Raw genomic sequence first — 62,875 nt, 5'->3', positions numbered from 1 at the left:
ATGATCTTGAAGCTCTTGTCCAGCCTGAGTAATTCTATGACTCTGTTCTTGAAGATAATTATCAAAATAATCAGAGTATGGTATTTTAAGTCTTGCTCTTATAAATGCACTAATTTATAAATTTTCATTGTTATTTCAGATTATCTCAAAATAAAAAAAAAGGAAAAATGTGGCTTCTATCCATCCAGCTGCACATCTGAACAGACAGCTGGAAAGATCCATCTGCAACACTGGGCCTAGAGACAGCTGCAGGTATTTTCTAGGCATAAATATCCTTAGAAACAAACACCTACAACCTTTAAACATGTTAACTTACTGCAGAGTCACTAAGGTATGAAAATAATATTTTTCATAGCTGCTGGAAAGATCATTACAATATGTTTTTATTAGATGCAGCATATGTTAAAAAAATGGTGCCTCTTGTCAAGAAAGAGGTACTTTCAGCTTGATGTTCTGCAAAATATATAGAATCATAGAATCATAGAATCATAGAATTAGCTGGGTTGGAAGGGACCTCAGAGATCATCTAGTCCAACCCTTGACCCACCGGAGCAGTTGCTAGACCATGGCACTGAGTGCCACATCCAGTCTTTTTTTAAATGTCTCCAGGGATGGAGAATCTACCACCTCACCGGGCAGTCCATTCCATAGCCTGATCACCCTCTCCGTGAAGAAATTCTTTCTAATATCTAACCTAAACCTCCCCTGGCACAACTTAAGACTGTGTCCTCTTGTCTTGTTGAAGGTCGTCTGTGAAAAGAGTCCAGTTCCCACCTCGCTACAGCCTCCTTTCAGGTAGTTGTAGACAGCAATGAGGTCTCCCCTGAGCCTCCTCTTCTTCAGGCTGAACAGCCCCAGCTCCCTCAGCCTCTCCTCATAGGGCCTGTGCTCGAGTCCCTTCACCAGCCTGGTTGCCCTCCTTTGGACCTGTTCCAGGACCTCTACATCCTTCTTAAACTGAGGGGCCCAGAACTGGACACAGTACTCGAGGTGTGGCCTCACCAGCGCTGAGTACAGGGGCAGAATCACCTCCCTGGACCTGCTGGTGACGCTGTTTCTGATACAGGCCAGGATGCCATTGGCCTTCTTGGCCACCTGGGCACACTGCTGGCTCATGTTCAGTTTCTTGTCGATGCAGACTCCCAGGTCCCTTTCTGCCTGGCTGCTCTCCAGCCACTCTGTCCCCAGCCTGTAGCGCTGCATATGAGTGTGGAAGCCACATTTCTGGCAGCCTGAAGTATTTCCTCTCTGGTGTTGTTTCTACTCAACAGCAACAAAGAGAATATTATGATTCATTACCTAATATGCAAAGGAACTCTGAATCAATCTCTGGGGGAAATATATAGCCTCAAAGTTTGACATTTTCAGTGCAGAGTCATTAAAAAAACCCCAACTTTTGGTTTTGCTCCCCCTTTACTGAAGGAAAAACTATTTCCTTTTTGACCCCTCTATGTATTTATATTCTCATAAATGTGCTTTATGACATGGGGAAGAGTATATTCCCTATCCAACATCTATTACTAAGAAATAAATTTTTAAAATGTCATAGTAGGTAGAGGATTCCAGCTTTTGTTCTTTTCTTGCAAGGAAATATTGAAGGAAAGTATGAATTACCTCTCCAGAAATTTTATGGAAGGCTCAATAAGTAATGTATTATTTATCATGTATTTCTTTGTCTCAATAAAATGATCCTTCTCCACAACCATCTTGGTAATGTCCTTCAGTTTCAGGAATAATTTCATTTCAAATTCTTTTTATTAAAACCCGTTTCAAATTCTTTTATTAAAACCATTTCTTTTTTTTTTTTTTTTGGTTTTATTCACCAGGTGCTGCTGTGCAGAACATGCTGAGATGAGGAGAGCCTGCAAGGAGCTGAACATCCCCAGGAACCAGTGAGCTGGGTCCTTTCAACAGCAGAACTTCTCCAAGTTCCTATTCCAAGCTTTGGAGGTGAGGAGGGGGTGGATGGTCCCGGGGCATCAAAGCACATTCAAGAGGCAAAAAGGACACACAGAGAGAATGGTGGCATCTCCATCTCTATTAAATTAAATTATTTAGCCTTTTTTTTAATAAATTCAGTGTCAAAATAGAGTGTGAAGCAAGGCTCTAGGCTCTGGTTTCATCCCACATTGCTTCATCCTTCCAGAGATCTTGCCCTTGGGGGCAGCTTGCTGATTTTCTGAGGCCACTGCCCATGTGGATGAGAGGAATTTTACTTCAAGAGTAATTTTATAATTGGCTTTTTATTTATTTCTAAATGCTCACTAGGTAAGGACATCATTCCTCTTCCTTTGGGGTGTGATAGTGAAAGGAGTGGGGTGGGATGTGTGATGGAAAGATATTTATTTCCAAGGAAAAAGAGACAAAAAAGTCACTTTGTGTGTGTATGAGGTCTGAAAGTGCCACCTGAGCTATAAATCCTCTCCATTTGAATAGTCTGAAACTATTTGGGGAACAGGGAATTGTTTATTAGGCCATGCACTATGAGTAGAAAAATTCAATTTTCTGCTCTGAAGTTGTTTGGAAACATTTATTAATAAGGAAGATTGTTACCTGTGTCTGTCCTGAAGCAAGAAATCCTTTAAGGCAATCACTTAAAACAAGGTGATTGGGGGTTTTAGAACATTTTGAGGATGGCAAAAAAAATTCAGACCATGCCACAACTTTTAAGATGTTAACTTTTGATTTATCTTACTTTAAAAAATATGATTATTATTTGTGTATATAAAATTACAATTATTATTTGTGTAACCATTTGCTCTTTTGAGTTATGCTTTTTGGGGTGATTTGATGATACATTGGCAGGTATAAATATATATATATATATATATTTGCTGCAATGGAATATTCAAACTTTCCAGAGCTGTCTTTTTTGCAGCAAATCCTTCAGCTTTGTGCAGCAAGGCTGCTGCAACCCCAGATCAGCCACTTGGGCATCACCAGGGATCATCTGCAGCCTCAGAGGGAGGTGGGAAGAAGAGACAGGAGCAGGAATAAGCCTGAAAAAAAGTCCAGTTAAAGACTTGTGTCATTTTCTTTTTTGCTTGATTGGTTTTCCCTGCAGATTTTGGGAGCCCAGGGAAGAAAGGGAGCATCCTTGAGGGTGTCTGTCACTGCAGGGAGGGATCCAGGAGCACCAATGGAGGGGATGATTCCCACTGGGAGGGATCCATCACCTGGGTGACATCCCAGGACAGGTCCCTTTCCAAGGACCAGGAGGGAGATGTGTCCAGGAAGGTGACCATGGTGTAGGCTGGTCAAAGACAAGTTGACTTTTCAGATGGAATTCAGAATATATATAATTTTTTTCTTCTTTTTTTTTCTTTTTTTTTGGTGCAAAACTGACTTTAACGTAAAGCTTAATTTAAATGTAATTAATTTTCATTGCAAAACTTTAAATTTAATTAGTTTTTAAACTGTACAAACATGTTGCAACCCTCTGGTGGTGATGTTCAAACACAAAAGGACAAACAAAGTGACTGCAACCATCTCTCTGTAGGGAGGAAAAAAAAAAAAAAAAAAGAAATATTATCTCCCAGAATGACAAGGATTCTATTTTGATTTCTAGGGTGGTGCAGTTATGCAAGAGGAGCAGGAGAAATGGGACAAGGATAACAAGAAGGAGGTAGTTATCCAAGAGTTCAAAGGTAGGGAGCTGATCAAAAGTTAAACACAAGAAAAGGAATTATTCCATTCAAGTTAAAGTTAGGACGTTGTAACCTGGATAGATGTTTAGCATCAATTAAAACCCTTGCAAAAGGCTTTCATGCTGGCAGTGAGTTCTCAAAGTCAGGCAAACTTTGCTTTTTAGTGCTTGAAACCTTCTTTGGGGAGCAGGTGAGAGATTAGGCTCTGAGTGAAGGGTGGGATCTCTCAGGTCTCGGTTGAAAATGCTTCTGGTTACAAAAGGTGGAGGGGCAGAACAGATCAGATCTGGTTTGAATTGCAGTGTGGAGAGGTGCCACAGGAGTGCTGGGTTTTCCTAAAGGCAGAGATGGAAAAGGTAGAACCTAGAAAAGCATTTTCTCCAGCCTGACAGTGAGCAGCAAGCAGGGGCTGGGAGGGGAAATGAGAAAAGGAGGAGCTGAAGCTTAGCTGAGTTGTGAGAGGGGTTTTATTAAAGGAATCAGATGGAAAGGTGTAGAGGGAGCAAGTTATTCCTGGTATGAACAATAATCAACCATGTGTCCCTGCCTCCTGCAACCCAAAATGGTTGAACCCAGGGATTTTGGCAAGCAAGAAGTTAATCTGAGTTCTTGGTCATGGAGATGCTGAAGGAACAGATCAGATCTGGTTTAAATTGCAGTGTGGAGAGGTGCCACAGGAGTGCTGGGTTTTCTAAAGGCAGAGATGGACCCAGAAAAGCATTTTCTCCAGCCTGACAGTGAGCAGCAAGCAGGGGCTGGGAGGGGAAATGAGAAAAGGAGGAGCTGAAGGAGGGATTAGCTGAGTTGTGAAAGGGGTTTTATTAAAGGAATCAGATGGAAAGGTGTTGAGGGAGCAAATTCTGCCTGGTATGAACAAGAACCAAGCATCCTTCCCATGTGTCCCTGCCTCCTGCCACCCAAAATGGTTGAACCCAGGGATTCTGGCAAGCCAGAAATTAATCTGAGATCTTGGTCATGGAGATGCTGAAGGCACTGATGGGTAATCCCACCAAATCCAGCTGGGTTTCCTAACAGGACTGATCCTCCCACAACCATTTTTTTACTATTATTTTTTTTGTCTTTCTGTTGTTATCCAAATGTCCCAGCACAAATGATAGGAGAGGGATGTCAGGATGTTGTGAGGAATTGTGTAGATCAAATAGGAGACAACAGAGAGGAGGAAGAGATGCTGCAGCTGTTATTTGAATGAATGTACCCAGTTGTGCTGGCTTTTCAGAGGAAGTGACATTTCAGGTGGTGTTTATTAAATATATATCTGACAGTATAAATATTGTCCAGAGAGGCTGTTTATTTTCTTATGCATCTGTTAAAATAATAATAATAATTAAAAAAAGGTATAAAACACATTAGTGAAAGCAGCTGAGGAAAGGAAGGAAGCAAAATGGTTGGGCTTCAGAAAGGTATTTCTCCAAATTTCCATTTGCTGGCCTGGTGTCAGACATTGTCACCTCAAGTCACAGTGTGTCACTCTCCACTCCATTCATATTCATGAGAAAACAACACAAGCCATCCAAGTTCTGTCATTTTTAGGCAGCAGCTCTTCTGGATTCAAATCCATCAGATTGTTCTCCTCAGCTTTAGACTTTTACCCAAACAGCAGGAATAGGTACAAGGTTATTTTTTGAACCAGCTCTTTCCCAATGAATTGAGACCTGCAGGGACTCATCTAGAGCAGGTTCTTTGCTCTTCTCCATCCCCATTGTATTTTTCAGATGCAATTTATAGTAAATAATGCTATTAAAAACTATTTTTTTGCCATCTCACCCGAACATCTCTTTTCTTTGCCTTTTCTGTACTGAGTGCTCAATGCAAATTGCTTCAATTTTTTAAAAATAGCTGGGATATATTCATATCAGCTGCTTTATGGCCTGACCCTGAATATAGGCTTTATATCAGTGGGAGCAAATGGTGCAGTTTGTCCTCCTGCAAGGTCTCATGAGATTGTTAAAAGGGAACCACTGGTCAGAGAGCATTTCTAAATTGCTTGTTACAGAATAATGTCCATTATGACTCACACACATTAAAACTTCACCTCAATTACTCTGAATTTGAGAACAACCATATCATAAGTCAGAAAGCTTGATTTTACATAGCAGAACTCAAAATACTGATAGTTTAAAGAACGTGCCTGTATGGAGTGTGTGTAATTGTATACCCTTGGACGTGCACTGATTCATTACATGTGTGCAGCACATACCAGAGGTGTTTTAGAACACCTTTCCACGTAGGATAATTTATGTCCCATTGGATTAATTTTTAAAGTTTCAATTTGTCATCATGTGAAACTTCATAGCAGCTCTTATTGTACTACCTGCTTATTGCTCATGGCAGGGAAATCACCATCAGGCTTGGCTCCCTCCTCAGCACAAGATGAGCTTGGTATTTTTCAGAGCAAAGTACAAACTCTTCCATTACTGGTGTAGTTTCTTCTCAAGATTTCCTGATTTAGCTTTAAAAAAAGGCCAAAAAAGGTTGGGAAAGAATTAAGAAGCCCCCTTCCCAAAGGGGAGCTCCTTGTGCCTGAGCAGTGCAGACATTTGAAGCCCTCATCCCACCTGGATGTCACTGGATGTTCCCACCTGGAAATGCCACTTGCCTTTCCCAAGCCAGCCCACCCTCCTGCTGTGTTGCCAGATGTTGCCATCCAGTTGTTACTCTCAGCCTCCAAGGGAAAAAAATAATAATAAAAAAAATCTAATTAACTCTGTGTGTGTGTATGTGGCAGCTTCATTAGAAGCAGCAGAGCCCAGGGTGACATGGGTTTGCCTTTTACATCAGTGGAATGGTAATTTTAGGGCTCTCTTTAACACAAAACTGTCTGTTCCTCTCCAACAGAGCTAATCCAACCCCTGGAAGCCAAGGACTCCCTTGTGCCCTTTGGAATAAGGACAAGCATCATCTGGAAACCCTTTGGAGTCACCCTGAGGGCAGGTGTGAGCTGATCCATCCTCATTTCCATCCCACTCCAGTTACTGTTGGATGTCTGGTAAGTTGGTGCCATCAGGCATTTTTTTCTTGGTTTTTTTAGCTGTGAAGGAGCTTTTTCCCAAATGTTGTAGGTTCATGGAGGAATTTCTGAGCTAAGGGAGATCTTGTCTTGAGCAGCTCACTGCTGGTGGCCTTCAACATGAGACAGGAGGGAGGACAAGCACACAGCAGCAGAGTCCAAGGGGCAAATAAAAACAAAATCTAAGCATCCAGGCTACCTTTTAATCCATAAGAGTGGATCTTAGGAAGAATTTCTTTAGTATGAGGGTGCTGAGACTCTAGAACAGACAGAGGATGGGGTTGTCCCCTCCCTGGAAGTGTTCAAAGCCAGGTTGGATGAGGCTTTGAGCATCCTTGTCTGGATGAGAGGTGTCCCAGCCCATGGCAGGGAGGTTGGAGGAGGTGATCCCTAAGGTCCCTTCCAACCTCAATCATTCTATGAGACCCAGAAATATTTCTGAAATCAACTTTTTATGGAGCATGTAGCCAAAATCTGTAGCTTCTGTCTTCCCAGGTAGCTGGAACACCAGGTGTGATGCTGCAGGAATTAACCCTGCAGTCTGGAGACCTGGGCTCTGACCCCAAAATTATCCTGGAAACCACTGGTGTTTCATTGTCCTGTCCATGAGGTGTTTGAGTTAGAATCTGTTGAAGGGAAAAAAGTCCCCCCTCTGGTTATTGCAGGGCAAGTCTGTGATTTCCAGAGCTCATCACTGTTTGCTGGGGTACCCTGAAACCTGAAGGTTATTTTAAAAAGTCTTGGTAAAGAGGAATTCCCACTTATGAGTGATTAAAAATACACATATAGTTACACACACATATAGATGTGTCTATATATGCATATATTAAGTTTATATCTGTATATATAATGGATAATTGGGGGGGGGGGCTTATATGTAATATATTTCTGAATGCATTCATGTATCTAATGGTGTGTGTGCATATATCTAATTATATTAAATGCTCAAATTGATACCCATGTATAAATACATCATCTCAGGCAGACTTCAGCTCTACATGTGACACAAAGAACCCTGCAGTTTGTTATTATTATTGTCATTAAGGAGTGAGATTTCCCTCCAAGCAGGAGGAGATTTCCCTCCCACATCAGTGGGACCAAGGTGGACCCAGGAATGGGGACATCCTGCCTGATGTGGGGACATTCCAGACCTGGACATACCCAGGAGGGGGTTGTTTTCAATGCACCCTCCTCATTTCCAGCTGCCTCTTGGGTCTCTGACATTATTTATCTGCCCACCCCCACCTGCTGTTGGTAATGTCACTCTGGTATTTTAATACTAAGGAAAAAGTAGCTGGAAATTTTAATATACCCAACAAATTGGTGACTTTTCACAATTACTGTTTGCTTTGGATTTATTTGGTAGCAAAGCCCAGGACTGCAACCAATAAAGTTTGGAAAAAAAAAAGGATATTGAAAGCAGAACTTTATTGCTTTCAGGGAAGATAATCGTGCCTTCAGTGAGAATCTTCTGGTTCAGGGAGTTGCAGGAGCCAAACCTCTGGGTGTTGTTACTCTGTTTTATAACTAATTTCTTCTTTATATGTACTAGAAAGTAAAAATGCAAAGAGCAATGGTCAAAAAACCTCTTGTCCTCAAGACAAGTAGAGTGGTGGTTGCTGCTCACTTAATTCTCACTTCATTCTTAACCCTCCCACTGCAGCTGGAACATGGGTAGAGCTGACCCTCTCAAAACTGAGAGGACAGACCCAGAAGGTTCCTAAAAATTAATCCCCAAATAAAATGTAGAAGGAAAATAGAAGGCAAAATAGAGACAACAAGGTCTTGGAGGCTTTGGGCTGTACCTGGTGTTTCAGGTGGGCACAAAACATTAGGGTATAACATGAGGGGTAAGGCTGGGTCACCTGCACCACCCCTCTTCACAACATGGGCCATGGAATCACAGAATTATTAAGGTTGGAATTATTAATTTAATAATTAATCACAGAATTATTAAGGTTGGAAACTCTCTAAGATCATCAAGTCAAACCATCAACATGTCCTGGCATCCCCTTACTTGGGCAGCTGGGCATTGCTTGCTCAGGAGAAGCAGTTTTGTACCTTCAGACCAAAATACTTGTCAAAATGGTAACTTTAGTCCTAAACAATAATAATAAACATTATTAATTTACAGGGAAGGATCAATAAATGCAGCCTTATAATGACACTGATGAGCTCTGGGCTACTCACCTGTTTTCCTACACAATATTAAAGCAGAGAGAATCCTTTAAATGAATCTTAAATGCAGTCACTGGAGATCTCACCACTACCTCTGACAGCAGTTTATTCCCCTCAAATTTAATTGGAAACATGCTGGTTAGATCCTAAACTGCACTCTTGGGATCCAGAGTTTTTACCATGAATTACAGCAAACATGCACCAACATTTCCTTCAGGGAAATAAACACTCAGGGACCAGCATTCAGTAGTTAACCTTGAAACTTCAGGTTTAATTTTACAGTTTGCAATCAGAACACTGGGGAAGACAAATGGCTGGCTAAGGTCATACAAAAAAAAAAAAAACCACCCCCAAAACAAACAAAACAACACAAAACACCCCAAACAAAACACCTTTAAAAGAAAGTAGTACCCAGTGGGTTTAGATCAACAGCTTGAAACATCATTTAGTGTTAATCAGTAATCTGAAAACATTTATTTCTGCTTTGTCTGGCCTTAAATAGTAGTGACTTACATAACCATAATTAAAACTAAATTCAAAGTTAAATCTAGGCAGAATTCTGGCCCCCAAGCCATGTAGGTATTTTTTTTTCTTTACAAAACTTGGATGAAGTCAGACAGAAATTCTACTCTGAGAAAACACAGAGTTTTACATTCAGTTCTCAGTGCTTTACAGTTCAAAATACAGTTTGGGTTGGTTTGGTTTTTTTTTTTTTTTTTTTGTATCACATGGCAACCTTGTAGTTAGCCTTCAACAATACTGGAAACCTGACTGCTTTCTACACAGAATGGTTTAATAGGAACTGACTGTAACTAGGATGTTTTGGAGAGTAAAAAATATTCTAAAAGATAACAAAGAGGCAGTTAGAAAATTGAAAAATAGAAAGATAGTTGTGGAACAATGAGGAAATTCAGTAGGACAGCCCATGTTCCTTTGCAGTCATTTTTAGCTCCATGCCACGGTGTATTCTTGGCCTAATTCCAGTTGGAGGTTGTTGATTGTCAAGAGCTGTGGAAAAAAACCAAACCAGTTTGTTAACTTGCCCTGAAGATCCAGTGCTTTGTGTTCAATAGAAAATATGGTGATTACAAGAATTTATTGCTTTGCTTTCTGTGGTTTTTATCACTAAAACCAGTGTTTAACCAGCATAGATTTGGGATGGCTGCTGCTGAGGCTATGGTCCCTTTATTCAGAGGGCTTTTCATAACTGAGGTTCCTTTTATTTAAAAAAAATATATATGAAAAAGTAAATTGGAAAAGGCAGCACAACTTGGAGCTTATTGGAATTTAGCTGTGCATATGAATTGCCTTTTTTCCACCAAAAAAGTCATCTGTATGAAACACTTTTATTCTCTTTTGCGTTTTTAACTCATCACCTTTTCTTGTTATGCACAAAACTTCTGTAGTCCTGACTCTCCCTGAAAGAGAGGAACCCCTAAGTCTTGACAGAACACTGGATTTAAGGTATAAATGGTAAGATCCAAGTACCAGAGGAGGTTGGGCAGTCACCCTCTGCCAGCAACCCAGCAAGGCTGAACAGCTCAGCAGTTCTGGTTGGATTTGGAAGGTGCTCCATGGGAGTGCTGTGGTGAATGGCAATAAAATCATACACATTTATTGCAGCTGCTTTTAGGACTGTCTGGCAGTGCCCATGCAGATGGCAACCTGGTGCTTTGGAGTTGGTGGAAAGTGTGCTGCTAACTTTAAGAGTGGGTTTGGACTTCCTAAGAATGCAGTGCTGCAAAACGTACAGCTAAATGGGACATGGCAGAGGAAGAAACAGTGGTAGGCAAACAGGGCTGGGAAGTGAAACTGTTGTCAGACAAGACTGACAAGAACTGGGTCAAGTAGAATGGTGAAAATACTTCTAGTTGCCTTTCCTTCCTTCAGAGCTCACAGAGTTATTGGAAAGAGTAGAAACTCAAGCACAAAAGAAAATCCACCATTTTTCTTCCCACTCTCAGAGCTGGATCTTGACATGAATTCCTATTTTTAAAAGCTGTCCCACTTACTGCACAATCCATGCTGTAGATTAAACAGTGGATGACAGAGCCATTACCTGCCAGTAATGGTTCTTAGGGACCTTGCTGAAATCTATTTTAAATAGATTTAATAGATTGAATAGATTTTTAAATAGGATAAAGCAGCTGAGAGCTGACTCCCCAAAAGTTTAAAAGCACATTAGCCTGCCAATGGCATCTCACCTTCTTGCCACCGTCATAGATGAAGGTGTCAATTCTTGCAGTAATCTCCCCTTTCTGTGACACTATCACATTTGAAACGGGGTTGGGCTGCCCCAGGACTCTAATCTCAGTAAACTTCAAGTTGTTTGGATCAACGTAGCCATGGTGCAAAACCTTGATCTCTAAAACATTCTGAAAGGAAAAGGGGGAAAAAAAAATAAATATTAGAGGGTGCCTGTGCTCCTACTTGGAGCAAGGACACAGCTTATGCAACTTGAACAAGGAGGACCCTGAAGGTGAAAAATAGATTATGAACAATTTTAGGTTCCCACCCCAAATTCTTGCTGGGCAGAGGTGTTTTTCTGCAGCTGTAAGCCAGAGTCAAAGCCTTTTGTCCTTAAAGCTTCCTGCCTCACCAGCAAGGGCTGATTTTCCTGGCACAAACCTTGTGAACATGCTCCAGATGCTCTGTGTTGCCATGTGCTTTCACCTTATAGACATGGTTTATGAACTAAACTTGTGCTTCAGGATTAAATCAGAAATTACAGGGCTGTAAATGTGCCCCCTGTTCAACAATATGCAGGAATTGGTATCTTCAGAATCCTTCTGAAATTTGTTCTTAACACAGTTTAATTGCATTGTAATCTGTTTGATTAGGAGCACAAGTTAACATTAGGGTGGGAGATCCAGACATTAGGAAATCCCAAATTAAAATGCTGACAGTTAAATATAAATTAGGCATTATTCAGAAACTGTGAGGTAACACTACTTACCTTATTAACAGTAAATGAAGTTAGCAGATACACACCATCTTCATATGCATCTGTTAAAAAGAAAGGATAAAATAAAGTGTGTTAATTATTCACTTTAGGTAACACATTATCAAACCTGAAGCTCCAGAGCTGTGCCCATATACTATACACAGTTATATGGTATGGGTATACATCAAGTTCTCAGTTTCCAGAAGATGCATGCTTTTAGACATAAAATTTTTCCTTATATGACTGGGATTTTTTTACATTATAGAGTTTAGGTGCAAAAGAAGACAGTTGAAATTTAGTTGGGGATATTAGTTAAAGCTTCCCATATAATCTATGGTTGTGGTTCCTATGGGTTTCAGGACAAATCTTTGTTATATTAGGTCCAGAGCACAATTTCATTTCTACAGCATATTAGTTCTATAAATCATGGCCTTATGCTGTTTAAATCAGGAAAATTAATTTTATGCTATTAGTGCTAATCTCCAGGTTTAATTTGAGTCTTGGCCCTCTCCAGTCCATATCCTTCAGGGGTGTTTTTATCTGTTTCAGTCTGGGCTTCAAATATCTCCAAGGGGGGAAGCCCCACAGTTTCTGTGGGTAATCTGGTGCAGTGTTTGACCATCCTCACAGCCAAAAAAAAATTATTTTGTGAAACCAAGGAGTGCCATACGTACCAATCCGAACCCCATCATCCCAGTACAGCTTTCCTTCTGCCATAGAATTGTCCCCCAAAGCAACAGTGAGTCCCATTGGGTTTTTCCGACTATGGAAAAGAGAATAAAGTGTCCCCAGTTACCTCAGCTCATCACATTTCATATTTACCAAATATTTAGAATTTTCAAAGCAATGTTGATCAGCTGGTCTCCCATACCCTGTTTCCTCAGCCATTAAATTCAAAGGGAGAGCATTTGGAAGAAACCACAAAGAAAAATCAGCCCTAAATCTGGATGCAGCCTCTCTGAGGACTGGCAGTGTTTGTTTGTAATTGTGGAAAATTAAATATGAAATTTTCAGTGAATCTTACCTGTGGAAAGTTGTAGTGCTAGGTGTTTGCCAGGGAAGGATGTATCCTCCTCGGATATGCAGGTTGATGTGGTCCAAAGGAGCATCTAAAACTCTGTATTGTCCCCTGAAGCCAATGTCTTGTTCCTATTTAGGAAAAAATGAAAAAGTGAATTTCTCTCATTTTACAGGTTTGGGATTTTTTATAGAATTAAATGATCATTGGCTTTTGCTGGACAGAGAATTTGGAGTTGTTAATGCAGGAGTAACCACATAATGCTTTGGCAAGAAACTGAGATTCTGGATCTGTAGAAGATGGGTTTGACTCTAGGTGACAGGACCTGAACCAAAAGTAAGGTGAAATACAAATTTGGGGTTAATTCAGTGATTTTTGGTGCCTGCTCTTTCCCTTACCAAATCTTTCCTTAATTTCTGTGAAATTGTGGCCAACCTGGTTTATCTTTCTCCACTTCAGCATTTCTGACAAAGACATTCTATAGATCATTTGAAGGTTAAGAGAATCAGTAGAGATACTTTAAGTTAAAGGTATTATTTCACCTTTTAATACCCTAATTGTTTCATTATTATACAGGACTCAAGGAGGGGGTTTATCAGCTTTTGAATAGTTTACATTGCCAAAAAGTTTTACTGAATGGAAGTTTATAAGATGGGAGGGGGGAATCACACCTCACTACCACTCTCATGCTGCTGCTGTGAAGAAATTATGATTATTATGTATAAAATATAATTTACAAAAGAACTTACTGTGTGGTAATCATACCAGCGGGTATTGGGAATGTAAGCTCTCACTGTTACATCACCCTGCAATTAAACATTGGTGGTTTAGGTACTTTAAATCAAAATACAACGTTTAGATAAAGCAAATGTTCATATTTTCATAATGTACCTTGTACAGCACAGGGGTGATGAGCAGTGCAGGCCCCCAGAGGAACTGCTGATAGACATCCCAGGTATCTCTCTCTTGCACAAACCTGCAGATTCAGAGAATAATGATTAGATGCTGGATGCTGAACTTTTCTAAAAGCATTCATTCTTTCAGATATTTTTGTCACTAATTGAAGCTACTATTCCTAGTAGTTCTTCATCTTTACTATTAATAATTCACAGATCAGTTAGTGCCTGCTGAGAATGCAGAAATGAATGCAAGAGAAAGCCAAGCTATTAGTTTTCTTTTCTTGCTATTTCTTTGCATTTGCTTTTCAGTATTTTTAGATAACAAACCTCAGAATACCCACTGTGCTTGGCTAGCGTTAGCAATGGTAAGGCTGAGAATCACTTGATATTTTGAGCCTTTTTTTTTCTTGGAGAGTTGCTTTTGAAAAAACCAAGTTAATGCATGCAAACAACTTGGTGTTTCTCAGCCAACCCATGTGTGGAGGTACCAGACCTCATCATCTCATAGAGTTAAAGCTTTCACAAGTACAACATCTGGGGTTTTTTTATTCTACACTTGCCCAGGATCAGATGAAACTTTTTTTGTTGCTCACTCTTTAAGGAGTCACTGGTGAGCTTTGACATTTAAATATTACTCCTAGAAAAGCAAATTCTCAGTTTTGTGTTGTGAGACATGGAGAACTAGTGCTGCTTAAGTGCAACTTGACAGTGAAAACTCATTGCTTTCTTGCTCTTTTCTTTTTAAAAATAGAAATTTCTTTAACTGAGAGGAAACTTTATTGTTAGAGAGGTCATAACTACAGAAGTTTTAGTGAAAATTCCTGGTAAGAAGAGCAAGGGAATGGCACTTACTCATTGAGCAGGGGACGGGTGACAGTGCTGCCATGGGCATGGGCTTCATACATCAGGGTGTACAGGTAGGGTAAGAGTTTGTATCTTATATTCAGCACATGCCTGGAGATCTCCTCAAATGTTGAGTTCCATGAAACAGGATCTTGCCTCTGGAAAAAAAAAAAAAAAAGAGACTGTTGTGTCAAGCTGGGTTGGTTTGTTCCAAAACCCAAACCAACTCATAACCCAAAAAAGAAAGTGAATAAATTTGCTAATATTTACAAGTGACTTCACATACAATATCTCTTTTCTTCCATTTCTCTCCAAACTTAATAAAACCTGTTAGCATTAGCAATTGGCAACCATGCATCTCAATCAACAGATTGGCAAGACAAAGCTGAGGAAATTTCCCCACTGAGCTGGGGCACCTTCATTTAGTTCTTCTTCAGTTAAGGAGTAAATGGCACCAAACCAGGAGGTGTCACTGTCAGAACTTGGAGACCACTGGAAAAAAAAGTTTAATGCAAAGTGCCCCAAAGGTGAGAGCCATCCCAGGGTACAGAACTGGGTGGATAATTTCTTATCCCTCTTTTCTGCAGGGCAGCACTTGGGACTTGCTAAAGCACTTCCAGTCCTTGTTACCTGCACTGAACAAAACCTTGGGGCAAACTGGGTAAGACTGCAAGCAACAAGATAACCCTGACCCTGCATTTCTTTAAAAGTCCTGTGGAAAGGTGTGTCACTGGGAGATAAAGCACACAGGTTCTGAACAGGAGACTTTAAGCCATTAGATATATGCCATGGAAATCACTCTACTCTGAAGCTGTCATAGAATCATAGAATTGGCTGGGTTGGAAGGGACCTCAGAGATCATCAAGTCCAACCCTTGTACTTTAACTGGAACCCTTGTTCCTTTAACAGGAATAGTGCTGCTTCCATACTTTTTAAGTTTTTCCAGGTATCTTGTTTTGCAGCTTTCCACAATAGAGTCCTGAGCCAGCAGAGATCTGCACTGAGGCAATCATTTCCTTTACATTTAAAAGAAATACAATATCAGATGGTGGCAAATGTGCAAAGTAGAGTAATTGCCAAGTTTTACTCAGGAACCTTTCTGTCCTGTTCCATTTGCTCATGTCTTGTATAATTATGGACAATTAGGGCACCAAGGTCAGGTTTGTTCCTTTCAGTGCATTTGCCACACAAGTGTTCTGGTTCAGGCTGCCTCCTCTGGGGCCTTTACATAAAGTGTCACACAGGCAAAAATAGGTAGGAGTTTGATTCAATCAAAGCAAATGTAGCATGTGCTTCCTTCATGTGGTCCAAATCCCAGAGCAACCCCTCTGTGGGCATACAACCCCCCAGATCTGAAGGAGGCTTGCAGCAGCACAAGCCTATAAGTAAAGGTATTTCTTTTTATGCTTGCCAGACAAGTTCTTTTCTTGTCCAGCTTGCTTGGAATGTCCTTTTGTTTGAGGCAGGCCAGTTTGTGTGGTGCCATGGCTGGTCTCTACACATGTGGTGCAAAGGCCCAGCAGTTAATAATCATTAAAAAACAAACTGCATCTCACCCTTGTGTCATAGTCATTGTGGTTCCTTGAATATGTGTAAAATGCCCCCAGCTCCATCCAGCGGACACACAGCTCATACTCTGTGTCTTTGGCAAAGCCACAGATGTCAGCTCCTGTCTGAAAGTGTAAAAAGAATCTGATTGGAATACTGTACAATCCTTGTCCAGCATCAAGATAATGAAATTTAAAGTAATAACTCATTAGCTTACATAGGATATTCCAAAGAGGCTGAACTCCATTATACCTGAAAGGAAAAATAATTCAACATTACAAGCTGTTGGGTTTTTTTTTGTTTGTTTGTTTCCCTTATGGTCTGCTGATGGTTGCAAAGTTAATAAATATTGCAATGCTAAATGAGGGAAAATAAACCCAACCCAACAGAAACCCCACAGTTTCTCTAATTTATCAGGTTCTGGTGCTACAGCAAGAGATGGGAGCTGGTTGGTCAGGAGCAAACAAAGAAATGGGTAGCAGGACACCTTATAGTGACCTCCCAGTAGATGAAAGAGCCTACAGGGAAGCTGGGGGGGGGATTTTCACCAGAGAGGGCAGTGATAGGACAAGGGGTCATGGTTTTCAACTGAAAGAGGGCAGATTTAGGTTTGAAATTAGAAAGAAATTCTTCACCATGATGGTAGTAAGATACTGGAATAGGATGCCTATGGAGGCTGGTGATGCCCCTTCCCTGGAATGTTGAAGGTCAGGTTGGATGAAGCCTTGGGCAACCTGGGCTGGTGGGAGGTGTCCCTGCCCATGCCCATGGATCTTGATGACCTTTAAGGTCCCTTTCATCCCAAACAATTCTATGATTCTATGACAAAAGGCACAAAGTTGGCTGGTCCCAAAAGGATAAAAGAGCTTCCAGCAACTCATGCAGAAGTAAAAAAAAAAGAATAATTGACCACAAGTGCTGATTGCTGACCTAAAGGGCTTATTCCAGCTAACCCACAGGACTAATTAAAGCAAGTAGATGTAGGGAAGAAGCAAGGGGAAGAATGAGCTGCAGACAGCAAATGGAATAAAGATAATTTTCCTTCTACATACCAATGACAGACTTCCATATCTGATCCCAAGCTGCTGAGTTATCCCCAAGCCAGTGTCCTGCCCACCTCCCACTAGAGGGATAGGTGGAACGGGTGAGAACGAACCCACGCTCCTTGGTGGCACTCTGCAAACCACTGCCATTGGAAATAGACAAAAAAAAAAACAAATTACATGAGAAATAATTTAAAAGATTCTCTTTGAAAATAAACAAAGGGCTTATATTTTCACAAAAGGTAGGATTTTCGTGTGCCTGGATCCAGATGTGCTCAGGTCACTGCTATTCACATGGACTCAAAGCCACGGCCGGCTGGAAAGAGAAGGGGCCAAACAAGGAGGTGCTAAAATACAGATAAAATCTGTAAAAAAAGAAATCTTTTTAACCTTTTTTAAATCTTTAGAAATATAAAATACAGATTTTAGAAATCTAAAATACAGATTTCCACCTCAGGCAAAAGTGTGTGGGGAAAAAACCCACAAATGTAGCCCTACTTGTACATTTCCTAAGGGTGTGGCACACAGGGAAAAATATGTAGGAGTCTGATCCAAGGATCCAAGCATCTTGCCCTGTTGCATGTGCTGTTGGGCTTTGCTGTGTGCCTGGTGTGGATGCATTGCTGCTCTGCTTTCTTGTCAGAATTCCTTTGCAGCCTTGCAGATGTACCAGGAATCATGACAACAAAATGTAGCCATGCTACTAGTGAGCAAGCTAACCCAATTAAATCACACTGCTAACCAACTGCTTCAACAAGGCACTATTTACTTATTTCTCCCCAGGATTTGCAGCTTTAGTGACACTATAATTACAGTAAAAACCACACAAGTCACTTAAATTGCCAGAGTAATTAAACTCGACTAATGTGCTGTAATTATTTCTTCCAAGACAAACTAATTTTTTCTAATATCTTTAATTTCCAATGTAAAGGTTGTGTGGAGAAGTGCTCCAGGATGAGCAGGGCCTGAGTGGTTTGCTGACTGGAGATGCCATCTCTCTGCTTCAGAACTGAGCCACAGCTGTGTCCATGAAAAGCACAGACCCAGTTTTGGGCTCAAAGCCCAGATTTCCCTCCAGTTACTACATTCACTGGGGTTCTGGTTTCCAAGTCTATGCAAAAGCCCTATTAACTAGGCAGTAGCATGAAGCTCCTTCTTTCTAATTGATGGAAAACCAAAATTACATCAAATTATGTAAAGAAAATTATGTTCCCTTTTAAGTTAACCACCCTGGTGAGTTTTACATGCAAACAGTGTTCTTCTTAAAGTGAAATACTATTACAACATGTCTTCAGTTGCATTGTGTCTGCTCAGGGCAGTGATTTTGAAGCTGCTAAACTCAGACTTGTCCTGCAGGTGTAAACATGTTTAAATGGGTGGGTTGGGTTTGGGTTTTTTTCCTATTGCAGAAGGTATTTCTCACAGTGGAGAAATACCTCTTACCCTGGAGGCAGAGCTGCAGCTCAGCCCTGTGAAGCCCCACCTCACCTTCTCCTGCTCATCCTCTCCTTCAGCTCACCACAGGTGAGATCCCAGTGCTGACTCAGCAGAAATGTCACTGAAATTGTACCCACAGCAAGAGGGAGAGCTCTGGTGATCAAACTTCTGATATCTAACTCCACTGACTCGAAGGATCAAAGATAATAGGATGAAAGAATGATTTCTCAGGCTTGTTAAATAAACTGATGAAAGATTTTTGGCCATCAGACACAGAATAGTGATTTGGATCCTAGTTTGGAGAGGAGGGAGTATGGAAACATCACTTACTCCAAGGTAGGTTTTGTTTGGGACCATCCATAAAGGCTGTGGACATCAAAGTGTCTGACTGGAGTACCATCTGAAAGATACTGCTGACCTTCCATGCATGGAGTTTTAAAACTTAATCCTTCTGACCTGTATCCCAAAGCTAGTGGAAAAGGAACAAAAACATTTATTTTTATTTATTAATGAACATTCAATAATGATCTTAGTTACTTTTTTGTTTTAATTTTCATAATCTTGTTGGCATTCTTTGGCATGTTTATTGCAAACTATTTATTTATATTCATAAGAAATAGCAATTTAAAATGGAATATTCCTGTGCTGGCATCTGGGTCTGTAAGTACACTAATAAAACTCAGTTACAGGTGCTCTTTCTGAAGAGTAAACAGAGTATATATAAATTCAGAAAATACTTCAGATCTTTTTAAACCCTGTCACATCATCCATATAAATATATCAAGGATTTGATTGTACAGACATGGCAATGAGAGAAGACAGAAGGATATTTTCTACAGCTCTTAATTGATTGCATTATTCATCTGAGTAAACTGCAAAACAGAGAACTACACCCTCTACCATGCCTGAAGCAAAGCACCTAGATATGAAACAGGCATCAAAAGCCATATGCAGGAAAGTAGCTGAAAATAATAACATCATTTATAAAAACTGCCATGCAGTTATTGCTCTGAAACCAGTGAGGTTGGAATTTGCCCATAATCACAGCAGAAAAAGGGCCACTTGAAGTTAGGAGTTTTGGTTTTCTGTACTGAACTTCTACTGACTTCATACCACGTAGACCATATAAGAAATTTCTTAGTAACCCAAATGACCCAAATGGCCCAAAAATGTTTTGGGGAGTGCCCAGACTCACCAGGCATATATGGTGGTGAATTTAGGATATCATTTCTACAGCCATCAAGGGCACCATTCACAAGAGCTGCCGGTTCATTCATGTCCTAAAAACACAGAACAAAACTTGGTATTATTTGCTTTCAACCAACAAACCACACTGAATGATAAACCAAGAGCAAGCAGCCTCATAGATGTCCTCAGGAGCCCTGGCATCTCTAGCCTTGCTCTGCTGTTTCGTGGTTTTCTTGACCCATACACAAATTGTTTTCAGGGAAGAACAAGGAGCTTTGGGTCTTGTGCCCCCCTTTGTCACAGCAGAGGGAAAAAAAAAAAAGATAAAATTTAGAAGTAAAGTGGGGCCTTTGGCTGGGGGCTTGAGTTCTACCTGGTACCCTGCTTGCTTTCCCCTCAGCCTAATTTTTAATGTAAATTTGTGGCAATTTAATGGCAGATTCCCTCTGAGCTTCACCCAAGGCACCTATGCTGTGAAGCTTTAAGCTCTCTGCTAGTGTCTGCAGGGAAAAAAAAGTAATCCAGGAATCAAATGAATTTTCACACTTACAATCCACAGGCCATCAAACTTGAGGATTTTGTAGTAGTCCAGGATTTCTCTCTTCCACCAGTTAATCGTGGAATTGCGCAAGAAGTCTGGGAAAGCTGTGTGTGCCCCGTAGAGCTGGAGAAAGGGAGGAAAACAAAACAATTGGAGGATTGATGCAGCCTCGTTGCTAAAATGTTGGAATTAATTTGAAAAAAAATTAAATATTATTCTTTTTTTTTTTTTTTTTTGGCTCTTCTATGTAGGCTAGCCAGTTTCTCCACTTTGTATCAAGTATTTTGCTGCTCTTTTCTGTAATTCACGTGCTGCTCTGTCTATATTTCAGTCCATCACCAAACCAAATCAGCATTTACCTTTATTTGGGTATGCAGAGGCAGGGACTCGTTGATTTCTACGTTGGGTAGGAAGGGCCAGACCTAAAAGGAGGAAAAATATTTTTAAAATAATCAGAGCACCCTTAATATAAAGGGATCCTCACCAACAGACAAATACACCCGTTGTTCCCTGATACCTATGTGAATGATAGAACAAACTTTATTCAGTGTGTCATTTCCAGCTATAAACAGACATGTGGCTCCCAGGGATACAGAGAGCCTCAACTCTCATCATCTTTTTAAAAACAGTACCTTGGTATAAATGATCTCATTTGAATTGGGCCTTTTGATGAAGACATCATCTTGCACACCTCTGTCGAAGGAGGCGTATACACTTTCATTCCCAGAGATGCCTGGATCCTACAATGAAAAGCAATCCACTTTCACCCTTCTGCTCAAAAGAAATTGTCAAATATCTACTGCAGTCTGAAATATATTGAAAAGTAAAAAAAAAAAGAAACAAAAAACAAGATTCCAAACTGACCAGGATAATGACGAATCTCATTCCTTCTTTTTTTATATCATCCACCAGAGCTGGAAGTCCAGCAAACTTGTCGCTGAGGGTGAAGTCCATTTGCCTGTTCATATAGTCAATATCTACATACTGGACATCCTGCAGTTCACAAAAACATTCCATGTCAAATGAATCTATTATTTTTCTTTTTTTCCCAAATATATATTCATTGAAAATAATTGAACTACTGAACTTTTGGCCTGTAAAACTGGAAGCATCTAATCTTTAAGCTAAAGCTATTAAATGAATATTACACAGCATATCAGCAAGTCCAACACAAAATAAACCTTTCACTACTGCATCTAGTCTGAAGGTAGAAATAAATGCCTGACAGAGAAAAAAAAGTGTGCTTACACAGAAACTGCACATATGTTGCTAATCTGTAAGGGAACAGCTGTTCTGTATTGAAAACATGACACTAATTACATCCAAAATTGAGTGTCATTTCATTTACAGTATGATTTTGTTAAATTTATGTGCTGTTCCAACTTCCCCAACAGCAACCTGTGCCAAGTCGTAGCTGACTTGACACAGAGTGATGTACCATTAAAATATGATGCTGCTTATTTTCTTTCCTGTTTTTTTTTTTCTCTGGTTCTTTGGAATGAATAAGGAAAATAAAGCAGCTTAAAGGCTACATTTAACTTGGCCCAGAGCATGCAGAGATGTTCAGCTCAGGCACAGAGTCGGCTCCTCTACTAGGTGTTTGGTTGGTTTTTTTTCAGTTGAGTTTGGTTTGGTGTTAAAAGGGTTTTAGTTAAGACTATGAAGCCAAAAGCTGAGGCATGAGCTCTACTGTTAACTGCTACTAGCTTACATGGGGAATCTTGGCTTTTCTCATCTCCTCCACAATCTGGCGAACGTCCGAGTCATTTTCGTATCCAAAGCGACACAAATGGAATCCCAGAGCCCAGTAGGGCTGCATGACTGGTCGTCCAATCAGCTAAAAATAATCAAGAAGATTTGTGGTGAGGAGGTGCAAAGAAAAAAACAACCCAACCAACCAAAAACCAGCATGAGTTTGGAATGGGGTGAGGATCCTACTGCAGTGTACTCCTGGACAACAAGTTCTGGTGTTGGGCCCAAAACCATGTAGAAGTCAAGAATGCCACCGATGGTGCGGTACGTCAGGGCAGGGGTTGGCTGGAAGGTCACATCTGGAAGTGGAAGAGGTGAAATGAGACAAGGAGGCTGGGGTTGACCACCATTGCAAACCACTGACACAAGAAAATAAAAGAAGTGAAGGTTTTCTTACCCATTGCATTGCTGTTAAGCAGGAGAACTCCATGGGCATTGCCATCTTCTTCAAGAGCCATGTAGAATGGCTGGTGACCATAGATATTCTTTTTGTACTGCAAACAAAATAAACTCCATTTAACTAGGGACACATCACAAGCATTCACTTCTTTACCTGTATCAATAAATCTATTAAAAGACAAGACTCAGATTGACCAAACATGCAAAAACAGATTACAAAATTCTACACTTAAACTGTACACACCTACAAACCACTTTGAACTTCACATTTTGAGTCATTCTTGTTCAGACTGACCAGGCAGGAAGGTGTTACTGCCTTTAAAACCTGCCCATGAAAAAAATATTTCCCCAGGACAAAACTTGCCCTTTTTTTCAAACTGTAGCAGGTGTCTCTATGACCAGGAAAATGGTGGAGAACTTGTGTTATCTTGCTCAAAAGTACATTGAAACCTGAGCTGGAAATTAGAGCTATTTATTAACCACCAGTGTTTCACTGGTCCTTCCCTATGAACTGCAAACATTGTGCTGTCTTGTAGGAAATGATACAAATGTACCCATAGACATCAGATTCCTGATTTACATCTAAGTACTAATTTACTCCCAGGAGGAGTTGTCTTGACTTAGATCTGGCTTTCAGAGTAGTTAGATGAGAAGGAGGAATGTGCTGTTACTTCTAAGCCATTTGTTGTCTTCTGAGATCTTACTCGGGGCCTGATCTCTACACTTGGGTCTTGCTGGTCACCAAGAGTAGGTTTAAAGAAAACCATTGCCATCAAGACACCATCTAAATTACAAGCCATGATAAATATAATCACCAGAACACATCACCTGGGATTTAAAGCCTTGCTGGACACCTCCTGACATTGGGAGGTCTAAAAGTTACATTTTCTGGTACTTACACCAGGGAAGTCATCCCTTGTGAACATTCCCCAGGTGTGCCAGCTCATGTTACGTCGGAACATGGTGTGCTCAGTCTCTCCAAACCCATAAATATACTGGGATGCCAAGAGGGTAGAAATCTGGATGAACATGTCACTGAATGTGAAGGTGGGCAGTGCTGAATCCCAGCTGAAATGAATAAAAATAAAACCCAGAGTCACCTACAGACAGACATGGCAGACATTTGCTTTTATATTATTTTTTTTTTAGGCTACTCTTTTAGTCAGAAAATCTCCCTCTTCAGTAAAGGTGGAGTAAAACTGCTATGGTATCAAGAAAACTCAGAGCACCTGAATGGGGATTGAATCACAGTTTAGAGACACAAAGTCCTCTCTGTCACTGAGTTATATATTATACACAGCCTTTGTGCATGGCAAATTGCATCCTATATTAACAACTTAGGTAGAAAATATTTTCCAGGACAGCAAGGTTATATTTTCCTCCTGGACTGATCCTTGTTTCCAGCTAACAGGAATTTTTGTGGAGATTACACTGCAACTGGATTCATAGGTTTCATTTGTTGTAACCCAGCATCTTAACAGTTGGAAACCAAACTGCATGCTGGTGATGCTGGGCCAAAGAATTCCAACCTTGTAGGAGGCTGAATTGCAATTGGAGTGCTCACTCTGGTTGGCACAAGGGAATTCAGCTTGCAACTAGGTTTTGAGTACTTTAAGAAGTTACGAAGGAATGTTTTAATTTTAAAAAGAACACATGCAATTGCTAACATCATTGTGCTCAGTTTTCTAGCCCTTGACTTGAGCTTAATAAGGGAAAGAAATGAAGCTCTTGTCAGGTGTATTGGCTGTCACGTTACCAAAATCCATCTGCAAATAAGTTGAAACACTATTTTTAAACTTTTATCTTTTTTTTGTTTTCCTAATCATTCCTAATCATTCCATTACCAGATTCAAGCCAAATGGTCAGTCCTTAACGATCTGTGCTGTGGTCACCCAAGGAAAATGTTAAGAGGTGTAGAAAAGCGTTGTGCCTCTCAGAGCTTTGGAAACTGCACAAGAAACTGAGGAAACTTCAGGAATTTCCTATGCTCTGCACTTCAGCATGTGGTAGAGGATTTTTTGCAAGTGTCAGACTATCAAATGACAGAGGAGAAACCTCAGATAATGACAAGGAAAACCAAAATATTTCTCAGGACACCTTCTCTACCCTGCTCCCCTTGGCTGGTGCTCTCAAACAAGGTGACGGTGAAGCCATCTCTGCTGGTTTCAGCAGAGAAGCATGTGGGAAGGATCTGAATTGGCTTGAAAAATGCTGACAAAACCCAAGTAAAATAAAATCAAGTTGATTGTGTCTTACATGATTGTTCCTGTGCTTCTGCGCCGAATCTGAATGCCAAAGGGTTTTTGCTGTACAGACACATCATAGAGCCGGTCCTTGTCTGTGCTGGATGGGGAGCTGGGGAGATCTAGTGGTACAGGAACCTCATATCGTGCATTTTGGTAATCATAAATCTGAAATAAAAGTCAGTTCTTTTCATTTAACTATTTTTTTTTTTTAAATATTACCTATAGTGAAAGAAACTGGAATGAGTTAAAATGAATACAAAAAAATTGCTGGAAAGGTTGGCTGAGAAGTGTTTTCTTTCAATACATATCCTCTAACCAACTCTGGCACAGGTTTTAATTTTTGGGGGGGAAAAAACCAAAACTCCCAACCTTAAAGATTTATTTTAGATCAGTAATGATTTGTCTAATCACTTATATCCATGAATTTTAAGCCCATACCTATATTTAAAATAGAGGTATATTTAAAATAGAGGTGTATATAAACATTAGTATGGTAAATACTTTTCTGATTAATCTTTCAGCCAGTTTAAGAGCTTCAAAGCTGGCTGAAGGCATCACACAGTTCAGTATTATTAAAGGCACAGTAATTATAGGCTAAACAACAGAGTATTTAAAACTGCAAGAACTAGACTGATTAATGCTAAACTGTACAGTTGTGATCATGCTTATAGATAAATTGAGTGGTATAATAATAAAACTACACACTGGTGTACTAATAAAATGTCCCACAGTTTCTGGTTGGCATTACAGATATACAGCTGGAGCCCTCAACACAGAAAGGACATGGACCTAGTGGAGCAGGTCCAGAGAAGGGCCACAGAAATGATCAGGGGGATGGAATATCCCTGCTACCAGGACAGGTTGAGGGGGCTGGGGTTGTTCAGCCTGGGGAAGGCTGCAGGGAGACCTAATAGAAACCTTATAGTATCTAAAGAGAACCTATAGGAAGGCTGGAGGGGTATGTTTGCAAGGGGCTGGAGGGATAGGATGAGGGGCAATGGCTTTAGATTGGATGTTAGGAACAAGTTCTCTACCATGAGGGTCTCAGGTTGCCCAGAGAGGTGGTTGAAGCCTCATCCCTGGAGATATTCAAGGTGAGTCTTGAGAAGGCTCTGAGCAACCTGATCAGGGTGAGGGTGGACCTGCACTGAATGACCTTTAGAGGTCCCTTCTGACCCAGGTTGTTCTGCAATTCTACTTTTGATTAATTAATTTAATTGCATAACCAATTACAGAATTGTAGAATGAAAGAAGATACGAGCTGGCAGTAACGACTGCTTGGTTGGAAGGAGAAATGTCAAAGGTCTGTGCAACATAAAAATGCCTCCAAAAGAGCCCTTATAATTGTCAAAAATGCCTGTTTTTAATTCTGGAATGACATTACCTTAAATTGCAGCATGTTGTTGAGATGATAAATCACCTCCAGGCGCAGTGTGCCAATGGGTGTGGTGTAATTGTCAGTAGCTCTGACCTTGCTTCTATCTAAGATGAGGTTGGCTGCCAAACCTGAGGAAGTGTATTCTACACTCTCCACTGAGTAAGGATTGACAGAGCTGTAGTAGCAGGGTGGAATTTCCAAGTCTGATGTGACAGGCTGCAAACAGAAAGAAGTTACAGGTTAGTGAGCTGCCCTGGCCTCTTGGACCTTTTGTTAGTTATTAGCATGGATTCCAAAGCTCCCATTTGCATCTGGTGTCTGCCAACTGGAGAATTCAGGGAAGGACTTAATGAGAACAATAATGGAGCAATACAGAACCCCCTGATCTCTGCAGTAAATTGGGTATAAGCAAACAATGCAGTCAAGGCCATACAAATAATTCAGATAGGACATTGAAGCCTTGTACAATGGAGGGGGAATTAATTTCCCTCTATCTGAGGTCTTCTGCTCAATCCCACCACATGGCATAGTCTTGGAATGTTGGAATTCCTCAAGTTTCTTCCCTTTTAATCCCACTGGTCACACAAGAGGATGAACCCAAAGCCCAGTGCATATTCAGGTAACATCAGAGAAGATCTTTGCATTGGCTTTATTGAAATTAATTGAATTTATTTATCTCAAGCCTATTCTCTTTTTTCATAGCTGTATTTTTCCATCTTTCCTAAAACACCATTCTTCCTCTATTTCTGCTATGCTTGAGAAAAACTTTGCCAGCTACCTTAATTTTTGTGAAATAAATAAAATCTGCCAGTGCAAGCCAACTGATGTCTATGGCCCCATTTTATTTAAATCTGACCTATTTCCCAGGCTACTTTTCCCACTGTAACAAACTAAAAAGAGAAAGCTATGATTCTGAAAACATTTCTGTCACATTAGCTTAGAGAAATAATTTTTGCTTACTTCCCAGACACAGCCAAGTTGTTCACATTTTTCTCTTGTTGCATTGAGACTGGGGTAACAATCAAACCTTCCATTGACACTTGCTTGTTGTGTCCATCTTATTGTGTAGGATTTTCCCAGTTCAAGTGCAAGTCCTTTTATGTGGGCAACCTGTAAGTATTAAACAAGAAAACAGTTATTTTAAAAATAAATTTCCTTCTGTCAGCAGAGGTGCTGATTCTCAAGGAAAATACCTGTTGGGATGTGACAGCTCACAAAAAACCAGTCCTGTAACATTTGACATAGTCAAATACAAACCCAAGTGATATTCTAGCAGATAAAATCTGAAAAATAATCTAAAAAACCCATGAATCAATCTTAAAGCTTCCTTGGAAGCAAATAGGAATAAAGAGAAGGGCACAGGTCCTTCACGTTTTAAAATATGAATACAAGAGGTGAGGAAAATATAAAATAAGATAATTTTGATTTAGTATCAGAGGTAACAAGCAGTTCAAGTGCTTGTAATGATTAAAACCAGTGTAAAATACAAGTTCAAAGCAAAGTCAGCACTGTGCTTAGTGTGGGAAAGCACTTTTCATGAAATCTTCCCACTATCAGCAGCACATTTGCTTGTTTTGCACAAAAATACACTGAGGTGCTGCTTTCCTGAATTCATCCTGTGAAAACCTGGATGAAGTGATAAAGGAAGTTTTAAACAGTGGGCTCAGATTTGTTTAAAAAAAAAAAAAAAAAAAAAAAAAAAAGAGTGGGAAAATATTCATCTAAATCACAAATATTTTGAATCCTCCTTGATTGCAAAACAAAATCACAAAGCTATTCCTCCAGGTAGTAATTTCAATTTTGCAACATGAAGAACTGCAAAACCAAAGGTGCTGAGAGCAAAACTTAGATGTAATTTCTGTGCAGCTGAGTTGGATGCAATTGTCTTTTTGCCCTGCATCAAAATCCAGGGTGTGTTTTTTAGAAGTGCCATTGAGTACTGACTTCAGCAGGACAGAAAATAAAGGTGATGCAATTCCAAAAATGTTTACTTCCCATTTTCCTGGGTTTTTTCTTTTATTTTTTTACCTTTCGGACAGCATCATAGCTGATAGTGACTGGATGGTTTTCCTCAACATTGTTCTGAGACACAGTGACTCTCTGTATTTCCTGGAGTGCTCCCAAAATCTTGATTTCTTCAAATTTCAGTTGGTTTGGATCAGCATAATTGCTGTTTACAGCATTCATTTGTAGAACATTCTGAAAAAAATAACAAAGTAATCACATTCTTATAAAAATATCTGCCAAAAATCCTCTGGATTAAAAACTTTAAAAAGAAATCAGATCATAATGCTGGAGCATGAAGTAAGCCAATACCTTTTCTATAACATATTAATTATTGCCCTGGTTGTTGTCACAATTATGCTTTTCTAACATATGTATAATACCCTTCATACTTATGTTTCCTTTTTTTTTTTTTCCCTTTGGAAATAAGACAAGACTGACAAGTGTCTGCTACACTAAAAGTGAAGGTTATATATTTATTTTTGATGATAAGAAAAAACCAGTTTCTCTTCAGTTCTATTCATTATTATTAGATAAAGAGTCCAAAGAGCAGAGCTGTAGCAAGTGTACAACTTTCCTACTACTCCCAATGAGAATCTATATGTTAATTTTTAATTCAGTCTCATTCCAGCCAACTGATGATTTGGCTAAAAGAGTTTCAATCTCAATCAGTAACTGAGGTTTCTTATCAACAAATGCTGACAAGAAGTAATGTGTGAGCTTCCTCCACCTATTGCTTTGCTCCCACTCCCATGTTTCTGTTCACTTTCTCTCAGTTTTTGCTCTGTTTCACTATGGAAAGGGAAAGAATAATTTTAGCAGAAGTTCTTGTTGTACAAATAGTTTGTTATCATAGTGATTAGAATCCTTGTCATATGAGAGGTGGGATCAATATTGAATTAAAACACTACCTGGACTTCACTGCCATAAATTAACCCTGCCAAGGAAGTTTCCATTTTAAAAAATTAAAACCATGAAAACTTAGTCATGAAGTAGGTTCCATGGTTTGTTTTTTTTTTTTATTTTCTAATTTCCAATCTTTCTAGAATCACCACATCCACCTCCTTTCTGCCTCTGCTTTAACACCCAGTGAGGCTTTGTCTTGCCCAATGAATATTGCTGCTGAGCTTGCTGGGTTAAAAAAAAGAAAATAAACAGGAATTATTTAGATGTTTCTATTAACTGGGAGAAGAAAAGACAAATAGATTTTCATCCCAGTTAAATTACAGTAATTTGGACATTCCTCTGCTTTGACTGGGCCATACATTCTGCTTCTCAGGAAACTGGGGAATAAGGGGGGAGAAAATAATGTCCTTTAAAGAGACTATTGCTGCAAATCAAAGATGAAAAGGAAATACTTACATTGGAAACAGTAAACTCATAGTAGATGTAGTTTTTATTCTGAACAGTATCTAGAAGGCAAAGAAAGAAGTTACACTTGAAGTGCAGAAAGCAACAGCATTAAAACCAGGAGTGTGCCACAGCTGGAGACCAATAAATTGCTAATTATTATCATTACTACATTCAGAGGCTACACTGAGCAACTCAAACATTTACAGATGTTTCCCTGAGAAACTGGAATGTCTCTTTCCCTTTTTTCTCAGGCCAGTCTCCCAGGACTTCAACTTTTTCCCCAAAAATCAGCTTTTCTAAAATGTATTAATTTTTTATATTGCTGTCACTCCACTTTAGCTGCTCTCAAGTGAAGATGTATGGCTCACTGTTAATCCTTTAAAATACCCTAAATAAACACTTCTCCTGTGAAAATGAGAGCAATACTAATAATCTATGCCCCAGAGAGGAAATAACAGACCAGTGGGAAAAAGAAATCCATAAACTGAGACAACCTGGCACGTGTCAAAAGAAAAACAATGATATTGCAAGCAAATTCTAAGAACTTTCCCTGAAAACCCTGCATCCTGTAAGTTTTGGGCAGGAAATAGCATCATAAGGTGTTTTATTGGTTTGTTTCTCAGCAGAAATCAGTAAAATAACAGCTCAGTTATTTTAGGTCTTGCCAGGGGAGCTCACAGAGCTGTCACCCCCAGAGCAGCCACCCAAAGGCCTTCAATATTTCTGGCAGCAATAATCCACCAAATCACAGCTTTCTTCCTTAAAAGCATCCCTAACTTTCACAACATTTTAGAAGAAGTAGGAGTTTTTCTGGGCCTGTATACTCAAGGTAACAAAACAGAGAGTTATAGAGTGGGATGCATAATGTAGAGGACAAGGTAGGAGTTAGGAAAAGGGGGATGAAGTTCTGAGCCCCAAGAGTTCAGGGGAACTGAGCCAAAGGTCTTGGCCCTGCACAAATAAAATAAAAAAAAAAAGAGATTGTGACTTGGGATAAAGTTATTCCAGAAACTGGAACATTGAAATACCTAGAAGAAGGTGATTAGTTTGTAAGAAGAGAGATAAGAATGAACCACCTGAGGGTGGACAATGGTGAAGTTAATTCACACTGGAAAAGCTGTCATCTGAACATCTAAAGATTTCTCCTGAAATCGTGCACCCATAGTTAGACACCATGTGTATAAAAAACCTCCAGGAATCACTGTCTGCAGGAACTCTACCTAATTTTCAGGATTTTTCATTTTTACTTCACTGGTAATGTTATTTTGAGTGCATTTTTCCTGTTGCATGCTTCCCTAGTTCTAACCTGCATTTTATTCCAGTGTAGCTGAAAAAGTTGTTGACAATTTTGCAGTAGTGGAATTAGAGAAGATGGTGACTACTTGAAATGCAACAAGATCACCTGGCATAGCCCTTAAAACAAAGTCCTGGGCTCTGAGGGTTAAAGCTGGCTGCAAATTAAATGCTAAAAATCTATGAAGTACAAGTCCTGAAATTGTTTTAATACAAGTGTGAATAGTTTGTAGAAGTTCTCAAAAAATTAATTTCAGGATAACCCTTTGAATGGCTCACTGACTTTTCTGAACAGTTTATTATAAAGGAAAAGGGCTGCAAGAGCAGCCTAAAGGATTTAAATTCACCAAATCCTTATAGTCTAATGGAAACAGGATGCCTAACTAAATCCTTAGAAATCCCACAGAAAATCCCACAGGTCAAGATACTTCATTTTTCAAGATTTCCTTCATCTCAAGGTTAACATGAAGAATCTATCTATGGAGATATAATAGAAAGGTTCTTGGAAAGCTCTGCTCTGCCTAGCCATGTATGTCTTCCAAACCCATTAACTTCACTGAAAGCCAAAACCTTAAATTAGAGGTTTAACCTTAAATTAGAAGTCCATGTATTTTTCTTTCACACTTTTGTTGCTTTAAGTTGATCTTAGAAAAAAGGTATTTGTGTTGTAAACTGGCAGGAACAACCTGGTGAGGTAAGGAGCCTGGATGCCAGCTCACTACAAGAGATGAAGTTGACAGCTCTTGGCATAATCATAGTGACTGTCCCAGGGAGAAACAAGTTCTCCAGCAGCTTTGCTAAAGGTGAGGTTGGCAAGATGACAAATACAGCCTGTACACTCTGACTCCTCTGTTTATTCACCACTATGCTGGGGAAAGCAGATGGCCTGAAAAACATTGGCTCTAGTGCTGTCGATTTCAGTTAACAAAATTCCTCCAGTTTTCACAAGTGATTTGAATAATTTCAGAGAATAACACCACTCATTTTTCATCTTCTTCAATTCTTATTCTCCAGCACTAATTATGTGTGTTCTTGCACCCGTTGAAACTGATTTGGATGTACACCAAAATCTAGATCAATCTTGACAGCCTGGTTTTACAATCAGCACACCAGTGCACCAAACCTTAACAGATGTGAGGCTATAGTGAAACCTGAGCAAGAAAAAACCCAAAAAACCCCAACAAAGTTCCAGTTTTCCTCTTAAAAGTGGTGAAAAAGTAGCAGCAGTATGTTACAACCCTGTCTTACTCTTACTCCATGAATTTATCAGGAAAATTGAAATGTGTAGATGTGAGTGCTTTGCCAATCATACTTCTGTCACCAGTGCTAACTGCTCACCTGTGGATTCTCCATCATCCCAAAACAAGTTCCCAGAAGCAGCACTGTTGTCATCCAGGGCAATTATAAGTCCCATGGGATTCTTGCGGCTGTGGAAAGAGAGATTTTCTGTCTTAAATCCACATCCAGGGTCTAAACAGTCTTCATGCATCCTTCATGCTGAGAATGTGACACTCAGCAGGGTTGTAGTTTAGAATTGTCTTAGCTCAGTCCTTGGTTGCTTTTCATTTTCATGGAAATGGAGTAAAACACATGGGAAGTTTACAAAATGCTCTGCAAACAAACCTGTAATTAATCACTGAGCTGGTAATGGAAACAGTTGTGGAAGTGAGGTGGTATTCCCATATTTTAAGGTGAAAAGGCCAAATGCAATGGGCTGCTACTGACTTGTGGCTTGAAGATCCTCAGCTCATTCTTGATAAAAAAAAACCCAAACCACCCCATAAAAACATTCACTTTTGAATCATACCTTGCAACTGTTGTGGTAGCTGGTTTTTGAATAGGGTAAATGTAGCCTCCTCTCAAATGCAGTCCCAATTTGTCTGCTGGCAGGCTCAACTTGGCCCACTCTTTTCTCTGTGTGATTTTTGCCCCCTGATTGGGGAAGGATGTAAAAAAAGAATAGAAAGGTTGCATTAGTCACTGATGTGAATGTTTTCTTTAGACCAAAGTTTCATCATAATGCTTCCCTTTAGAAAAGGCTTAAGGTCTGTAAATATCTATGTGCCAATGGGCACATAAAGAGAAAAAAAAAACCATGATCAATGTGAGCAAATGCCATCAATCAACACCTCTGACTCTTTGCTTTTGGCTCAGTCCATGAAGAACAAGTCTCTGACATGAATATGGGAACCTGATGTGAACAATATCCTTTCTTAGCCATCAAAAGGTCCATCACAGCAGCAGAGAACTTACTTCCAGCAATCAGACTAGCAAACAATAATTGCAAACTCTTGTGTGTTATCTTTAGAATTTTTCAGAATTATTTCATTTTCTCTCAAACATGGTATTCACTAAAGTTTCCACCCCACCTGCCTTCCCATTGCCTCTGCCTTTTTTTGAGGCACAGATGCATGCCCTCCGTTTGGCAGCCTTTATCCCAAACTCAGCATTTCCCTCCTGTGAGCTTTCCTTTGGCTCCCTGACACCAAAGCAGGGCTGACAATCTTGTTTTTTCACATAAATATTTAGAAAACCTCCCCATAGTGTGCTCAGCTTTTACTCACCGTTTCATACTCATACCAGGCTGCATCAGGGATGTATGCTTGAATCATATTCACACCCTGAAAGGTGAACAAAATAAAAACTTTATTATTTGAAGGCAACTTAATTGCATAAATTCAATTTTCTGATAAAAGCTGAAGTTTATATTAAGAAAATAATTGATAGTTTGCCCCTATTTGTTGCTTTCTTTAATGGTTTGATGATGATGTCCAGAAAGGAAAATAGGAATCCAAGTAAAACTTCTGCAGAGCTGCTGGGAGGGAGACAACTGAATCACAGCTCTACAATGCAGCACCTCATTGTATGCAACCCATAGTCACAATGCTTCAAATCTATTTGTTTTCTTGTTGCATCACAGGCAAGCTGAAATGCAGCAAGAGAAGCTGACTTTGAAGGAAATTCAGGGATGATACAAAGCTGAGGTGAATTAGAATAGCAGAAAAGATGACTTTGACTCCACAGAGTGGAAAAATAAGAGTGGGATTTAATAGCACAAAGTGGAAGATTTTCCAGTTTGACAGTGGTAAAATATGCTGTGGCCTCTCTCACTGGAAGCAATAAATGAAGAGGGGGAATAAAAAAAAAAGAAGGAAAACCTAAAAGTTTGTAAGGAATCCATCTCAGGATGCAGCAAAACCCAAGGAGATAGAGCTATGTTCATGCTAATAAACAGGGCTCTCTGCAATCTCTTTGCCAATACACTTTACAGGCCTGGTCAAAACAGAAAGAGTTCAAGCTAATACAGAACCAGGCAAATTTCCTGGGATCCTCAAGGAAATAGCAGAGCCTATTTTTGCAGTCCAGCTTGTTCAGCATGAAAAAAACAAGAGGGGGAGTGTGATTTCAGCCCAAAATGCATCTATAGTGGAGAAGCTCTAACCTTTAAGCTGAACACCAGAATTGCCACACAGCTGAACAGTAAAGGCTCAGAACTGGAAGGTGGTTTCTGAGCAGAGCAATAAAGGAATAGTGTAACTTGGGGATTTCAGGCTGCAATTCCCTGCCAAGGGAAAGAGCTGGAACTGATGACTCAATGTGCTTTTCTGCCCCATGAAATGGTTATCAGACAGATCCTTAAAACACCTCAACCTACCGGTTCAAGGACAGGGGAAATGAGCAGCCCAGGACCCCACAGGAATTGTCTATCAATACCCCATGTCTGGTCATCAGAGTAGAACCTGTAAAAGTGGGAAGAATACAGCATTAATTTGGGGGTTATCAACTCTACCATCAGAGCAAGCCTAATATTTCAGGGTCCTGTGTGTCTAGAATCAATCTGAAGATGTAAAGTCTTAGTAGTTCAGCATTTTCCAGGCAAGAAAACACATATTCTAATATAAATACATATATTTATATGATGGCCAAGAATCTCAGAGCAACTTGTAAGACTGACTGACAGCCTTACATACATATATGCAGAAATTACAGATGGCTTCTGATTACTCCAAAATTATTTAAAAGCATCTCATGAATTGAGAAGTTGTCCATAAATGTTTCAATGTGCGTTTTCACCGAGTACACAATTTTTCTGGCAGTCCCTAACAACATTTAATGCCTCTGATTTTTTTTTATTCCTCATAAAACTCTTACAAAGGCTGATGAATCAACTTACTCATGCAAAAGTGGCCGTACAACTGTCTCTCCTTGAGTGTGAGCTTTGTAGAAGAGGGTGTACAGGTAGGGCAGCAAAGTGTAGCGAATGTTCAGGTAGTGCTTGGAGGTTCTCACCAAGACTGAATCAGCTCCAAAGGCAGCTGGATCCTGAGGCTGAAACAAATTCATCATCATCATTAGTGTATTATCATCATGCTGGAAACACTCTGCCCAACATGGCTGCTGTTTTAGAGAGGTAGAAATTCAGTGGTGAACATCTGTATGGTGTTTGCTTTCTGTTCTACTCTGGGTTCTCTGTGTTTTGCTCTGCACATCCCTCCTGGTCCAGCTGCAAGGAGGAGACACCAGGATTATCCTGGGTTTCAGGTGTGCAGTCAGGTGCCCAGGAGTCACTCTGATGGGTCACAAAGCAATGAGTTCTTAAGGGTGATGAAGCTGTAGCTAAATTAGTCCTAAGTACATTCATAAGAAGCCAAACCTCTCAGATTTAAGATTTCACAAAGACAGCTCAAGGTTCTGCCATTTTCAAACTGGCCAGCTAAATAATTGGCATAATCACTGATGATCAGTGGTGCTGTCCCAGGGGAGTAGTGTAACACAAAGCATTTTGTACCAAAAAGCTTACAACAACTTACTTTGAATCCTTCAGAATTGTGATTCCTGGAAAAGGGGTAGAATGCTCCTACTTGCATCCAGCGTCTGCAAAGTTCTTCAGTGGTGTCATCAAAGAAACCACAAATATCTGCTCCAATCTTTAAAGAAAACAAGAATGGGTTGGATGTACAGCAGGCTGCACCTCAAACCTCTGCACAAAACTTGTAGTTGTCACAGGTGCAATAATTCAACTTTCATTGCCAACCAGAGGGACCAAGCTGTTCAACACATTTGTACTTTTTTCTTTCAAATTCAGCTATGTTGTCAAAAAAAACCCCAAAACCAACTTTTTACCAGCTAACTCTGCCCATCAGTTTATTTCTTCCATACTTTTACCTTCCTGCTTGGTGCTAATATGCATACACTAAGGAAAAAAAAAAAATCTCTAATGTTGTAGAGATTTAAATAATGGAAAAGAATTTGGGAATTTCCCTTCTAAAGGGTTGTCTCCCTTTCCTTTAAAATATGGAAAACACCAAAGTGTATCCCATCCATCCCAAGTGTTTGAAGGTGACTAGAAGCCACAGGTAGCTGGGGATAGCTTGGATAATATGTGTCCCATTGGTACCCACAAAGGTAACCTCAGTAATCAAAACAAGTGACCTAAACCAAAAATCAGCAATTGGGGGAAAAGAAAAAAAAAAATCTAAAACCAGATTTCTAGAGGGAATTAATGTGGATCTGAAGATGTAAGATGGTTATCTAGATAGTGGTTGGTTAGATAACCTGTTACCACAGAATTAGTTACTTGTTTAAACACTGTTTGAAAAGATGTCACAAACTTATGTCATACATAAGGAATTCCAAAGAGGTTGAACTCCAGCATTCCAGGTATTGCCCATTTTATGTGATCCCATGTTGCTGCATTATCTCCCAGCCAGTGTCCTGTGTATTTTCCAGAGCCAGCAAAAGTAGACCTTGAAATGAGGTAGCTTCTTTTTCCAGGGAACACTTTTTCAATGGCTCTGAAAAGGAAATGAGGCTGTAATTATGCAAAGAAAAAAAAAAAAGGCAACTTGGACATCCATAGTTTTATAAAAGGCAAAATTATAGTAACTCATAATATCTCATCCAAGGGATGTGAACTCCTTTACAGTTCACCAGGTGTCTTTTAGCAAAGTTCAAGACATTATTTTAAAATTACTTTTCTAGGTAGCTTTGACAGCCAGTGTGTGGCTTTTGCTACAAACTTGGGTAATTAGATTTTTCCTTGGTTGCATTGGCTTAAATATGATACAGCCTTTTCCAGGAACTGGGTTCCTTTAGAAGTTTAAACCTCTTGCTGGTTTGGCAAATGCAGGCCAGATACTGTTCTGTAACCTTTTTGTAAAGATTATAAGACTCATTACTTACTGTCTTGTTGCTATGGCCATGGAATATCCATAAAGACTGTGGACATTGTACTGTTTCCCCCACTTCTGCACTGCATCCATACACATTGTCTTGGCAAACAGGGCCTTGTCAACAATATCTTCAAAAAAGAAATAAAAACAACATTTTTGAAGTACATTTATATTGGGAATATTTCCATTCTTTCCCTTAATGCACATTCCTGAGATTCAAACCCCTTCTTTTCTTTTTAATCTTTGGACTTTCAGGCTACTACAAAACAAAATGCTACTTTTAGCTGTTGGCTTGATTCATCTTTGCTCTGTGACCTTTCCTGCTCTTGAGCTTTGCACTCAGGCAAGGAAAAACTGAGAACTGTGCTCTAAATTTTTGAATCTTTACCTGACAGCTCATTGGCAACCAACCCTTAAACCTACTACTCAATACAAACCATGAGCTCAATTTTAGTTCTGCATCAATCTCAAAAACTACTGAAAGACCATTATATCACCAGAGATAGTTAAGGCAATTATAATATTCAGGGATAATTTGACCCAATTATATGAACCCCACCTTTGATGAGGGCCAAAGTATTTTCTGTCCTTAGCAATGCTCAGCCCCCATCCATAAGAACTACATTAAGCCTATTTTGCATCCTTGTAGCCAATTGCAGTGTAATGCATAAACCTTTTGTTATTTTGCTTTCTGGTTACAGTAGATGGACTTACTGGGAGTGTAAGGAGGAAAGTTCCATTCATTCTGTGGACAACCTTTTTTTGAGCCTTGAACAAAGCTGGCTACTTCATTCATATCCTGAAAAGATGCAGAATGTAATAAAATGTGAGTACATTTTCCTGACAAAGCATTTATGTTCTGTTCTCCACCCTTAAAGGAATATTTATTTAGAACCAGTACCATACAAGTAGGCAATGATATAACTCAGATAGTGAGCTGGTCCATGGTTCCTGTGTTAATACAGGTCTCATTGGTGGACTGACTTCTATAAATCATGTCACAAGACCTTCTAGATGTGACATATGTCATGTCACAAGAGCTGCATCTTATCCTTCCACAGGAAGAAACTGCAAGAGGTGCTCATGTATACATTGTCCCTACCTACAACCAACTCCATCAGTCTCTCCAGGAAAAAATGCAGATTTATTGTTTCTTTCTATCACAGTACAAGAGGTTACTAGATATTCTTAAACATCTCCTTTACAACACTTTCCAAGCCACGATACTTTCAAATTTTGCTGTCACCTCCCATGACTATTTTATTTGGCAGTGCTGCAAGAGCATTTCTCTGCTCATCCCTGAAGGTGCTGCAGGAGTCATGGATGAAGGGAGCAAATTCCTCCTGGAGGCACTTCAGCCTAGTGACCAATTTGTTTCACTCAAAACTATTTATTTGCTCTCTGTAAGAGCCCTGTGCAATCTTACACTTCATAGCTTGACTTGATGGAACCACAGAGTCAGCAGAAAGAAGAGAGAGAAACTCATTCTATCACATAGCACCTGAGGACTGTGTTTTGCCACACATGTTGTTACAGCTTTTTAAAATGCACAGCAAAATATCCATTAGATGCTTGTTTTCTTTCCAAATATTTATATGATTTGAAGTAAAAAGAAGTAGGGAAGACACAGAATAAAGGGAAGGAGGCACTGAGACAGGAATTGAGAAGCTTATGCACAGATTTCCTGCAGACACCCACTTCTAGAAGCTTTATTACAGGATATTCATTTGAAGAATTCATATAATCTGTCCAAATTGTTCTTAATCTCATTTTATTTCCACAAGCTGTACCTAAAACACACTGCCAGACTGTATTTTAGTCCTTTTGCTGAAGAATCTTTCAAGGGAGCCTGATTTTTCCAAATTCTTATCTTGAATAGCAATAGCAGATTTGCTAAGTGGAGATTCCATGAGCTCCTTGGAGCACAGATACACAGATAGTATATTTAATATTCTGTATTTAGGGTCTGCTTAGCACACATATTCATAGAGCAAGTCTCCAAATATTGCCCTTCTGAATACAGGATTGTTCTAGCATTTGTTTCTGGCAATGGTTCCACTGTTGAAGCATTTTAAAGTGCCACTGAACATTAAAAAAAAAACCCAGCACACTGGGAATTTAAATGCTCTGATTAACAGTTCTAATTGAAATTTCAAATTCAAGTTTGAATTGAAAATGCAACACCAGGAGACATACTCATCCTGCACTGATTTCAGGCTAGCAAAAGTACCCATCCACTTCAAATTCAGTGCCAATTGACTCTGATAAGCATCTACCCTTGCCAATTTTTAGAAAGAAAATCAAAGTTGGGGATTACTTACAATCCAGAGCCCATCATAGGGCACTATGTCATAAAACCTTTTGCATTCATCCTCCCACCAGCTCCTGCAGTCTGGGTTGGTGAAGTCTGGGAACACAGTATCCCCTGGCCACACCTGCAATATTAAAAAGGGAAACAGTGGATTAAACTTTTAATGATAGTCAAAAGAGTTCACAGAATCATAGATGTGCCCAGGTTGAAATCAACTTTGAAAGATCATCTGGTCCCACCTTTCAGGGCACAGGGAACTCAAATGAGACCCTTCTGCCCCCTAAAACCTCCAGTGATGGGGACCCTACAGTGTCCCTGAGGAGGTTGTTCCAATGTTTGATTGTTCTCACTGTAAAACATTTCTGGTGCCACTTCAGCCTGTTGCCACTGTATTCTCCACGTGGCTCTGCATGAAGAGAAAGATTTTTTCCTCTTTGTAGGTGCCTTTTATTACTGGAATACTGTGATGAAGCTCTCCCTGAGCCTTCTCTTCTCTAGGGAGAACAAATCCTGACTCCTTCAATCTTTTTAGGTTCTCCAACCCTCTGATCTTCTACATGACCCTCTCCTTTGGATCCTCTCCAGTTTGTCTGCCTCTTTTCTGATACAAGGCAACCAGAACTGGACACTTCTCCAGGGGCAGCCTGACAAGTGCTGAGTAGAGTGGGATGATAAAATCCTATCCTGTGGATGAAGCCCAGGATTCCAGTTGCTGGCAGCAGCAAACTGTTGTCCTCCAGGAGCCTCACAGTGGGTGCTCTGATGAAGACTTTTGAAGGAAAGACTGCTGGAGTGACAAGAGCTGGCATGCAGGAAGGGTATGAGTTTCTGAACTTAGTTTTCAGTTGCTTTTCAGTCATAGAAGGAACAAAACATGACAGAAAAATTTCTCAGTAGGAGTTAAAGTTGTAAATTAAAAGGATTTTGTTGGACCTGCCTCTTAGTCACTACTGAAAAGAAGTAGGAGATGGCAGATGAATTGTGTCTTGAGCCTTCAAACTATCTTTGTTTTATTAAAAAAGAAAGGTTGACAAATATCATATCCTAAGAATAACCCTACAAAAACATAGTTCTTACTGGCAGGTGATTTTACTGGAAAAGGTAAGTTAGAAAATGAGCTAAAAGGAGCTCCCTGACCCAAATTAAAGAACAAAAATGACAACAGACCTAGTTCAAGTTCATAAAAATGCCATTACCTCTCCAACTATGGGTGTTACTCCATCTGATTCAGTAACCCAGATTTTTTTGCTCTCTCCCCTGTCATAGCTTCCATAGGAGCTACCATCAACTAGCTTCTGGTTGCTAATGGCAGGATCCTGGGAAAAATTAGAAAACAAATACAAAGAAATCAAGATACACTCCATCAGCTATGATAGACTAGCAGAATATTAGGCACTAAGTGTAGTAACAACATAGAATAAGCAAAGTACAATAATAATAAGGTATAATGACATTATTTACAAGGAAAAAGGGAAATGCTTACCAGGATGATGATATATTTTTGCCCATAGTCATGCATGTATTTTGCAAAGTTAGGGAGATCTCGGAAGTTCTCTTTGTCATAAGTAAAATCTTTCCTTGCCTCCATGTAGTCAATATCAGTGACCTGAGCATCCTGAGGGAGAAGGGAGTTCAGCTCTAACATGAGAAATGATACATCGAGGTTTTGGATATGACTCTAATGCAATTTCTTCTGACAATTCCTGCTTGTCCTGCAGTGAGTTTACTGCCTGGCAGAAAGTGTGGTGGTGTCAGGACCTCTTGCAAACAATGTGTATCTCTCCTCATTATTACAGCCCTAATTAATGCTCCTATTGTACCTAGAAAGAGTGGCAGTTAAAATGAGAGGATTTAAATTAATGTGTATACTTGGTTTTCTTTCAAATATCCCCTGGGTTTGTGGCTATTTGCTTGACTTCAAGACTCCTTAAATCCAAACATTTCTTCCTCAGCTCTAAGCTTAACATATGGGTATTTTTATTCTATTAAGCCATCAGACTAATGCAATCTGAACTCTAATTTTAAAAGTTAATTGTAATTTACATTTGACTCTCAATGAAGAATAAGGTATGGTTCCATAGACCACAGGAAAATTTAAAATAAAAATGTAATTGATGGATTAGGTAACGTTAGAAGATAAGTGCACAGAGTTGGAAATTAGAGTTGAAAAATGCTACAATAAACTGCTCAACTTAAACTTAAGCCCCACCATGCCCCATTTTCAAACAATGGCTCTACCATTAAAATGCACAAAGACCTTTAACACCACCTCTGTGTTAGAAATGCACTGATTTAAAGTGATGTGAAAGGAACCATTTGCAGAACATTATGGTCATTTCTCCTGCAGAGTTCTGGGGCTTCCTGGGTTCTTCCTGGGGCTGCTGCCCTGCTCCAACTTTCAACAAGACAAGAGGGCAGGGTATCAAGTTGTGCCAGGGGAGGTTTAGGTTGGAGATTAGAAAGAATTTCTTTCTGGAGAGGGTGATCAGGCATTGGAATGGGCTGCCCAGGGAAGTAGTGGATTCTTTGTGTCTGGAGATATTTAATAAGAGACTGGATGTGGCACTGAGTGCCATGGGCTGGGAACCGCAACGGTGGTTCAAGGGTTGGACTTGATGATCTATCTCTGAGGTTCCTTCCAACCCAGCCAATTCTATGATTCTATGATTCTATGATTCCAACCCCAAACTTACATAAGGGAGTTCAATGGCTCTGTTCCTCTCCACAACTTTCTTCACCTCATCCAGGGAGAGGTAATTCCAGCGGCTGATCTGGAAGCCCAGGTTCCAGTAAGAGGGCAATATTGGGGGGTCCACCAGCTGCAAGTGGAGAGCAAAAAAAATCCCACTCCTCATCAGTACACACGGTGTTTGACTTCTCAGTACCCATTTCCCCTAAATCTTTCATTTATCTATTTATTTATTTTCTGATTTCCCTAAATATTTCTTATAAAATCAGTTTTAATACACTCCATAAGCTTGAGTGTGGGAAATAAGAAGCCCAGTCCCAAATGAAAGACTTTTTTGTGGTTTTTAAAATTTAATTTAAATGACACAAACAGTTTCAGGCAATGCCCATTCTTTAAAGCATCAGGGAAACCTGAGCAGATCTCAAGAAGTACAGAAAATACCATATCTTATGATCATAGGATACCTGTAAGCACATTGTCCAGCCTATAATATTGCCATATGAACAGGAATTTTTCTTTTTGATAAGAGTGATCCCAAGCATGGAAGATTAAGGGTTTTTTTATATAACATTGTGAAAACAGGGCGTCATATAAAGAGGAGGAAAAAAAGACAACCCACATAAAAAACCCCAAGCACTTTTAAAACTCCCTGCAATACATTTTTATCTCTGGTAAAGGTACCTTCAGGTATTCCTGGACTACTTGCTCTGGAGTGTTGCCCAAGAAGACATAGAAATCAAGGATGCCACCAATGGTTCTGTAGGTCACTGCTGGAGCAGGCTGCACCACAAACTCTGCCAGAGGAGAGGACAGAAACCCAGTTCTGAATACCAACAAATTCTAAAAGAACACTGGAATTTTCTAATGGATGATTAGAAAATGTACTTAAGAAAAAAAACCCACAAAATCCAATACCTAAGGAACACAAACCCATTAATTGAACTTGTAATGAATGGGAAATGTATTCAGATGACTCTTTTAAATGCCCATGTTTCCATTACATTACATCCTGCAGAGAAGAGAATCAGGAAAAAATCCATTGGGTCAACCTTTTATCTTTTTAACTTTCCAGCCACAGGAGATGTGAAGAGCTCTGTAAAGCACACATACATGGATACTTATCTAAGGACACCAAAGACCTTTAATTTTAAATATTGCTCACTCCAAATTTAAGCTTTGTTGACAGTGCCCTACACATCTGCACAGAGCCTCACAGGCTTTGGAAAGGTTCTGACCCTCAGGTTTCCAGCTCAAGCTTCATATGTTAACTGTGCACTGCTTACTGCTTAGGTCATGTATGCTACACCTCAGTTTTGATCCCAGTACAGATCATTTAGAAAGGTGTTGAACTGCTCAGAGCTACACAGAAACTTTTCTTACCCATGGCATTGCTGTTCATCAGGAAAACACCAAAGGAGGCTCCAGTGTTGTCTTCCAAACACAGGAAGAAAGTTTGAACTCCATATAAGTTATCCATTGCCTGAAAGGAGAAGAAGTAAAAGGAAGCTGATTAAAACCTAAAGAGCACTGTCAGTTCTGGGATATTTCAAAATATATCACAGGAAGAGCCTGAAGCTTCTCAAAGTAGAGCAAACAACACAAATGAAAACCCTGATGCTTTTCTACAGTTCTGGTTTCTCTTTCCTGGCATTCTTCTCCTTTATGAGAACATTTTCCAGGAAAGCAGAAGTTTCCCCAAACACCCAGATAACATAAGCAAGCAGATATGATGGATCCCCAGTGCATACATTGCAGCACTATTTCTGTTCACATCAAGTGAACAATGGAACCTGAAGGGCATTTGCATCACTTTTCACCACAGGTTGGATTTTACATCTAATTTTACACATTTAGATTTTACATCAAACCCATATTTCTATAAATGCTGCACATGTTTTATGTCTAGTCTATGGAAATGAGAGAGTGCCTCTCTTCTTTTTTATTCCCTTTCTAATGTGGTTTTTTTTCTTCCCATTATTATTAGCAACAAAACCCTTTAACAATTAAGAACTGTTGTAAGAGTTGTGCTTCTTCCCCTGCCAAAGAAAAACCTCAGAACAAATGAAGGAGCAACAGAATCTGAGCAATTTGAAATTAGCCTGATTTGGTTCTGCTCACTGTTAGTTTATCAAAATGAGTCTGCACTCTATAGAACCTTTCACGTAAGATTTATCTTCAAACCAAAGACAATGAGAAGGTGTCTGAAGGTAAGGGGTAAAAATTCCAAGTTATTAATTAATCACCTGTAGTGGTGTCACCCTCCTATTCCTGTTACTACAGCTTCTCTTTCAGCAAATCACTGAAGTATCCTCTCAAAGTACAACATATGGGTTATTGCTTTATGAGACCAAGGTAATAGCAACAAATGGTTTTATGATTATTGAGAAATAAAAGCCCAGGAATTATTCTTTCCAGAAAAAACAATTAACTGCTAGCAGACATAATTTGTCTAGTAAAAAGACAGCTCTTGAAGACAACTTTTCCATCATTTGCCAGCCTAAAATGATGTTCAGTGGAGAAGCACTTCACCTGTACTGAATGCTGCACACAGCAGTGCATTAGGATGGAATGTTGCCTGGTTTTGTTAGCAGTAGAAACTGAAGACTCTCATATATGATGGTTTTTCACCTGGTTTTCAACTGCACATCAGCAAAAAAATCAAAATATTTATAAAAACCTATTCCTCAGGGAACACTCATGCATTCCACTTAGCTTTTAGCAGTAACGTGCATCACCTGACAAATCTTTGGGGAAAAACTCAGTGGCTATCATTAGTGTGTCTGCTGCATTATGGGCTTGGATTCCAGGAATCATATGCAAAGAATGAAACCCAATCAAAGCAATCCTTACTGCAGAGGGTCCAACATCCCTGCTGAACATGGGCCAGGTTTTCCAGTTGACATCGTGCCGGTACTGCTTGTGCACGTGCTCTCCCACCCCATAAATGTTTGTGCTGGGCAGTTTGATGGAGAGCTGCAAAAACTGGTCAGCATACACCAGAGGTCCAATGGTGGTATCAAACCTGAGGAAACAATTAAAGAAAAAAGAAAAAAAAAAAAAGAAGTATTTTACTAAGAATCATTGCAAGAATTGCTTGCACTTCCTTTTGGTAGAGCCTCATTCCAGGTGCAGAACCTTGCACTTGGCTTTCTTGAACTTTATGCACTTTGTTGACTTCACTACACAGTTTGGTGGTGTCAGCAAACTTGCTGAGAGTGCATTTGATTCCACTGTCCATGTCACCAACAAAGATGTTAAACAGCACTGGTCCAAGTGCCAACCCTTGAGGAGCACTTGAGGAGCATCACTCATCTCACGTCTCCACTTGGAAACTGAGCCACTGATCCCAACTCTTTGGGTGTGACCATCCAGCCAGTTTCTTATCCAACAAGTGTTCCATCCATCAAAACCATTCCATTCCAGTTTAGAGATCAGAATGTTGTGTGGGACACTGTTGAAAGCTTTGCACATGTCCAGGTAGATGATACCTGTTGCTCTGCCTTTGTCCAAGGCTGTGACCCCGTCGTAAAAGGCCACCAAATAATCAGGCAGAACTTGCCCTTAGTGCATCCATCTTGATCTCACCAGTCACCCTTTTGCTGTTTGCCTGCCTGAGCACAGCCTTCTGGAGGATCTGCTCCATCATCCTGCCAGGCCCAGAGGTGAGACTGGAGTTCCCTGGGTCTTCTTTTTTTTCCAGTGTTGAAAACTCAGTGCCCCTAAGAAGGGTCTCCCACTGTTACCTTTTGTTGTTCCTTCTGGGCACTTATGTTACATGGGGAGCTGTGTGGGATTCTTTCCTCTGTGCTGGTGACTTGTCTTTTTTGGGTTTTTTTTCTCCCTTCAATCTGCAGAATGTGAAGTGGTTCTGCAGGGGCACCTTAGGTTTGGAGGGGAGTCAATTCTTCCTTTGGGATTTTGACTTCACTATTTTCCACTCCTCTTTTTCTTTTTTAGCTTTGTTCACTTCTCTCCTTTCTGTGTTTGTTGGTGGGGTTATTTGGTCTCTAGGATGAGGCTGTGGGTTTGCCTCAGTATGTACCTGAAATAAATTCTTTATCTCCCTCTTTGCCTCCTGAATCTCCTGCAGCCTTCTCATTGCCCTCTGCCCTTCTGCAGAAGCTCCTCTACTTGTGTACACCTTTTACATATAGGACTCCCATCAGTGCCTGCCCCATAGGAGATGTTTGGCATTTCCCACAGCCCGTGGTCTGTGCAGATACCTCCCTCTTCCCTATCTCTGTCTGGGTGGAAGCACTGGTCACCAGTGGGGTGTATGGTGCAGAGCTGTAGGTGCAGCCCTGGCCCTGCACCAGGTACTCTCCATTTCTCCCTGAGTGTCCCTAAGGACGTGTGACACTGGTAGCTGCCAGGGTGCTCCAGCTCTGCCCTCTCTGCTCACCCTGCCTGTGCCAGCTGCCCAGCAAACTCCTGCCCCACACCCTGTTTCCCCATTTTGTTTGCCCTTTGCCCATCCTGTTTGCCCACACCACGCCCTGTTTGCCCCTCCCTGAGTCTCTCACTGGCTCCTCCTCCATCCCTCCTCATTCCTCGTGTACCTCTTTGCTAGAGGGAAACTTTTAGAGGGAGCAAAAAACCAAAAACAGGAGCCCTGTTAGTCAAGATCCACTGAGGAACAAGTCTGCTTTGAAGCTGCTTCACTCAGTGACTCCACTGAATACCCAAGTCCATCTTTTGTGTTCTGTCTAATTGCAAATCAATCATTACAGAGGATTCTAAGCAAGAGAACAATACTAATAAGTGCACAAAAGTAATCACTGATTAATTAAACTTGAAGCGTGGAGAATCCATCCTGACAGGTAATCATTCTTGGACTGATTTAACATGTTGATCCTGACACTTCCCCTTTCTACTGGATCCTAAAGCCGTGCTGGTAGGTTTTTAGGTTGGTTTTATTTCTTTTTTGTACCTAAATGGCACAAAAGCACTCAGTGTTCAAGTACATAAACTTCTCATTTACAGCATTAGCTGACCTGCTTATCAGTGGCTTGCACCAGTTCTTCTTGGCTATCAGGGGTCTAAAAGGGCAACCTGGTTTTGATGATTCAGGGCTTCAATGTGATTGTGATAAGGAAGATAAAAGATGCAGTGCATAATGTTCCCATGTGATTTGAAACACTGGCAAGGATACCTCCAGGTCATAAAAATTCCATTAATTGATAGAACCAAGTATCTGTAAAGATTAAAGCTGTAAACATGGAACAGGTTGGCCAGGGAGGTGGTCAAAGCCTCATCCCTGGAAGTTTTTAAGGCCAGGCTGGATGAAGCTCTGAGCAACCTGATCCAGTGGGAGGTGTCCCTGCCCAAGCAGAGGAGTTGGGTCTAGATGATCTTTAAGGTTCCTGAAAATTCCAAGCCTGACAATTCCATGACATCCCTAGCACTGGGGGAAAGAGAACAGGAAACACTTTAACCAGAACTCAGAATCTATTTCCAAAGCCCTCACAAAAGTCAGAAAAAGTAGATAACACATCCAAGGGGGATAACTCAGACACATGGCATCCTGAACATACATTGCCTACTTGGCAAGTGTTAATAATTCCAGTGTTAATAATATCCCTGGCAGTCAGAAAAAAAAGCCCCCAGTGTTACTTACAGCACTTTGCCATTGCTTGCTCTGCTCACCACGATGCCAAAAGGGTTTGACTTCACCTCCACCTTATAGTTCAAATTGGAGGCTGCAGACCCAGTGAAAGGTTTCACATGCTCATGAGGGACTTCAAACCTCTGGGTGTTAGGGTCAGTGAGCTGCATGTATTGAAACAACAGAAGTGTTGAGCCTTTCAAAAATAATGTCAAATTCTAACATTTTCCAGCCTAAACACAGAGTTCTGACTTCATGTATTCTAATCCCTATCCCAGCCTCCTCTTCTGCCTTTATTGTTACTCACTTCCAACTTCCACCACTCATGTCAGACATGATACTCATGATACTTGACCCTGTATTTTCTTGGCTCACCAAGAACCCACCAGAGGAGGAAGGTCTCCTACAGAAGTAGTCCAGCTCAACTCAAGAACCCATTGATAACTCACATTCACAGCACCAACAGTGGAGTTTTCCACAGAAAACAGAATCCTTGGAAGAGCTAACGTTGCCTGTCAAGATGATTAAAAGACCCGGCCAGCCCGTAAATAAAAAGTAAATATATTTATGCCCCAAATTTCCCTATGATGCAGAAAAAGGGTGAATAGTATCAAAAGCTGAACTTTTCAGAGGTCTAAGTAATTTTTCATGCTAAACCCTCATTAACCTGATGCACTGCAACAGCAGAGAGAACAATGAAAAGAGGAGCTGAGCACTCTGGTGGGAGTCCTGAGATTGCTCCAGAGGGATTTATCCAGCCCTCCTAACCTTGCTGGACAGCAACAGCCAGCCTAAAATCTTGTGTAGAACCTGAACCTTAAACCAGCAGAAACAAAAGATTAACCTTGAAGTGGAAACGATTGGATGTCTGGTACTCTGCTGTGAGGAGGACAGTGTTGATGTCACCTCCAAAGAGGGAAGGGGATGGCATCCTTGTCAAAGTATTCTCGAATCCTTAAGGAAAAAAAATAAACACAACACAGGTTGCAAATTATTAGGTTGAACTGGACAGTGGAACATGCATAAGGAGGGGATAAACAGGCATAAATTACATGCATAAAAACATGCATAAGTAGGCATAAATTACCTGCTGCAGTTGGTCTTTGTGAGCCCTCCACTCTGTACCCATGGTTTGTAGAGAAAAAGCACCAGGGCACACTGATATCACTCTGGGGACTCCAGCAGCAGCCACGCTCCTTGCAGGTGCTCTGGTTCAAAGACACGAGGGGCAGAAATGAGTTGATTGTACACAAATAAATCCTTTAGATAAAAACAGAATACAAATTTTACCCCAAACACCAGAAGTTAGTATCTGCAATTAGATCAACTCTTTCTCTGAAACTCTTTTGAATTAATTCAGTGATAGAGAATACACTGAACACAAAGGATTTTCTTCTGGATTCAGAGAAGAAACTTTCTTATCAGACATTTGTTTTTTCCACAGGCAAAATGAATAGTTAAGAAGTATTGAAACATTTGAGCTGCAACAGATGCAGCCCAGTCTGTCCAAAAGTCACACATTGGAGAGGGAATAAAAATTATAGTTGGCTTAACAGCTAGCAAACACCTGGTTAATAAACTAAGTCACCATTATGTATACTACCTACATATTAATGTAATTTTCCAGGAGAAGTGCTCAGATTTTTTCTACAGAGCCTCAGATTGAAATAAATCAACAATTTTTTTTTAGTTTCCCAAGAAACCCCAAACAAACAAACCTACAGCTCAAAGCATACACCACTGTGTAATGGCCCCAACCTTTACACCTTTTAGTAGTCCAACAAACCACACTACCTTTGCTTTGGTAGTATAAAGTAACTTATTCACGTGCTGCACGCATGAGCTTTTATGTTTGAAGATAAGATTTGGGTATAAGTCATTAAATTTCCACACGTTTTCTCACATTAATAACTCAACCCATTCCTTGGGGTGAAGGGCAGTGGTAATGCAATGAGATTCAAGGAGAGCAAAGGGCAGAGTCCAAAACTGATCTTCAAGAACTTTCCTTCCACTCACAAAACCTCTTTCTGCCTTATGGCAGGTGGAGGGGTGGAGATGGCCCAAAACCTGCTTCTGCTCTTCTTGGTGGTGCTTATTTTGGGGTTATAACCCTGGTCACTGCTTTTCTCAGCCTCAGAAAATTGCAAAGACAAACCAGGTCCTGCCCAGAAATCAACCAAGCACAGAGGGAGTTGACAGAGCCACTGGCCTGACTGCTTTTACTTGTCAGCAATGGCATGGAGGACAGAAATCTCTGCAAAAGCCCCCAAAATAAAACCCAGATTCACCAAAGAGGTAAATGTTTGTCTCTCTGTTCTGGACTCATCCCATCAGAAAGGATGTCTGCTCTCACTTAACCGAAGAGATAAATGTTTGTCTCTCTTGTTCTGGACTCATCCCATCAGAAAAGATGTCTGCTCTCACTGGGTTCCAAACAAAAAAAAAACATGGCTGGGGGAGGACACAGTGGCTCATTTCCTACAAATCAATCCACAAATCAATCTTCTTTCTCAGGCTGTGAAAAATCCATATTCACTTTCCACCTTCCCAAATGCCACCACGAGATCTCCCTATTTCTAAACTGTTTTAGACTATATGGGAAGCACCACCAATCCCCTCCAGGGCTTCAGAGCTCACAGCTTTGCTCCCTTTTACTTCATTTCCTTCATACAGCTGGGAATATCCTAAATACATGAGAACAGAGTTGCTACCTCCATCCTCTTATCTCTTCCTTGACCAGTGACCATTAAATACTGAATACCTTGACCAACCCATGTTCCTAAAGCTTGGCACTTCAAACATCTGCATTCTTAACTTCATAAACATGATTTTTTTTTTCTCCCCAGCTACTTCTCATGACTTCTTGTTGACTATTTCCAGCAGCCACTTCACAGTCCAGTGGTATTCTTCTAGCTGGACCTTATCCTAGTGGATTTCTGAGCTACAGCTCTGTATTTTCCTGGCACATTGAACTTGGTGCACAAGGAAGTAAATACACAAGGGGTAAGATTGCCATGGGGAAAGGAGCAGAGTTCATCCAAAGGGACTGGAGAGGCTGTTATAAAAGTTATCACTTAGTGTAAATAAAGATGGGAGCTGATCACAGCCTCTGAGCTGTAAAACCAGCATAACAGGTACTGCTGATACCAAATAAACCCAAAGAGAAAGTTAAAGCTTAATTAGAAGCAACCCTGGATTTGAGGCAACAGTTTAGAAGGGATGGAGTGTGAGATGCCTTCTGAGCACTGAGGATGAAAAAATGGCTTGGCTATGGGCTGAACTGAAATGTTTGTCTTCTGTACCCTCAAACAAACCTCTGCCAGCAGGGTATTTGGGGAAAAAGACACCTACACACCACAACAACAATAAAAATAAACCTTCCTCCATGATTGAAAAGCTATCAGTCCAATAATGGACTGATGACACTACCTCTGCTCATCCTACTTCATTTTTTGCTTCTGCATCCTTCTTGTCTAAGTCAACTTCATAGCAATTTTCCACTGCAGTGGATAGTTAAGAAATATCTATTTTCTTGCAGCATGTCTGTCTTCATCAGTCCTCTGATCAGCTAATAAAGATCTATTTGCTTTCCATACTTCTATCCTCTGCAATCCCACTCATTTTCTGGCTCCATCTAGGACATCTTCTGTGAATAAAGCAATCAAGACAGACACTAACCTGCTATAGGGGTTGAGATAAACCATAATTTTCCCAGCTGCTGTTTATTCTGAAAACCACTAATGGAAACCATTTCAGAAGAGTTATGTTTGGGTTTTTTTGGTTTTTTTTAATCAGGTACCTGTAGTTTTACAGCTCTGCTGGTTGCTGTGTTAGAACAGGCTAAAGAAGGACAACCAAAATGCTTCCAGGAAAAAATTTAGGCAGGAATGAACAGAGACACTTGGGATTGGGCTGGGGTGTGTCAGGCATGCCCCTAGCAGCATGCATCAGGGCATGGGATAAAGCTGATATTTATCTCTTGTCCTGTGAAATTTGCTGCCTGGACTTCACTGAGAAAAAAAAAATAGATTCAGGAATCATTTATTTTACCTCTAACCCCAGAGCAGGTGCTCTGATATTCAAATCTGTACCTGGTACTTCTCTGCTGGTATCTGTAATGTGATTAATTTTAATTCTTTCTCATCAGTGATGGCAAAAAGCAAGGGCAGACTTACAATGAGGCTGACAGCTGAAAACAGAGCAAAACTATTTCCTTCACTGTATGATGAGTGCAGCACTTAATGTGGGGTGACAGGTTTAAAGGTAGTAATTAGAAATTAAAGCAATCTGCAGGAATGCTGTGACTGTGATGAGCTTGCTCCTGGGGGGGTGAAGGAACTGAAAGAGTAGAGGAACAGGCTGTGAGCTGAGCCCTTACCAACCTGTTCACCCACAGGACTGTGTTGAACCAAAAATTACAACAAAACCTATTAAGCTGGGAATAACTTAAGGGCTGAGACAGCTGGTTAATCACTCTTTATACCTCTGTGAATGATATGAACATCATACATCATAATATATTCAGTTTTTCCTCCTAAGCTGCCCTTCTAAACCAAAGAAAGAGGCCAGACATCCAGAAGCTTCCACCAGAAAATGAGAATATTCATTGTAAAAATTAAACTAAAAATTAAAACTAATGAAGACAACACAAATAATAACAGCTTTTCAAGACCAGACACTACAAAAAATGGTCTGAAAAATGAAGATGAGACTTTTCTCTTGGAAACTCATAGATACTTAAGCCCAAAGTATCCATGCTCTCCCATCTAAGAGAAACCACCAAGAAAGGAAGACACTGAAATTCAAACTGGTTCTGAAAGGAAACTGTGACCACATCTCATGTTATAAGAGTCTTGTGCATCTTTCCTTGCTGTTTCTAAATACTAAGTACTTGACCATCAGACAAAAAGAAACTGTTTAGGCAAAGCTGTTGAAAGCAAAGACTGATTTAAAAAAAAAAGGTTAACAGTTTGATGTCTGACTGATTTTGCTTCCACTTATCCCCAAACCAAGCTCCTTGGGAGTGCTTTGGCAGTAGTCTTCAACCTCTGGCAACAAAGGATTTTTCCAGTAGCTGGAAAAATCAGACCTTCAGCCAAGGGGCTGGGATGGCTTATAACTGAGTTACACTTCCTTGCAAAATGTTCAGGCAATCACAGATGAAAAAAGGTTAAGAAAACAACTGATATAGTAAAGACAAGTGAAATATTTGTAACTAAGCATGAAGCTGAACAGCATCAAGAGAATTTTATAATGTTTTTTGAAATGTGTTGCATTTCCAACCTTTGTTGCTACTTGATCTGGGATGCAGTCGATTCTCTCAGCTATTAATATGTTCGGGCAGTTTGCTGCTGGATATTCTGTTAGGGAAATAAATTCATGGGTTATTACCAGGATTTTCAAAATGCTTCAAGATTGATTCCTTCTTTACTCAGTAACTGGTTCTGCTGGCTGCTTCTCACCATCTTGAAATACTAACCATGAGTATAGATTTGAATGGGTGCAAACTATTGCTAGTGTGATCTATTTTTCCTTTTGATTAATGGTACACAACTCTTTCAGATAAAGGTAGGACAGTTTCACTTCAATATTTCTGAGCATATGAGTGACATTGGTAATCTGCTTTCTAATTGCATACATCAGGGCAATTTTCAGCAAGTCCTGTAGCTCAATATCCATTGCTTCTTGTGAAAAACACAGGCCAAATTAAAATTGGAAGGACTTTTCCTGAAATGGCACCTCCCTGCTGCTCTCATAGGTGTTCTTTCCCCTGAAATAACATTTCTTCACCAGTGCCTGAGTGAGAGCATCAGGTAAAAGCACATTAAAGCTCCATTAAGCTGCTCCATTAGACTTCAGCCTTGTGGCACTGAATTTCAGGTGACATCTAGCTGACCAAAGGCCACCTGATGGTTTTAGTTTCAACAGTGAGAGTTACTTTACATATTTTGGGAGGTTGTGTAACCTTGGAATGAGGGGTACAAAGTGCAGAACTCTTGTCTCAGGCTGAGCTGCACGGAAATCCATCACCTTGCCTGCCTCCATTATCTGCACTCTGTGCACTTGTCCTTTCTCCTCAGGCAGACTCCTACTTATCTTGTGACAGAAACAGGCAAAAAATGAGCAGCTTTACTAAAACACTGAAGTGTGTCTTTTTTATAAGCAATTACTTGACTGCCTTTTCCCCCTCCAAGCCTTTTGCTTCAAGCCCTATGTTTAAATGGGGCTACTCACCCAGACTGGAACTGTATCACATCCCTGTTAGACAAGGGGTTTCTAATGCACCAGTAGATTAGAAGGAAATCCTATAGGGTTTAATGGTTTTAATGTGTGTTCCATAAAATTTAGTGCTCCTTGATCTGTTTTTTTTTTTTGTTGTTTTGTTTTGTTTTGGTCAGTGTTACCTTTTTTATACTCAAAAATTCTGAAATCAGACCTATGTTTATAAACCAAGACCATTCTTGAGAGGAAGGACTAAAAGGGTTTTTTCATAATAATAAATTCTGAGCCATGTGATTTAATGTATTTATAACTGATAACTTATGTTATCTGCAGGAAGGATTGATTTACCTTGAGTAATGATAAGAACAGAACAGTACCATTGACACTCAGTACTTTACAGTGCTTTTTTTGTTGGTTTTTTTTTTTTTTACAGTGCTTACAATGATATATTGGTTTTCTAACTGGAATGTCCCTGTTCTTGAAAAGTCTAAATCAAAAGGTTGGTCTCGATGATCTCTGAGGTCCCTTCCAACCCAGCCAATTCTATGATTCTATGAAAAGTGGTGGAAATTATGCCACCAGTTAGTTCCTGAAGCTCTGTGCTATTTACAGTGGTCTCAGTGAGCAGAGAGGGGCAATTCCCACTCAAGTTTTTAGCTCTGGTCCTCCAGCAACAAGAAAAAGTACTTACCCTTCTCTTTGACTCCAGGTTCTCCTGATGCTAAAAGCCCAATGAGGACACAGGCTACAGCCACCACCAGGCAGAAGAGGGCTATTAGGGTGATTTCCAACCCACTGAACTTCCTTTTCCCCATCTAAACCCAGAGAAACACAAGTAAACTCTGTAAGTTACATCTCTAATTTGATAAATTAGCAAAATTCATAATTGGTACAGGTAGCAAGCCACGTCCCCCAGTCTCAGGGTTCAACACACTCTTTAAGTACTATGTGGATTAAACCAGGGTAATTCACACAGCACAGAGTACTGCATTGTTACACCACTGAGTAATCACTGAGTTATTTTCTTTCCTGCAAACCACTTTACACACAAAGAACAATTCAATCTTGAGATTAAGTATAGAGTTTCTTCTTTTTTCCTAGGTTGTTTTTGTTTTTTTTTTTTTGGTGCTGGTGTTTTGGGTTTTTTTTTAAAGCTTTCAATCCTTCTTTAGCACAAACCCAAACTACCTCCTTTTCTACAAAGGAGAATGTTTCTTTGTTGAAAAAATACTTGACAAAACCTCTAATGAGCTCTGATGTGGTGCTCAGGACATGTGGCAAAGAGACAGAGGTAACAGGGTAATTAACTCCTGGATAAAGCAGAATATATCATGTGTAGCCCATGCTACACAAAATCACAAGTGAAAGAGGATGCTGATCAAGTCAGCACCTTAAAAATACTGTGCAAAAGTTGGGTTTTATCCAGCACTGCTGGTTTTGTGAGGCACAGAGGAGCCAGGGATGCTGTGCTCAGCCCCATGGGATGAACAGCTCTGGACCATTCATGTCAGACACCAAAACTCATCTCCAGCCTCCAGATCAATACACACTGGCAGCAGCTGCTGCATTTTATATTCTGTAAAGAACATTTAGCTTTCTGAAACAGGCAGAAAAATGGGCTGGGTTTAGTTAAAGCAAGAAACTGCAGGAAGGGGTGTGCAGAACAGTTATATGTTTTAGTTACAAAGGAACTAAAAATACTTAAGATTAAGCTGCTTTTTTTCTTTTTTTTCTTTTTTCTTCTTTTTTTTTTTTTTTTTAAATAAAAGTCTATTTTATCCTTGCCTCTTGCATAACCCATCACCCCATCTGCACCTCTACTCCTGCAAATCCCAGGAATAATGAATAATCACAGGAATAATGAAGAATAAAAGTGACACTGTCCCATCAGCATCCCCCAGAAGGGTAAAGGGAGTACTCAGGTAATTAGTGCCCTCAGTAAGGTGATTAATAAAGAAGCTTTTTTAAATAAGACAGTGCCATTCATATTTTCTCCATGAATATAAAAATTTGCAGCCATTTTTAATATGTTTATTGTCATTCCCTAGGGAATATTCTACTTAAATCTGCAACTACACAGCATATTAAAAAGCATATATTTTAAGGTTTGTTCTTTAGGATACTCCAGCAGTTTATCTCCTTTTAACACTGCCTGGATATATTCTGACTAGGAGTCCTAAAAAGTAACATTAGTTTTCCCAATAACTTGAATTTATTGAAGTTTTTGTCATCAAGCCCTTCACCCCTCAACTCTATCATTTTATTTCAGTTCTTTTCTTCTTGTGGTCTCCCCTAAGAACTAAGATTTAAAAAAAAGAAGTCTTTATAATTTATAAAGAGAAGTTCTGCTGAATCTTTTTGGGTCAAAATCTCCTGAAACCTGAATGTAATAAAATGAATGACATACCTTAAAGTCCCTCTTGTTCCTTCATATGTTGCTGGTGTATGTAAAGCTCCACACCAAACCTGATGCTTTATCCTTTGCTCTTATCAGCTCCTTAGGTTGTTTGCTAACTAATCTGCCAATGGCAGGTACATACCTAATTACAGGCAGATAGCAGAAACTCTTTGGACTAAACACAGTCACTGTGATTATTGCAGCCAAGGAATGGCTGGTTAATTAATAATATATTTTGGTTCAATATGACACATCAAATGCTGCAAATGAGAGAAAAGTAGCCATAAAATGCCAATGAGCTTATCCATGTTGCATAACTCAACAGTTTTCATTCTCTTCTTTTTCTGCAACTTTCCTGCTAGAATATTGGTGGAGGTTTCTCATGTTTTGTCTCTCATTTCTGCTTCAAGCACCATGAGAATGTTCCCAAATGAGGAAAAAGAGCTATGAAAATAGTTGCAGGGGAGAACCAAATTTATGATAATTAAAACTTTTAAAGTTTGCTTTAAATAAGCTTTAAAAAGAATTATAAAGTATTCATTTCAAAATTCATATAAACAGATTTAAGAGGGTACCAACAGTGAGTGAAGAAAAGTCTGAAAACCTGACATGGAAAAAGAGTACTTAGGGAAGAGGCTTCAATCATAATATAATATAAAACCTTCACATGTAGCTGGGTTTTGTCTTTTTTTTCTCACAAGAGGTGGATAAAATCTTAACATTAAATCTTTCTTAAAGCTTCACTTCATACTAATAAAGTATTTACAAGTTACTTTTCAGTGATGTAGAACTGGCTGACAAGTGACACTTGTATTTTTTGAACTGTTCACAATTTTATTCAGTTTTCTCAATATCTCACCTCTGCCTGTGAACTGCAGGAATGAGACCTCTGAGGGCAGAAAGGGAATGGTCCTTTTTCCCTTTATTCAGCACTTAAATGAAAGAAAATCAATCATCCATTCTGAGCACTGGGGCTCTCCTGTAACCATCTCTGCACAAATCAATGCCACCAATCTCAGAGACTCTGGTTTTGAAATGCAGCCTTTTATTTAGCTGCCTCACCCTCTCCTTTTCCTTGTAAAATCATGCATGGCCAGGTGTGAACACATCACTTCTAGAAACATAATTCTCATCTCCCACTCAACATGGTTAAAGATGCTGCTTTACCAGTGCCTACTGAAAAATAATGCTGAAGTTACCAATGGTTTGGGAGGGCTGGGGGGTTTTGTTTGCTGTATAACAGTTTTTCAAGGTTTATATCTTCATTTTAAGTGGTTTAGGGAAGTAGTCAGCCTGGCAAAGCCATGTGTTTCATTTAAACACCCCTGCAATCACCCTGCTATCGATACAGCCATTTGCTTAAGTGCTTTCCTGAATTCACCCTGCTACAAACTGATATTATCAATCACCTGGTGAACCTTTTCTAGGCAACTGGAGAGCATAAAAGCACTGAACAAAAAGGTCTCACAAGAGGGTTAAGCCTGCAGGTTTTCCTAGCTGAGGGTGTTTTTCACGAGCCTACAAAGGATCTCAACAAAAGGGCTTTTGGGTCAAGATGTGATATTGAACTCCAAGAAGGAGAAATGAGGGAGGCTCTTCAGCTGGGGATACTGAGAAATAATAAAGACAACCAAGGACTCTATTAATACAAGAGATGGTGTGGTCTCTGCTGTGAAATGCTTTGGTTTCCAGGAATTAAGAGCTGCTTCAATTCTGACAGCTGGTAAGAAGGATTACTACAAGCCCAGGAGTATAGGCTAGACTGTAGAAAATTGAGTAGCAAAACAAACTGGGGAATTAGGTACTGCTAAAAAGGTAGGAATTTAAAAAGAGACATTTATCTCTTAGTTTTTAACAGATCCATTTTAATTAAATCACAGGCAACTTGAAAAACTTGTTAGCTGGTGATAGTTAACTCCCTGGTTGTATTCATTCACACAGTTATGCTAATGAACAAGTTTTCAGCTGAGGGACCATGTTAAGTAAAAGAAATAGCATCAAGAATTTACTCTGAGTTAGTTTGGAGCCTTAATTCCTGCAAGAAGCTGCTTGCAGATGCAAATCAGCAGGTCAGGCAGGAACATAATAATTGTCATGGCAGGACAGCTATCAGAGACCCAACAGGAGCACACTCATCAGCTCCCCACATGCCATTTTTATTCCATGGTTGAAACCACCCTGCAATCCCAGTTGGGCAAATTCTGAGCTCCTGAGTCAGATTGAAGGAAGGATTGAGCAGGTTTCAAAGGAAGCTACAGGGAACCCTGTGTTCTAAAGCCTAAAGAATCAACCTTGATTTACCTTCTGCACATGGCAAGGCAGCTGCCAGCTGCCATCTCCTCCTCTGAAACTCCAGGTGAAGCCCTTGTTCATTCAGAAAAGGAGATAGGAGCCCTTATCACCTTCCTGGATAGGGAAGCATGAGTGACTTTTGGGTGCAAAGAGCTGCAGGTCACTGGAAGGTGACAGAGATCCTCCACTCCCAGGACACCTGCTCCTTAGCTGACTCCATGCACTCACCATGTGCCTGCTTCATGATTTTTCCCTGTGAGTAATGAAAGCAGTTCCAAGAATGCTCCTGAAGCCTTCCTGCAGGAAGGAATATTAATGTCTTTACCAAAACACAGCAGGAGATAAAACCAGGTAAAGCTGGGAAAGTGAGAGCTCTGAAAGGTTTCTACTTTTACATCTCCAGTTCAGGTCTGAACTGGTTTCTATTATTCTGCAGTAGAACATTGTAGGTAGGACTTCCCTGAAATGCAGATGTCACTGTGAAGTCACATTAATTGAATTATGCTTTGATTAGTGGTGTAAAGACCTTTACCAAGAAAACAGAAGAGGGTCCCATCCCCTCCAAAGAGTCCCTGGATTGGGTACCCTCTGGATCCCCTGAGGTTTCTGAACAAAATGACCTGAGTCACCTCCTCTGAACAGAGCACCCCATGGCTCCCTGACACTGGAATTCCATTCCCAGGGATGGGACCAGGCTGAAGAGCCTCCCTGGCAGCCTGGGAACAACTGTGCCACACTTTATATCTGAATATTAGATATATCTATTGGATATATCTGCATACATGGAGTTATAGTTTACTTTTCCTGAGACAAAACTAATCTCTTAGTTGGTCAAAAGGTGAATAACTGGGTCAACTTTTTGGTGAGAATCTCAGATTCTACACTATATGAGTGAACAAGTTGTTGGCAGGAGAACCAATCTGTCCCTGCTGGAAGTCAGTTTATGCTGGGGATGAATTTACTCCCAAGAATTTCAGGACATGTTGGCAAACTGATGAGGCAGATGCACTCAAGCAGAAAACTGGTCCAAATACACTACAGCTCTTACAGGGCTCCTGGGAACCCCTGGATAAAATTCCAGCCTTAAATAAACAGCAGATCACATGGATTTTACTTCTGCCCCCAAAATCTTCCTGTTTGACACTGAAATCAGATTTGTTCCAGTGCTCATCTAAAAAAAACAACAAAAAACCCCAACAAACAAAAGAACATAACCCAGAACTTTCAAAAATAGAAGCCTGGCTCTTCTGCATACTGGAAAAGATCAGGTTTTAGAAATTCCATTTGAACCAGCCCACAGAGAGAGCTAAGAGAAACTACAACACTTATCCCATTCTTATATTCATCTGAAGAGAAGCCTGGGTACTTTCAGGGTTATTTCTCTGTTTTACACAAACAGAGACTCTGACTCCTTCATTTGGAAAGAGAATCTTAGCTTTTCAGCTGACTTGATGGCCATTGAATTACTAAACTACCCTGGCACAGCTAAGCAGGAGAAAAGGAAAGTTTAGGTTGATGCCTTGTCCCTTTTATTTTTTTATAGGTTGCATCTTATTTTCTTTATCACATGAATAAATGGAAACCTGGATAAAAGCCTCAGACCTTTGTAAGACCACCTCCAAGCAGCTTCTGGTGTGATGAGCTTGGTGGAATTCAATAGAAAGAAGGTGCAGCACACACCTCTAGAGATTCTCTAGCAATCTCCAAGACTGCAGTGAACATCTGGAATTGCAACATCTGGAATGAGCAGTATGGTTCACAGCACAGCTTGGGCTGCTGCACCACCATCCTCCAGGGCTCTGCCAGCACCTGGGAGCTTGGGAAAGAGATGGACTGCAAAGAAAACACCTTCAGAAAGTTCATTAATAGCTCTAGCAAAGGAAATTCTTAGCACACCATAGGCATCTTTTTCCTCTTTTAAGCTTCAATAGCCAGTGTTCAGAATAGAGCTTTGAAAAGCAGCATGAGGCAGCTTTTCTATCAACATTTCTAGACAGACACCTTTACAGGGCTCCCTGGGAAATTTTTACCATAGATTGAAATCTGAGAGCAAAACAAATGTTTATTGCACCTCACAATTCAAGCCCAGAGACTGTGAGCTTGGTGTCAGACACAAGTACTTTTCATTTTAGAGCAATCAACCACAAGATTTTGATTTATTATTTTTTTTTTACTACCCAGAAATGACGTCAGCAGAATAACTGCATTGTCATGGGAAAGCAGAAGATGTCTGAAGTTCAAGAGCGTGTGTAGTTCTTGCAAAAGAAATGCAGTTGCACAATGTGTGAAGTATCTTTTTGTAGATAGACAGGTTTCTGTGTGTCTTTATCCTCACTGGGCCTTTATCCTCCTTCAAATAGCACTTTTGAGCCAACAAAGCACAGCAGAGGCAAAGAACAAAGTCTAACATTGAATCATTTTGCTATTTATGAATTTGCATTAGGTCAGCTTAGAGACCAATGCAAGCCAGGACAGTGATTACAAAGATAAGAATTCCAATGCAACACAGACTGTACAGAAAAAGGAAATTTTGCAGCTCTCAGTGCAAGTGAGGAACTTACTTGTGAGTCTCTAAAACAGAGCAACCCCTGCTCAAAGTCTTGTTACTGCAGTCCCCTTTGCTTGTGATGATTCAGCTGAGACCTGAAATCACAGCAATAATGTTGGAATAAAGCTTCTAAATCAATCCCCCAAATCTTTCTCCTTTTTTTTTTTTTTTTTCATTGCACACAAAATGCAGAAGCTGAGAAGGTGTCTGGTTCAAACAGAACAAGTATCAGGATGATATGAACTATAACCATGAGTATAAATCACTTATGTCTGTAAATTAATAACTGCTCTTCTTCAAGACAGCAAACAGTAGAACCAAAGCTTATGCACTGACAATATTTATTATCTATCCTTTCATCAGAGAAAGGAATTACAAGATTGCTTGGAAAAAAAAAAAACTTTTTTTCTTTGGCCATTTATGCACCAAGATCTGGACAAATCAAAATGTGTTACATCAGCATTACTTGATCAAATCTTTTGCCTGCTTTTTTATTTCATAGGATGGAATGAGACAGCATTAGGGATATTAAAAAAATGTTGTGTCCTACAAGTGAGTGATATGAACCCATCATTTGTAGCTGACAGTGTTCACTTCAGGCTGTACTTCACTGCCTGGAAACCAAGGGGAAAAAGGAGAATTAATATTTGCTTCCAGCTAATTGCTAACTCCTGGTAGTACAGAAAGTTCTCAAGTATGCCACCAGAAACTCTCAGCTACATCCTCACAGATGTACTCTGCCAGCTCAAGGACACTCCAAAGGGGACAGCATTGTCCATGCCCTTAAAGGAAGTTTTGGGCTGCTGCTTATTAACACTGATGCTTACTGGAGGCATTTGCAGCCCTATAAAATCTGGCAGTGCCTCAGTGCCACCCCACTTAAGCTTCTTCCTCCTTCCCATCCTTCACCTTGAGCTTTTTAAGAGTCAGAAAGTCTGGTTGTCCTGTTTTGCTTCAGGCAAGATGCAGAGCACAGGAAGGGATTCTTGGTTGGTGAAAACACCCATCATAACAAAGAAAAAAAAAAAACCCAAAGAGAGGAGTTTAATTCATCAGTATTTATTCCTCCTCATATGGCTGAATTCACACTTGGAGTCAGCAAGCAAAAGAACCTGAATGGAGCTTGGATGCTTTTTCAAGAAATGCTGATTTTTCAAATAGATAAAAGGCACTATCAAAGGGTGGAGTTGGCAGAGTGTTAAATTTGAATTGGTCACAAAGTGTGTCATAGGCTGACATGGGATTTTTTCTGTTTCTTTTTGGGGTTTTGTTTGGTTTTGTCAGGGTTTTTGTTCGTTTGGGTTTTTTTTTGTGGTTTTGTTTTAATATTTTATATCAGTTCTTTCTTCCTAGCTGAACTGTGCCAGCAGGAAGGAATCTTCACTCCTGCTAGCAGATCTAGAGGCATTTTCCTAAAACGATCTCATCAGGGTTAACAATCAAATTATAGTTTGTGGCTTTGAGCAAAAGAAAATTGTTGTGTTTCCCATGAGAAACTGAAAGAACTGCTTTCAGGAAACAAAAATGCATGTATCAAGAATTAAATCTATTTAAAACCAGAAAATCCTCCTCTCTTTTGAGTCTTTGCAAAAGAGGGGAAACATCAACCTCCTAAGTTATGTTATTATTTTTTTGCCTTTTAGAAACTTATAATTCACATAACCATTTACAGTCTAATAATTCAACCCCAGGCATAACAGAGTCTTGGATTTAAGAGCCCTGATCACTCCAATCTATATTTAGGCTGCCAAAAAGCACACTGGTATAAAATAAATAGTTACACACCTACCCAGTTGTGCCAGTTTGAAGACACAAACGCACAGACCACCAAGAAGCTCCAAGGATTCTGGAGTCATGCACCAGGTAGAGCCCAAAGAGCCACTGATAAAATTTTTAAT

At 40.0% G+C, this 62,875-nt stretch overlaps 1 protein-coding gene across 1 annotated transcript; it reads right to left on the bottom strand.

Annotated features, from left to right (window-relative positions):
- Positions 1-9,686: 9,686 nt before the first annotated feature.
- SI (sucrase-isomaltase) lies at positions 9,687-56,193 on the bottom strand. The gene is made up of 48 exons (XM_030455992.1): positions 56,147-56,193; positions 54,431-54,554; positions 52,801-52,877; positions 48,605-48,725; positions 48,362-48,471; positions 47,530-47,681; positions 44,763-44,934; positions 43,293-43,392; positions 42,594-42,706; positions 41,917-42,042; positions 40,707-40,838; positions 40,420-40,539; positions 39,234-39,347; positions 37,627-37,711; positions 36,923-37,040; positions 36,363-36,534; positions 35,551-35,667; positions 34,914-35,068; positions 34,395-34,479; positions 33,304-33,360; positions 32,547-32,671; positions 32,078-32,166; positions 29,456-29,505; positions 28,118-28,288; positions 27,050-27,199; positions 26,096-26,305; positions 24,722-24,876; positions 23,365-23,533; positions 22,464-22,560; positions 22,253-22,365; positions 22,026-22,151; positions 21,179-21,307; positions 20,947-21,054; positions 20,674-20,736; positions 20,324-20,437; positions 19,781-19,865; positions 18,916-19,054; positions 17,158-17,291; positions 16,323-16,357; positions 16,114-16,230; positions 14,567-14,715; positions 13,707-13,791; positions 13,565-13,621; positions 12,822-12,946; positions 12,472-12,560; positions 11,810-11,859; positions 11,058-11,228; positions 9,687-9,861 (listed from the first exon to the last, which is right to left on the bottom strand). Exons 2-48 carry the CDS (start codon positions 54,552-54,554, stop codon positions 9,799-9,801), a joined length of 5,418 nt encoding a protein of 1,805 aa, XP_030311852.1. The 5' UTR covers positions 56,147-56,193; the 3' UTR covers positions 9,687-9,798.
- Between the last annotated feature and the right edge of the window lie 6,682 nt (positions 56,194-62,875).

This window comes from Calypte anna, chromosome 9, assembly GCF_003957555.1.
Source record: "Calypte anna isolate BGI_N300 chromosome 9, bCalAnn1_v1.p, whole genome shotgun sequence".
NCBI lineage: Eukaryota > Metazoa > Chordata > Aves > Apodiformes > Trochilidae > Calypte > Calypte anna.
Note: the sequence above shows the minus strand (reverse complement) of the source record. Positions and strands in the feature narration are given on the sequence as shown.

Coding starts and splice junctions, on each gene's coding strand:
- SI (XM_030455992.1), bottom strand. CDS start 54,554: ATGGGGAAAAGGAAGTTCAGTGGGTTGGAAATCACCCTAATAGCCCTC. Junction 24,877..26,095: donor ACAACATGCTGCAATTTAAG/GTAATGTCATTC, acceptor CTTTTATTTCAG/ATTTATGATTACCAAAATGC. Junction 12,947..13,564: donor GCTGGTATGATTACCACACA/GTAAGTTCTTTT, acceptor TTTCCTAAATAG/GAACAAGACATTGGCTTCAG.